A 69,164-nucleotide genomic window follows, 5' to 3' on the forward strand; every position below is an offset into this window, starting at 1 on the left:
ATTTTACTTATAATAACATATTATATTTTTTATACAATAAATATTTTTATTTATTGATTATATTTATTATCCATGATTTGATTCTTTTGATTTTTCAAAAGTTAATAATCCTATGGCAAAAGATTTGATAAATTATTTATTTGAGCTACATACACCAATAAAGGTGCAACTAAAAGAAGTTCAAAAATGACAAAAGAACAATGTAGATGGCTATTACAAGAAGCAACTTTAATTCCACATTGGTAATAAGGTATGGTTAATTGATTGCAATATCAAGACTAATCATGCTTGTGATGAGTTGGATTATTGTAGGCTAAAATTATTTCTTATTTGTGAACAAATCAATCTACTTGATTATCAATTACATCTATTGGAGTCTATAAAGATCCATTTTGTATTCTACATATCTTTTCTTAAGTCATATAAGATGGTAAATATCTCAAGAAAAAGACAAATGCCACTTTATCCTATAGAAGTGAATAATAATCAAAAATTTGAGGTGGAAGGAATTTTAGACTCAAGGTAGTGCTAAAATAGATTGAAATATCTTGTTTATTGGTGCAGATATGATATAAGTAAATGCACATAAGAGCCAACTAAAAATCTTGCTAATACAACAAAGAATGTTGGTGTTTTTTTATTGATGACATTGATCAAAACCAAAATAAAGAATAACAAATCTTTGCTATAAAAAAAATATAGTTTAAGAAAGATTGCATTTTTTTTTTTTTATCTTTGTTTGTAATTTTTATATATTTGTTGAGCTAAAGAGATTGAAAACCAACAACTATCAAATTCAACTCAAGAACTATCATTTGCTAACTTATCAAATGAGATATTATGATTGTCAAAGTCTTTAAGACAATGTAATCAAGATGAAGGTCCTTAAAAATAACAAGTTTTTCTTTGAAAAAATGACAAGATACAATGCATTTAGTATCATAATCTCGGAAGAGATTCCTAATGTTTGGTAATTTTATTGGAGGTAGAAATAACTCTTCATGGTCTTACAAATGTTTTATTTGAATGAAGTTACAAAGGCTTTAACAACAACCAAATAGCAAAGTACTCTTTTTGTCTTGAAATAGTACATTATTAATGGCTAAAAAGACCTATCAACTATCTTCAAAAGAAATAAAGATCAGAGTATGTGACAAATATAATTTGTCACATCTTGAACTTTCTTAAGATATAATGACCACTTTATATAGTGCTTGCCTCCAAAAAAGAAGATAATATCATAAACATATATTTTTATTTAGATAAATAATATTAAATAAAAAATAAATATAGGTAGATTTGATATTATTTTATAATAATTTTTTTTAAAAGCTTTATAGTCATATATTTGATTTTATACATATTTATAGTTGATTAATAGATTAGAAACTTAATTAATAAGTTAGCCATTTGTTGCATGTATGGATAACTTACAGTACAAGCTAACAATGTTATACATATATAGAGAACTTGCTTTTCAAGTTAAGACATGTCTTGCAAATTAAATACATATTGGAGATTTTATAAGATGTCAATGTCAGAGTAGAGAGAATTTGCCTTAAGAAAGTTTTCGACTTCTAATTGTCACTAATTGCTCAATCAAATCACAAGATAGAAAAATACCAAATTTATATATAAAATTATCCTTGTAGAAGCAATTATATTAATACATAAGCCCTAAGTACTAAAGATTATTCAAGATGTGATAAAAATATTCAAAAACCTTATATATCTTTAAGGTGAAATCTTTTCAAATTTTAACAATTCATATCTTATGATTGGACCATCCAAACAAACTAAAATTTTATATGAAGTATTGATGTACTTTCAATATCTATCACAACATATTTCAACTACAAATTCATTATAGATCTTGAGATATTACCAAAATCCTAAGAATAGCTTCAAATCCTTGCTTATATACACTTGTGTGCAATTTTCTTCATGACTCACAAATTAAGTACTCAAATACCATAAATTATTTATATATAGCTTTTTATTCTAATAACACACACTTTTAAAATTTTTGAGCAAAAAATTCGTCCAAAAACTCAAAATATGATTCCAACTACTATTATTAATAAAACAACTTATTTACTGCCTTTGTATTACATATGTTGTCTCCAACGCTCTATAATTCCTTCATATAAACTCCAAATTCAAAAATTCTTCCATAATAGACATAGATTTTGAAATTATCTTTGCAATTGCACTTCTTGATCTCTAAAATCTATCATAAAATTCCTTATATCCTCAAAAGAGCAATAATATGTCTTAAAAAGATATTTTAACTTCAAACAACTAGAATTTCATCACTCTAACTCCAAATCTTTTAAAATTTGTACAAAAATTGTAGTCCAAATTCTAAACCTTACAATAATTACTTTTGATTCTCAAATGCTCATTTTGAAGTTACCAAAATTCTTTTATTGGTTGCAAACAATCCCTTAAGAGCCTATTAGATATAGCTTCTGACAATAAGCATGAAGATCTTCACTCCTTCCTTTCATTCCTCCAAATAAGTTTGTTAGAGTTTTGGATCTTTATCTTTAAGCTCCAATCTTTTCTTTAAATTTTATATAAAATATCTAAATCTTATATAATTCAAAAACTATAATTAAAATAGATAAATCTCAAAATATTTTTTTTTTACATCAACTATCTTTAAATTAACCTAATAACCACTCTAATACACATCAATACTTATAAATATATTATATATTTTGGTTAATTTTTATATATTATAAACAATTATAGTTTGACATTACCACTTAGCTTTTGTTTGGATAGTATATATAGAGACAAAAGTGAAGCCTTTTTCACTCTTATCAATGCCTTTTTAGTCCTTAATCTTATTTCAAGACTTTCTAGTCTTCTTATCTTTGACAATAGTTATTCTAGTTCAATATATTACCATCTTTAAATGATTTTTTAGTCTTTTTGAGTAATATAAGAATATATTGAGATTTTCTTTCTTTGAGATCCATATCCTTGACATCAATATCAATTTCTAACTGTCAAAATTATTGTGTATATATTAATACAAATCAATTGTTTTGTTGTGAAACTTAAATTTTATTTGATATTGTGTAAATTGTATTATATTTTTTTAATTAGATAAAAATTTGTCTAAAATAGATCCAACTTATTTAATATAAAAGCTTTTTATTTTTACATAGATGATAAGTAAAAAAAATCTTCTTATTAAAAATCTAATAAATCTAATTAAAAATGCTTAGGTTGAATACCAAAAGATTGGAGTTAAGGAAAAAGTTGTACTTTATTGATCAATCTTTAGAACTTAAATCTAATACCATCAAACTTCTTCAAAAGAATTTTTTTTATTCTTTAGTTAGTGCACTTATATGAATTATTTGAGATGGTACAATTATTAAAGAAATTCATTCAATTTTTATATCTTTATAATTAATCACTCTAAATATTGGTTGAAGTAGTAGACAAAGGTAATATATAGTAAGCATCAAATTTTTTATTTATTCTTATATTTATAGAAAAACATGCTTTATTTTTTAAAATCATATTTATAGCCTTTAAAATATTTTTATAATAATAGATTATAAAAGAATTAATAAAATTAAATAAAAAATAATATAAATTTAAAGAAAAAGAATCCAAAATATCTAAAATATTTAAGTACTTTGAAAAAAAAATAAAAAATAAAATAACATATTTATAATAAAAAAATAACAAGATTTGATATTATAAGTATTAGTCTTGCCAAATTATTAAAGACATGAATCTAATATATACATATATATACAATTAAGTATCACTATAAATAAATAAATAAATAAATAGATATTAGATAGAAAATGATTAGAATGATTATTGCTAAATATAAGGATATTACATAATTTGGAATCTTGACTTGAATATAAGAGAGACATTGACATGACTAATGATGGCCTTGATCTTATCTCTATATATTAGCTACTAAAGAAGCCTTGTCAAAGCTTTTTAAAGACCACAAGACTTGTGGCTCAAACATTAAGTTATAGATTACTTCCAATGTGGCTTTTTAAAAATAAAAAAATTATGAGACAAGTTTCAATAGACTTATGGCATATCTATAGGAACCTAAAATTCTAACTTTTTTCTTAAAAATTTCCTCAAATGTTTTTAAAAATATATTATCTACCTAATATGTTCTATCTATTTCTATTTACTTCTATTTATTTCTATTTACTTTAATAATATAAACATCTATATATATATATATATATATATATATATACACACACATATATATACATCTAATAAAATATAAAAAAATATTTTTTATTGATACTATACTAAAATTTATTTCCATCAATAAAACCAGAAGAAAATTTGATTATAAAATCACAATTATTTTTAAATTCTTAATATGTCTCTTAATACCAATGCCTTACAAATAAGTAAAAATTAAATAGAAAAAAAACTTTCACTAAAATAGTATATATATATATATATATATATATATATACTATTATCTTCACACATATATAATCTAATGTCTTTTTAATGATAGAGATATCTTGTAATAAAATATATATTATATCATATCTTTTATATTTTAACATGGATTACATAACATTAGTAATTGATAAACTTTACAATAAATTCTTCAAAGATAGAAATTTGAACTCTGATTTTGTCTTCAATAATTATCTTCCAAAACAAATTTCAATTACAAACAATCATCAATATTAAAATGTATAGAAAATTTTGCCCCCCCCCCCCCCCCACACCATAGTTTCCACCATGAACAAACTCCAACGTGTGGATATTTCAATACCCAATTCCAGTTTGCCGAGGCACCTTTAACATTATCAACAGAATGGACGTAAAGCACAATAAATGAGAAGGAATGAACACAATCTTCATGTTCAACTTGCAGGATGTCTAGAAAGGCTCCTGCTACGCAATTCCCATCACACGGCGTCCAAAGTCTGCTTCGACAAAGTCCCGCCGGCTTTAAGTCGTCGCTTTTCCAGTCCTCAAACGCTCCTTCCTCTTCGCTGGCTAGACCTGGAAGAAAGCACCAAAACGATGGCATTGTCTCCATCGCTGCATCTAACGATGACAGATGCGCAGAGCCATTCGTGGACTGATCCACTTCACTCCACTGTAGCACTTCACAGGCTGTGGAAATAGCCCATTGCTTTGGATAGCGCCAGCTTCCACTCTGGTATCAGCATGACCCCATCTGAGCTTTCTCAAGTCCGAGGATGGTTGCTTGAAATAATTGCTCTTATAGAAGGAACAATAATGAGTCCAGCACTTGAAAAGATGGACTTCGTTTTCTTTAACTCGCGCGACTTTTGCAAAGCAATATTCTACATGATGAAGATGTGATCATGCTGTTCAGCATGGTAGCGTGATGCTAACTGATCTGATCAACGGAAGAATGGATTGCTTTGATGGGTTGTGGAGAAACTGGTTGTTTGGACAGTTCGACCGTTGGGGTTTAACTGAGACGTCGGACGAGTACCCGGGTGATATTTGTTGAGGCTGGGGTTGTTAACACGTGTAACCATGAATCCAACATGGTAAGCTGACGACTGGAGAGAAGGGTAATGGGACAATATAAATGACTATTGCACATCTCTATTTGAATATAGAGGGACGAAATGGTTTTACTTACAATGGTGAGTGATTTGCCTCAGCCTATTGAAAAATGAAAACGTTTACAAGTTGTGTAACCTGGAAACCGTGTGTAGATCAGTGTCCAAGACCGATGGCTTGAACATGTGCTTGTATTCCAACATAGCTGCTTAATTTCCGCTCACTCCGAAACTACCCTAGACGGTATATTTACGTGATTAGTTGGTATTTCAGCAACCCCTAGCGCTAGTTTGAGTTATTGAAAAATGACTGTCTCAGATGAAGCAGATGGTGATCTTGCAAGTTAAGAGTACACATGTGTCTCATGTAAGTATGCAGCTGCGAACCTCCAGGTCTGTCACCTAATCGGGACGATCCCGTTACGCTAACGTTGCGGTGGTCAGGTGGTTTCTACTGGCTTGAGCATCATGTACTCTCATCAAGTAACCCTTGATACCTTTTGCGCTACAACTGCTACATTCCGGCCTCCCCCGATGTTCCGGTGCATCACCGATGTGCATCATTTCCACCCATCTGCATGCTGCCAACAATAATGAAATGAGGAATACTTACTGTTGATCAATCTGCTTCGCATGCGTATAAATTAAACAGGAAACCTCAACTAAGCGGACGAGTTGTAATAATACCTGGCCAAAGAATCCGGTCGGATACTGAGAACTGGTGTAAGCCTGGAGCCAGCTGGAAGGGCTGGTGTTGTCTTGTGCTTGTTCAGTTTGCTTGGCCAAAGTTTGGATTAGATTGATATTCGGGGTTCCGTCTGCAACGGCGCCTCTACTGCTGCTTGAAGATACGAATCCTACGTTCTTCGTTATCTCAAGCTAAGATTTCTTTTGCTCTTCATACTGACCATCAGTCTGTTCCAGAGGTGTATCGTAAATTTGCAGACTTCGGTTCACTCCTACTAGCTCATCCATCTGCCCAAGATTGTGAAGATTGAATTGTGAAGTCGCTCTAGGGCAGAAGCCATTAAGAGATGGACTCGCTCCGCTCTGACTTCCAATTTCCCTGCAAAGAAACAGATGGAACAGGAGTCCTTGGTATTATTTGAAAACTCGCAGCTCTGAGCATCAACATAGATCTTCACCGATTAAATGTTAATTTCATGAAACAAACCTAGACTTCAGTGCAGGCACTATAGTCCGACTTGTGTTGGTTTGCTGCTCCATAAAGTCCTGAAGTGCTGCTTCACCCTGGTGCCATGTTCCACTGGTAGAATGTCGACTGTGATGCAGTTCCTCCCTGGTTTTGATGGTGCGCCTGCTGTTGCTGCTGTTGCTGGCGCATTACTATCATCTGTTGATAAGTGTTCCCTAGAAATTCATGTTGCTGCCAGCGGATAAATCAGATTGGGATGTAAGTCACTGCGATTATAACACTCTGTTTTAAATTTTATCCATTTTACAGGAATATGTAGTTTCGTGACTACACCGATTGGTTTGCACGTTCGTAAATTCAAAAAAAAATAAGGTTGAGACAGTAAACCTGTTTCTGCATTGAGTTAGCCGCTTTATATGCACTGCTTACATTGCTCTGTAATAAACCTAGAACAAATGCTCAAATGTAAAGCGATCTTCAGGTATCACTTGGAGTTGATTATACTGACGAGAGAAAATCTGGAGTTGAATAGAAAATTATCAGGGGCCAAAAGTTGTCAGTTATGTACCTTTCTAGTACGAACTAGCTTCAGGGCCTGCTCCAACTCAGCTTCCATGTTCGCAAGTTGATTGACAGAGGTAACGCTCTGTAAAAGGTGTTCATCGGCTAGATGCAATCGTGCTCTTCGATACACTAACTCTTTTTCTTGTTGAGAACTTTTCAACTCCTCTTGCAATAGCTGCTCGTAATAGACAGTTAGCTTATCAGACCACTGATATGCAGAGCACCCCAACAGACTGTGGTTAGAGTAAGGGATTATTGCGGAAAAAGTCGTTGTGAGTTACCCCAACTTCATGACTCTTTCTGTCGTCCACGTGTAAAGGTCATGCAACAAAAACTTCAACAAAATTAGCAGTTACAAAGGTAGGATCATGCGCTTGGATATTAAACATATAGAAAAACTTCAAACTCAATCGCATTACACAGAGCAACGGCTACTTCGATTGAAACGTTTGCTTACTTTCCCGAAAGAAGTTGATAATTTGATGAGATGTCCTTCTCCCCGTTCAACGTCTTCAAAGAACTGTGAAAATACTGTGTTCACCACCACGTAGAGTCCGCTGTCAGACCAAAAGCATCCAACTTCAAAACCCTAGAGTACATTACAAGCGTTACTGTATTGATTGAACCATAATTCAGCACCTTAAGGTGCTGCATTGAAGCATTTTCAAAGACTCTGCGATGGTTTTCGAATGAAGGTAGAAAGCAAGAGTTAAGAATGGAGACCAGAATAGGACTGACCTCCAAATTTTCAGTTCTTCTGAGATGAAGTCCACGAATGCACATGAGCGATAATGCATACCAGTTATATTAGGCGTGAAATTTTCCAATCCAATTACCTCAACCAAAAATATATTAATACTGCATTGCACGTTGCATGGTTAAAAATATTGGAAAAAGTGTGGAAGGGGGGGAGAACGCAAACCTGTTGTATTTGGTGCGATCACAGTGCATATGAAAGTTGGCGAAACGTGTGAGCATGTCCTCAAAACTGCTCCCACCAAACACATGTAAATAATTTTAAAGTTTTAAAGAGCAGTAACTATATTGTGTGAGCTTCCCTGAAGACGAAAACACGAAGTGCAAGGTGCAGGTCGATATCACAAAGAGTCTACATACTCACAAGCCTTTTTGATGAGCCCATTGCGTCTCTTTGAATACATGACCTGCCTGTTGGTAGGATTCTCTATCTTCTTAATCTCTAACTTAACCCTTCCCATTTTTCCTGGAAAAACCTGCCTCGTGAATGTCGCACCGACTGCTTAGAGCTGTCGCAAACATATACCTCCGTATGATGGACTACACCGTTCTGTGTTTGCACAACATTGCTGGGAGGAGGTCCCACAACATTGGCGATACACTGTAGAGCTGAAGTATGCAAGGAAACCGCAAGCAGCCTCTTAGCTCTCCACCTCAAAAGCAACCAGAGGTCTTGGAAGTTATTTATTAATACACTTTATCATTCTTATACTCACTATCATTATATACTTTATTATCTTTATTATTATTCTTAGTATTCTTTCTCTTATATGGTATTAGAGCACTAATTGTCCTTCATTTTTTTTAAGAAAAAGTGGAAAATTCTACCTATTATGGCTTCCCATAACTCTTTTCATACTCCATTAACATCCTTACTTTTTGCAAATAACTATTGTACTTAGAGTGTTAAATTGGAGGCTATCTTAAATCAAGTAGAATTATGAGGAGTATTTAATGGTTGTGAAGTTGCATCCAATATAAGTATAATATCATGCATGGAGTTTGAAGGATGTCAAAGTCCATACAAAAATAATTCTAAATTGTAGAAATAAACAACTTATGACACTACAAAAACTACCTACATCAAAGGCAGTTTGGAATTATATCAAGCATATTTATGAATAATTCAATAAAGCTTCTTAAGTACATTTTCATAAGGAGCTTTGTCAATTAATTATATACAAGAATAAAGATGTTCATGCATTCATAGAAAATTGACAATACGTCCTCAAAGGAGTTGCTATTGCTAGTTGTATTTTCATTAAGCCATAAGTCAATTTAATATTAGCTATTCTTCTTGATTCATGAAGTGTATTCATTATTATCCATGGTAGTATTAATGATTTAATTTTTTTAACATTCTTACTTAATATATTATAACAAACAACAATCAATTATTTAAAATATGACAAAATTAAAACTAATGTATTTAAGTGAAAGGAAATTTTGTTAAGAATAATAGATCTTATATGTTCCAAGATTAAAAAAAATTCTATTAATTGCTTAATTTATCAAGATTAGATATACAAAAATTAAGTTTTTTAGGAATATATGTATTATCAATATTAAATTATCTTAAACTAGTGAAGTTCATTATTTTTCAATCTCTAAATAGAAAAATCTAAATTCTTTTAAAAAAGAAATTTCACCAATATCATCTTCACCTATACATGTAAGAAAATAGCTGTCAATGCTTGATAGCCACATCAAAGAAATTATTCATCCACATTCTTTGCTTTAATTATAATTCTCACTCAATTGCAGATCCTTTGTGCCCTTTTATTTTAATAATTTATTTAAAGTCTATTATAAATCATTGACACCTTGCAATTGGTGATCTACCTTGACTTTGTCTTGTGATTACCAACCTTAAGCAACTACATGACTTAATTATTGATCCAATTTTTTTAATCCAAGCACCTATCACCTTGACCTATATATATGTACTTATCTTATTCAATTCTACTATGTCAATCCAATGTGAAACCATATCTATATGATCCAACATCTATATCTTCACAACCTTGACTCTAATACAAGCTCTAGACTATAAGAGATACTTGGTCTCTATTAATGGTCACAACCAGCATTAAACCTGCAATCTCCACTAGTATAGTGACATCTCTTTGCAAACTAATAAGGCTCCTGTACAACCTCTTATAACTCATATGAATACTATTCCTCTCTTTCTTCCTTTATATAACTTATTCAAATATAACTCAATTACAACAACAACTTCTCTCTACCCTACTACGGTAGCAATAATAGTTGCTCATACTAATAGAATATTAACAATAATGGTGGCTGTGATATGTATTGGGATACAAGTAGTACCATTGGCCATTGATACCTATATGTCATTTATTACCTTTGCAGCCAATTTACTTTGCAACCATCTTATATTCAATAGCAATCATGTGGATAGCAGTGGCCATACTACAGAATGAGCCTTTAATAAATCTAATATGCCATGGATGTGCCAAACTACTATCCTAACTTGCACGGTCCACGACTATGTGATTCAAATCTATGCAGCTTTATTATAGGAGATCCTTGCTAGTGCTATCTAAAACACTACTACATAGAGCAATTCAACTCTAAACCAAAGCTAATAGCCTTCTAACCATTGCATTATAGATAATTACTAGCAACCCTCCAATCAGCCCATTTCAAATTCCAAAAATATTTTGACAATGTGGCATCATTGATTAAAGCATCTTTATCACTCCAACTTGCAATGTATGGCTTGCCATCACCTTGTTTCTAGATTTCTTTTATTATCCAATAATTTACCTTTTTGTGAAACTTATATTTATAGTAAATATAATAAAATGCCTTCATCTAAAACACCTGCTATACATGCCACAACAGTATTGGCCTTGGTCCATTCCAATCTTTGTGGTCTTATGGCTACCTCCTCTCTTGACAAGGCTTATTATTTCTTCTTATTTTTGGATGATTATTTTTACTTTATAATAATCTTTTTTCTTTACAAAAAATCTAAAGTTTTTATTTTTTCTAAAAATATCATCACTGAATTATCACTCGATTTGGCCAATCCTTATTAATCCTTCAAACAAATAATGGTAGCAAATTTATAAGTAAAGAATTCTTAACTTATTGTAAGCTTCATGGTGTTACTTGATATTTTATAATTCCTTACATCCCTTTTCAAAATGCTATAGTTGAGTATAAAAATCGATTATTTATTAATTTGACTTATACAATGTTATATACAACTAATTTCAATATTAGTTATTGGGCCAAAGTAATTTTTATTGCTTATTATTTACAAAACCTATGCCATCATTCTTCTTTGCTGGATATTATTTCTTATAAACAATGGACCAAAATTAAACCAAACCTCTATCACTTATGAGTTTTTGGATGTTAATTTTTGCTAAAAATATCTAATATTAAACATTCAAAACTTAACCCTCTCACTTGTCAATGCTTATTTTTCTCAGCTATGTCAAACTTCTTCGTAATAATGGTCATTGGATTTATGATTTAGAAATCCATAAGCTCTTTGTGAATTAAGTTGTGATCTTCAATAAAGATTCATTATTATATCTTTTTATTTCTATAAAGTTTTTTTTTTCTTTTAGAACAGGTAAACAATCCTCCTATTCTATTTATTGTGAAGCATATGGTATTATTTAACACACCAAAGTCACTATACACACTTTATATATCACTCACAATACCAAAGGTGGCTCCCATGGTTATTTCACCTTTATTATTGGCTCCATTGACTCCACAAGATATGCCTCTTTATTTACATAATTTGGAAACTTCATTTGAGTTAAAAATACAATCTCTTCTTTTTTACCCAAATGAACTTCTCTTATGTTCAATCTTTGCTTTTGAACTTCTATTATTTATAGATCTTAGTGGTCATGAAGAGGCTACTTTGAGAGACAAACTCAAAGTTTCTTCACCAACCCCTCTTAAAGCTCTTCCATTCAATGATGAGGTTAATGGCACTTCTAGTTCTATGCCTTCTTCATCTAACATTCCTTCTATTGATACTCTATGAGATTTGTTGAAGGACAAACCACTTTGATAATCTAAACATATCATTCATGGAACTTAGATAGTGCCTAAGGCTAACAACACTACTTTATATATTAGTAGGTTTCTAACTACTTTGATGGATCCACTTTTGGTTTGTGAAGCACTGGCAAGTGAAGATGTTCTTCATTGGTATTGAGCTATGGAAAGTAAATACAACTCTTCAATCAAGAATAGTACATGGAAGTTAGTACCTCAATCTTCTAATCATTCTATTTTGAATATTGAATGGCTCTTCTATTAGAAACATAATTTTGATAGTTCTTTAGTACAATTTAAAGCACATTTTATTGCTCAAGGTTTCTTGCAACAAGAAGGCCTTGTTTATCACAAGACTTTTTCTTTCATCATAGAAATGACATCACTATGTCTTTTCTTTGCTTTTCATCTCTTTTGAGTTGACACTCTAAGAAACAAGCCATGGTAGCACAATCAAGTATAGAAGTGGAATATTATGATGGTAACATCTTTAAAAGAATATTATGATAGTAACATCTTTAAAAGAATTGATGTAGCTTCAAACTCTTGGACATCAAGTAAGTTTACCAAGCACAATTTATTATGATAATCAATTATGTATTGCAATGATATGAAATCCATGTTTCTATGATTGCGCGAAGTATATTGATATCAAGTACCATTATATTCAAGAAAAACTAAAGGCAAATGAAGTTGTCTTGGAGTTTATTCCTACAAATGAAATGAAGGGGAATATAATGACAAAGTCACTTCCAAAATCCAAGCACAACCATTTCATGAAAGATTTAATTAACATCAATAATTCAAATAAAATCTAGTCTATGATGATTAAGGGGGTGTTAGATTTATTAATATATATTAGATTAATTAATACATATTAGTAAATATAAAATTACCTTTAAGTAGTTATGGAGAAGTTATAACTACTTCTCTCCATGAAACATTACAATAGGCTCTTATCATTATAATTATAATGTAATCAAGTTATTTATTAATATACTTCATGCTTTATTATCATTCTTAGTATTCTTTCTCATACACCATCGAGCAGATCCAAGTGAACTCCCCAGCCTGGCTCTCCTACACAACAGGGCCTCAACGCGCCGAGCCTTGTATCCTCCTGGATCCCTTAGACACTCTTGCGTCTCTCACCAGTTACTCAACCCACTAGAGCACAAACCATCCATCTAAATCACTTAGCTCCTTCCATACAACTCCGTCGATGCCGAATCTCCTCCTGGCAACTGAACTATTTTATCAAGATTCTCGTGGATTCACGTACGACGGAACAGTTCAGGCCTTCTACCGCACATGGAGTGATCAGTTAAACTTATCCAACCTTTTTGTATCAAAGCCACATCTATACGCCATCACTTGTTAAAAATGCAGAGATCTCATCCTGAGTGCGATAACAAAGTTGACACACGGTGCGTATGTCTCATTCTCCAGATTTTATGTATCTGCCAAAGAGGGAGCTCAAATTTGGTTGACTGGGTAATGTAAATTAGAAGATCCTTTCGAGGGAGACAGAGTGGAGCCTACTCCTAGACACAGATTGCTCCAAACTCATTCTTCAAAAAGCCATAGCTCCGCTCGACCCATCACCGCCACAGCGCCGCATGCAGTTGCTGGACTCTAGTTCATTGTAGATGGATGATACATTTTGGATGAATTATGTCATCGGTGAGAAAGTAAGAGGGATGGAAAATACGTATGGATGATGAAGATACGTATGGATTATAAAGTCCCAGAATGGAGTCAAATATTCATCCATCTGCAGTTATTGACAAAGATTGTAATTGTTTTCTATTTACAAGTTCTATAAAGATTGCATTTAGCACATAAATTGCATTCAGCACATAAATTTAAATAATAAAATGGGTTTTATTTTTTAATTTGTAAAAATTACTATATACAGTAGTTGATAGATATCTTTGTGTCTAGTTTTATCTAAAAATGAATGTACTACAATTCCAAACATCATGTTGCCAAAACCCTAGTAGTCAATCTAAAGTTTCTTTTCATTTTGTTGTATTTGCTTCTTTACATTACAAATAAATTGCACCAATAGATTACAAATATATAGTATGATTTGCAACAATTTTATTACTTTATTATTTAGATATTTTGTATGTATGCGTGTATACAAACATAACAATAAATTAGCTTTTTCATTTGTAGAAATAAAAGTAGATAAGAACATTTGCTATGTTGAAATTACACATATTACATACAAAAAAATTTGTATCACCAAATAAATATCTTTGTTTATATTGTAAGTAAGAGTATTGAATTTGTCAAATTGAGTGTTTGAAACTCTTAAGTAGAATTTAAATAATAATAAAATTTCATCTCTTTGATTTCCTTGTTTATGTCTATAATTGCTTTCTTTCTTTCTTTCTTTCTTTCTTTCTTTCTTATTTTTTATAAAAACATCTAAATATAATATCTCTATTATACAAACTAATTAATATAGAATATTCAATTAATAAAGAATGCAATTGTTGTAGAACACACTACATATATATAACTTGTAGGTATTGTAATACATTAATCTTGATAAATAAATAAATAAATAGTATTAGAAACAACAAAAGTATTATTAAAAATATTATTCTCTTAAATTCAATAGGTAAAAAGTTAGCTACTTATCCACTTAACAAGCATTGTTTTATCTAGATTATTATATATTTCTATTCCTACATAGAAATTATGGTTATTATATATACTTTTGATAAACCTAATTTTATTTGTAATTTTTATTTGTAATCTATAACTAAAAGAAATCGCTATTTGTTTTAAAGATAATAACCATAGACATATATATTTTTAGATTTCAAATATAGATGGATCTCTATCTATTACATTATTACAAATATAATCACCAAATCAACAATTAATAGCATCTAATACTAATGTATATTTATAAAATAATGTGCAATGAGATGTTAGATTACTGTGCAACATTGTTAAGAAGAAATCATTATAGTAGCTACAATTATGGACTTCTAATTGTTTTTTATTTCTTTTTTAATAAATAGTTGTTGAAATTTTAAGTGCTATGTGATACAAATTTGTTACATCACTTACTATCGTTAGAGGATATAATTGTTCAAAACCAAAACATTCAAAGTTTATCTAATTATGTAGAAACAATATATAAATAATATTATTTACATCTAAAGTTGAATTGAATATATGCCATACAAATATATTTTGATCTTTGGATACAAATTTCACATGCATGAAATTTAAACTCAATTAGCTAAATTCATTGTGACATTTTTGAGCCTTACAAGTATGGTGTTCTTCTATTGATTAATATAATTGGTTGCTAGAAAAAATATGAATTATTAAAGATTATTAATTATCAATGGTGGCATTGGATAAAAAGCTTACTAGCTTATCATTGGCTATGCTAGAGAGCAAACTACTAGTTCACATTGAGAGCCTCATTGTGAATGTGAATTAAGAAGTCAATATAATGCTTAGCCATAAGATTACTAAACTTTACAAATTGGTATAACTTCCTATTAATATCATTTATGAGAAATTAAATAGAAGTGCAAAGAAATCTCTACGAGCTTTTATGTACAAAGGGGTCACACTAGAGCTAGAAGATAAAGAAGACATCATGATTCTTAGGGCTTTGATTTAGTGACATTAATGCCACACTAAGAATGAGTTTGATAGAAAAGATTTAGCAAACTGTGATGCCTTTCTTCCTAGCATCATCAAAGTATTCCCTTGTGGCTATATGCATGAATCAAAAGAAATCAATCTTCTGAAAGCCCTACAAACCAACCTCACTTTTTGCCCTTGTAATCACATGGCCTTTTGTTGCCCAATTGCAAAGAAATGCTCACCTCTATCAATGAAAAACAATCAATTATTAAAAAGCAAAGATTACTAATTACACATAAAATGGAACCAATCCCCAAAATTTTGATTAATTATTAAAGATTATTAGTTTCAGGAAGATAAATTATTGGGAAGAGCACCATAACCTAGAAACGCATGTATTCACATAGAAATACAAATAAATTTCAGCACGCAGCCGTGGCGGGAGAACAGCAATGCGGAGGCACTGACGGGAGCAATTCGTTCAGCCTTCCTCCCTCCTTAGCAAACAACGGCCAATTGGGCAGCGCCCACAGCAAAGCGAAGCAAAGGAAAGGAAAGAAGAAAAACTTTCACAATTCCACCATCCAATTCAGCGTCCAACTCGCAATCCTGTGATCGAATGCTCACAATTCCCCCCTCACTTCCATTAGGTTATCTGTCGATTCCTGTGTTTTGCTGTTGCAGCAATTGCTACGACGATCGCCGTGAGGTGTTGTGCTCATTCTGGCTCGTCGTCCTGTGCTTGTGAGTGAAAGGGCCCTTTGAGGTTATAGCGCGGAGGAGAGAGCGTGTGAGCGCAGCGATGCAAGTTTTGTGCTGTAAGCCTGGCTATGGAGGACTTCCCGACACTGTGCTTCGGGGTCTTGTGGCGAAGAAGTCATCGGCGGGACTGATAAGTGCGTCGAATTCTTCCTTCTTCGTTTGTTTGTTTGGTTTGCAAGGCTGTGTAATTGTGCGCTTGGTGGGGGGTTTGCGAGCTTATGGGCGAGTGTGTGTGATGTAATGGCAGGTAGACATGTCTGGAAGGAAGGGAGCAATTCGAATTGGACTCAGGTAGTGAGATTCCCAGCGACGGTACCGGTGAAAGACTTCTCTGCATAATTTTATTTGTTTCTTGTTCTTGCCTCCTCTTGGGGATACACTCGTTTCTATAATGTCTTCGTCACTTAAAGGGTGTGTGGAGGTTGATCATGATCTTCTAGTATGGTTGGATACAAATGAACGGGCCCATGGTTTGCGTTTTGAAACCCTTAATCAAGATTCTAAAAGTATTGCTTCTGTGGGAATTTATTCTGCATGTGCGACAAGGAGAGGTTTACAGGCTTCTGAAGTATGGGTTTTCTTAACGTGAGCAGTGGCGATATACATATGTTCAGAGTGTACAGCACCGAGGGACGGGCATTTGCAGAGCTGGTCTTGAGGATGATGCGCCCTTTGCTTTAGCTATTGCGGCTTCTGTGTTAAGCACTCTCGTTCTTCCCCCGGATTCTCCAAGTGAGAAGGGAAGCGAAAGTCTTTCCCCTCTCGGAGGAGATGATGTTCGATACGCAGCAATGGGCATAATAAGCTTCATTCCTTTGTTTAACTGGCTGGTAGCTACCTGATTCTTCTAAGGTCATGATCTTTTCGTTGTCGGACAAATTTAGGCTGGCCTTATACTTTTATTTCATGTTTATGCCAGTAGGATGTTATTGTGATTTTAAAACGTTTATCGTCAGTATTAAAAGGTATGCTTCTCCGTGCAGGCATGGGTGTTTGCATGGCTAGATACTAGAAAACAACGTTATCTCATTTATGCTATTGTATATATCGCTCCTTATTTGAGGTATAAATTTTTTCCCTCCTGAAGTTTGATTCTGTAGTTCAGAGAGAAGTAGGTTGTGCTTGGTAGTATTCTTTTGGTGGTTGAGATGTTTTTTGCGAATGGTCTTGCCTCATTTCCTCATGACTAAGAGTAATTTATTAATTTATAGAATTTGTTGTTCAACTCCTAACTGCGACATTGATCTAGGGATTTCATATGTTCGTTTTCAATTTATTTTCTATACATTTCTATGCAGATCAGGACTCTCACTTTCACCTGAAGAGAGCTGGCTCCCTATTGCGAGTGTACTTGCCTGCATTCTCCATGTTCAGGTAACTTCTTTTAATTTCAACTAAAAGACCTGTTGTATCCCAACTTCACAACGTTTGGTAAATGCTAAGTTGCTATTAACACAAAGCGATGTATCTAATTTCAAGCACTTTGAGGAATTATGGTTTTGAGTTATTGTGTTTGCAATGTAAGACAATGGGTTGTAAAGACTTATGTATGAGGTCAAAATGTTTGAGGGCTTGTGACTGTCAACCACTAGATATTTTTTTGATTTTTTAGTTTTTTTCTTTCCTTTGGCAAGCTTGTCGTTGCAATTAGTGTAGGTATTTTTTAATGTTCTGAAACCGATCTCGGCTCTTCGTTTTACTGAAGCTTTTACGATCGATTCCCATGCCGTAAGGTCCATATACTATAGTGCTCGATAATGTCCCTCTATGGTTTAGTGTTAATCTGAGGAACAAGCAAAGAGAGTCTCTTTTACCAACTGCGCCAAGTTGGGTACAGATTGTCTTGCAACAACGTGATTCTAGATGAAGGTCGTATTGTGGCCGAATCAACTTGAAGCTACACGACTTCATAAATTCTTTGCAGTTTTTCGTACTTCAGTAAGTGCCCTGGCTTTGGTGGTGTTTCCACCGTCACATCTGCAGGTTGTGTAGTCATTGTAGTCTCCGCCAGTTGTCACTCAAGCATAACATCTACTTTACGACGACGATCATAGAGGTCTAGGGATAGCCAAACAACGAGATACTTTTATACATTAGCACAGATCTCTCCTTCTTCAAGCACCTATGTACTTTAGTGTGGCTTTTATCTTCAACCTGTTCCTCATCTTACATAATAAAATTTGGAAGTTCACATGTGTGCTTATGATATAATAATGTCACCTCATGTAAAAGTTGACGAGCTGACTCTGCTTTCTCAGCATTCATGTATCGTTTACCAATGAAACTTTCAGAGGTAACGTTGCTTGCTCGCCTTTTTCTTTCGGTTGCTGTATTGGCAAGTGATAATTTTTTCTTGTTATCTCATCTAAGTTTTGCATTTGGCTTCATCTGCGTAATCGTTGTGCTTGGTTCTTAAGAAACTTGTGACTTGTCCTCTTTATTGATGTGTCTTCTGGTTTCTTGTACTCCACCATGACTAACTTTGATTGTTACAGCGTAATTCGATAAGATGTGGTATCTTCTTGGTACTTAACGAGGACATATGCATGGTTTGTTTTATCCTTAATTTCGGAAGGTTTGCTTAGTGACACTGTTACTGAAAGCGTATTTGCATTGGAGTTGTTTATCTTTGTTGGGTACTACTTGAGCTGATGTTTAGCAATTTCTTTTAAAACATGAAGATGCGTTCAATCCAGATGACAATGATACTCACGAATTAATGCAACAATTTATGCTTGGGCTTGCGTAGGTTCTGATATGTGTCTTTTTTCTAAGTAACAGGATAGGCTTATATAATATAACAGGATAAGGTTTTTGCAGCTTGACATTTCGGCCAGTAGTGAAGGGCTTGAAGACCTGGGCATTTCCAAAGCTCTGTTCACACGCGATCAAGTGAAGCAGATTAAGGAGCGCGCTGACACCCTGCTGCTGCGGTTGCAACAATTGGCTGAAAGATCTGTTGCTGAGTCATCTTCTTCTATTGTGAGTGGTTCTTATTATGTTTCAGTAACTTCATGCGTATTGAGAATTATCTGTACATGCAGAGATTGGACCACACATATGAATCATTGATTATCACATACTAATTCTCCAGATGAGCACCATTTGAATGTCAGATGCTCTGGAAGTGTAGAATGTTTAACAGACCTTGGCATTGGATGGTCTTAAAGCTTGTGATAAAGCATAGTAGTCATGTATGTTTTCTTACATCCTGTACTTATTCCTGCTCATCAAGGCTTCTAAAGCAACTGGAGAAGTAGAAGAATCGATCTCGGCAGAGGATATTAGCCGAGTGGAGATGAAACTATGGGATGAGAAATTTTCACAATCAGTCGCCAAGGATAGCAGCGAAGCAACTAGAGATGATGATTCGTAGCTACTCATCAGCGTTAAGAATATAGGCTGTAAATTTATCATGCTAGGACTATATGATGCTACTGCCCTTGCGTTGAGTGATATTCACTGCATAACATCCCAATATCATCCATATCTTCTATGTTGTGAAGAATGTAATTTGTATATCAAATGAGCTTAATATGTCCCAATTCACAGATACCACGTTGTCGGTGATAAGGATTGAATAACATTTGCGTCCAGCGGAGGGTTTCGTAAGTTTATTTTTTCAGACACTTAGGAGCCGTTGGATGTTGCGAGAATCTAAATCTCTTTTTACGTCAATTGACATATTCTACGTTGATAGAACAGGAGGATTTTACCCTCGATGTCCGGGCATTCCGTGTCGGCGCAGCTTGCGATTAGAGACGTCCGCCGCGAGGATGAAGCGAAAATCTGCTTGCCTCCACTATCGGATACAGGAATATACCTCATGTCCAGAGTATCTAGTAGTACAGGAATTATAGTACACTCCACAAGAGTTCGTCAACCTCCCAGTGTGATTCTCGGCCTCAGGTTTCTGCAGTTTCGCAATACACCCAATGAACTCATGTGAACAATCTTGTACTACGAACGTGTACTCCCCTTCTACTACCAGCCCCGCTGCGACTGTAGTGCACTGCTTTCTCGTGGTCTCCCTCCGCTATGACGACACTTCTATTGCTAACTCGCCAATCAGTATGGCCGGCATTTGAGATTATGCTGCACTTGTATACTGTTAAGCGGTGGCGATTACTTGGGTGAAGTACTGCACATTAAGGGAATCAAGCTGGAAAACTTGCTTTCTGGGGTGGTGGATGATCGTTGTGGTGATGAAATATTCAACGGTGTAATACCCATTATGATTTAGGTCTAGTGCGAAGAGCTAGATGTAGTACTTGTACTGAATGTAGAGGAGCGCACATCTGGTCACACTTCTGATTATGTATTTCCCTACATAAGTCGATAGAAGAGCAGCTCCAGGAGGTATCCCGTTGGCCAGGTTTTGTGGAGATGGCACTCAGAATGAGATTAGTTGTATTGCACTCCGACCTTCTTGTTATTGCTACTAGTATAATTCTCGGCGCTCCTTCTTCCCTGCTCCCCCCCCCCCCTTTTTTTTTTTTTTTTTTTTTTTTTCAGTTTCCGCTTACTGAAGGCATTAAGGTAGAAAATGCACCCATCTACACCTCATGATAATACATGCTCGTAACTCGTACGTCCCTAAGCTCTGTGATTAGCTCAGAAGAATTCCCGCATTCCCCACAATTCTTAGTACTCCAAGCGACAAATTTTTCATGTTTAGATGCTTGCGAAGTTAGAATGAGAAGGTCGAGTAAGAGTCGGCCCACAACCGATACGATAATCCAGGTTTCTCAGAGAGGAAATGCTTGAGCTACGACAGCAGAACTTCGCGGATAGACAGCCATAGCCAGCAGAAAAGGTACGACAAAGAGAGGAACAAAGTTGTGCAACTGCGAGTTGGTATCAAGTGGGTATCGAATTGTGCAACTTACATCATGAACCACCCAGTGTGGTAAACAAGACAAATTGTAAGCCCTGGATACGCACATGTAACTCAACGTAACGGGTGTGTCGGAGATGGATACGAAGGGGCCCGACGCGCAGGCAAGCATCATCTAGAAGCTCAACGCAGAGCCCATTGGACAGGCATTGCTGCTGGTCTCCGGATCGTTTTGGAACCCGACGCTTGCGTTGGAAATCCTTCAAGCTCAGCGGCCTTGAGAGGAACGCTTTGAATCTGTCGGGAGATCTGTCGCGATGCCTGACCCTTGAACTCTGTGACGCGCGACTGGAGAACAACGGAGTACGGTTTTAGTGGGGCCGGGGAAGGAGGCGTCGGAGATTTCAACGCATAACTGCCGTTGACGGCATCGCGACGGCGAATACGACGGCGAACACTTCGACGGCGTCGCGACGGTGAACGCCTCGTTGCCCACCTTTCGTCTTTTAACTTCCATTATGGTAGATGGATTTGTGTATGTGTTGCAAAACATGGTGTGGATGAAGTTATTTATGAGTACATATGTATAAAATTATAATTATGTACATGTATGTATGTATGTATGTAAGTATGTATATGTATAGATTGGAAAATAATAAAGTAATCTAAAATTTTACTAAAGCAATTCATCTTATTTTTGTTGTCTCATCTTTGTTTTTAGCTATTTTCTTGTTTCTCGGCCAAAAGATAGAGATTGGAAGGCCATTCCTTTGTTTTCAACTTGGAAGACAAAGTTCAAGAAGTTGTTTTTTTTCTGTTCTTTGAATCGTGTTGTACCAAGAAGCTCATCACTTATCCAATCGATAGTAGTACCCCACAGCTTGACTTGTGTTGTATACTATCCATTGATAAGCCTATATTATTATCTCTCGTGAAGAATGGATGCTTCCTTCTCTTATAGAGGGAGATGAAGGAAAGGGAAGAAAAAGAAGTACTTTCTTCCCTCAAAGAAAAAAAAATGTTGTTATAGACATCTAATAAGAAGAGTTTAGTAATATTTTAGAATATTTTATTAGATTCTAGAAGGTTCTAAAAGATTCATAGAAGATTTTTAGAATATTTTAATAGGTTCTAAAAAATTCTATGAAGATTAAAGAAGTTGTTCAAGAAGCTTCCTAAGATTGCTTCATCTTCAAGCAACATATGAACTTTTTGAGAAGCTTCTTAAGGTTGCTTCATCTTCAAGAAACATGAGAACTTCTTGAGAAGCTTTTCAATACCAAATACATATTGGAATTGAGGGTGAAAGAATTCTCAATCTTGACAATACATCTTTTGAAGTTCCAGTTTATCTTTCTTGGTATTGAACTTGTAGTTATTTGGTTTAATCAAGTTCTTATTAATTTTCTTGTAGAAATTCTTCCATTCAACTTCTTATTTGGTCTCTTATATAATGTATTTGTGACAGTTTGTTAAGACTATCTTTTTATCAATACTAAAGCTTAATCTTTCTTAATAGAAAGTAGACTACTCTTCTTTTTGAAGGCATCTAAGCACTTTAGAAGTTGCAAAGTACCCTCTTTTAAACTAATATTATTTAAAAATTTTCTTTTTTCTTTTTTAAAATAGTAGAGGTGAAGATGTTAATATAATTGAATCTCTTATCTAAATTAGATGTTATTATAAATATATTCAATGCTTTAGCTCATAGAATTGCTGAAATTGAGGGATTTTTTGTTAGATTTTATGGTGATAGAAGACCTATAGCAAATCAACCTATGATGCAACTACTTCCATAAGCTTATACATCCAAGGAGGTAGTGGCACCTATACCGCAATAAGAAAATTCTCTTATTCAAGAACAAAAAGAGCCTTAGATTAATCTTTTAAAAAAGTTTAATAGTACAAGTTGTTGTATTATAATTATTTATAATATGTAATAATTAACTAAAATAGATAATATATTTATAAGTATTAATGTAATTTAAAATAGTTAGTAAGTTAATTTAAAGAGAATTGATATAAAAAAAATATTTTAGGATTTACTTATATTAATTATAGTGTTTAAATTATATAAGATTTAGATATTTAGTATAAAACTTAAAGAGAAGATTGGGACTCAAAGATGAAGATCCAAAATTCTAAGAAACTTATTTGGAGGAATGAAAGCAAGTTATGGATGGATGAAGGCAAAAGGCAAAGATCTTCATCTCCATTGGTCAAAGGGCATATCCAATAGGCATTTAGCAGGCTATTTGCGACCATAATAAGAGTTTTGGCAACTTCAAAAGAGACATTTGAAAATCAAAAGCTAGGATTGTAAGGTTTAGAATTTGGACTATAATTTTTGTGAAAAGTTTAGAGGATTTGGAATTAAGGTGATGAAATTATAGTTGTTTGAAGATAAAGTATCTTTTTAAGATATACTTTTTTTCTTTTGAAGATATAAGGAGTTTTATGATATATTTTGGAGATTATAAAATATGACTACAAGAGAAATTTAAAGATCTACATTTTTTGTGAAAGAATTTTTGTATTTGGAGTTTGTATGAAGAAGTTATAGAGCGTTGAAGACAGCACAATTAATTCAAAGGTAGTAAATAAGTCATTTTATTAATAGTAATGGTTGGAGCCATATCTTGAGTTTTTGGATGAAGTTTTGGCTCAAAATTTTTAGAATTGTGTATTATTAGGTTGAAAAGCTATATATCAAATTTTTATAGTATTTGAATACTTAGTTTATGAGATATGAAGAAAATTGCACACAAGTGTATGTAAGCAAGGCTTTGAAGTTATTATTAGGGTTTTGGCAATATTTCAAGATCCATAACGAATTTGTAGTTGATTTTTTTTGTAATAGTTTTTAAAAGTACATCAGTACTTCATGTAAAATTTTGGTTTGTTTAGGTGGTCATATTGTGAGATATGAATTATTGAAATTTAGAAAAAATTCACCTTAATAATATATAAGATTTTAAAATATTTTTATCACATTTTTGGGGAATTTTGGTAATCAAAGCTTATATATTGATGTAGTTGCTTTTATAGGGACAATTTTATATATAGACTTGGTGTTTTTTTAATCTAGAGGCTTAGTTAAGCAATTAGTGATAGCCATAAGTCCAATGCTTTTTTAAGGCAAATTCTCTCTATTACGACAATGCTTGAGGTTTCAAGGATTTGTTAATCAAATTTATTTGGTAATTTTTTTACAATCTGAGTGCTATCTAATAAAAGAATCATGAATTGATTTAGTTGGAACCTTCTTTATAGGATAAGCCTTATTTTAGTTCTCTTTTATTTGAAAAGAAATCTCTAATCTTGAATAACTTTGAAGCTTTCTTAAAAGCATTTACAAAGGCATTTAGAGAATATGACAAGGCCAAATAGAAAACAACAAAGATTTACTCATTACATCAAAGGTCATGCTCTGCATCAATTTATGCAACTGATTTTAGAGAATTGACTTATAACATTATTTGAGATGAACAAGTTCTTGTAAGCCAGTTCTATTAAAGATTAATGGATGATATAAAAGACCTATTACTATTATTATTTGATCTTCAAATATTAAATGAAGCTATTAGCTAAGTTATAAAGTGAAATAATTAATTATTTCAATATTTTCAAGATCAATACTTATAGACTTTGACAAAGCAACACATTAGAAATTTATATTCTGTTGCTTTAATAAACACATTACTTCCACATTCTAGAATTGAGGATATGCAAATTAATGTAGTACAATTTAAACATTTTATAATAAAGTAAAAGAAGCATCAATTTCAATAAGGCCTATGCTTATATTGTAATGAAGAAGGTCAAAAATATAGAAATTGTTGAAAGAAACAATATACAACTATGACTATAAGTGCTATTATGTAAAAAAATAAAGAGGCCCAATTACAATAGGGATCATGCAGCTAGACATTTCAACATCTCAAATTCATCAAGGTGTCTCTTTTTCTATCCAACTTGTTTATTGTTTTATTATATCTTTATTTCTTGGCCTACAAAAACTTCAAACAAATACCTTATTAGATTCAAGAATATCTACTTTCTTTTTAAATGAAATTTTTTTTAAACTTCATAAAATTCTTCTAATATAGAGTCAAAATCTATACATGTAAAAATAATAGATGGTCAATCTTTTACTTTAGGTAATATTATTCTTAAGATTATATCATTAGAAATATCATTTAAAGACCATAGTAGTAAAATAATATTTAATATTATTAAAATTCCGTCTAATTCTATCATTTTAAGCTTTTTGTGGCTAAAAAAATAAAATTAATCTATAAATTGGAAGTTTTATAATATTAAATTTCTTATAAAATCATTTCAAGCAAAATCTATCATAAAGTCATCAACAACAAAATCTCTATTTTTAGAAATAAGAACTTTTATGAAGAAAAAAAATACCATTTTTTATTTATACAATTTAAACTTAAAAAAAAGTAAGCTTGATAGTAGCTATGTCAAAGCAATATAAGAAATTTTAAGATATCTTTGAAAAGAAGAATGTTGATATCTTGTAAGAGCATCAATCATATGATTGTACCATTGATCTTTAAGAAAGGGCTTAGCTACCATTTGATCCAATCTACAATCTATCATAGAACAAGCTTTTAGTATTAAAAGATTACATTGACAAAAATCTTGTGAAGAGCTTTATTTAACATTCTAAATCTCTAGTAGATGCACCAATATTTTTTGTAAAGAAAAAAATAAATCTTTGCAAATGTATGTTGATTATTGTGGCCTCAACAAAATAATAGTGTAGAATTTTTATCTATTATTGTTAATATGAAGGCTTTTAGAGCAACTTAGTGAAGCTAAGATCTATACCAAAGTAGATCTCTATGGAGCATATAATTTGGTTTAAATTAAAGAAAGAGATGAATAAAAGACAATATTTTGGACAAGATATGGACATTTTGAATATAATGTCATAACTTTTGGATTGACAAATATTCTAGCTATATTTCAATATTTGATGAATGATATTTTTTGAGAATTCTTGAATAAATTTATTATTTGTTATCTTGATGATATCTTAATCTATTAAAAGACTCTAGAAGAATATAAAAAATATATGAGATTAGTCTTACAAAAGTTAAAAGATATAGGATTATATGCCAAATTAAAGAAATGTGTATTCTATCAACTAAAAGTAGAATTTTTTAGATATATTATATCCAATGAAGGCTCGTTTATAGACCTAAAAATAATTTAAATTGTAATAGAGTACACAACTTCAAAGATAGTATGAGGTGTGTAATATTTTTTTAGATTTATTAATTTTTATTAGATATTTATTAAAAATTACTTCTAAGTTGTTATTTCTTTCACTTGATTGACATCCAAAGATAAATTAGAATTAGAACCTCAAGCACAAAGGGCTTTCAAAATTTGAAGGCAAATTTTATTACAACTCCAATCTTATTGCATCTAGATTTCATAAAGACCTTCTATTTGGAGATTGATGCTTTTGATTTTGCATTAAAAGTAGTACTATCACAAATGAGAAAGAATAGGAAGCTCCATCCAATTGCATTCTATTCTAAAAAGTTTTAACTACAAAGATCAATTATAAGATTTACAATAAAGAATTTTTTGTAATTATAGATTCTTTCCAAGAATGGCATTACTTGTTAGAAGGTGCTACACATCATGCGACTATATATACAAATTATAAAAATTTGAAATATTTCATGTCAACTCAGGTTTTGAATCACCACCAATTTGATGGAATATGTGATTATCTTATTTTAATTTTGTGATTACATATTGATTAGAAAAATAACAAGGACTATCAGATGATTTATTAAGGAGATCATAACTTGCTCCAAAGGCTAGAAAAGTAGTATTTGATTAATAATATACCACTTTTTTGAAGCCACAACAATTTCATCTTTGTGCTACTTCTACAGTTATATTTGTTAATTTAAGATTTCTTGAAAAAATTTGTATAGCATTAATTAAAGACTTATTAGTTCATAATATCAAGTAATGTCCTAACAATGACAAGTTCAAGTTTTTAGAAGATCTTTTTTATTTTGAAGATCATTTATAAATTCCAAAAAAAAGAATATAATTTTATGTTCTTCAATCTTGTCATGATTTTTTAATGATAGGATATTTTGGACTTAACAAAAAATTGGAATTTATCTCTTAATCTTTTTGATAGCTCCAAATGTGAAATACCGTGAAGGACTTTTTCTTCTCATGTGATATTTATTTAAGAATTTTTAATATCAACTTTATGAATTTTTATAGTCATTATTAATCCTAAAGTAATTATAACCTTTAATATAAATATATTTTATAATTAATCTACCACCATTAGGTACATTTGATGTTATTTATATTCTTATGGATTGACTTATAAAGATGGCATATTTTATTCCATATAAAAAGATAATTTTTAGAAAAAAAATAGTAAGGCTTTCTCTTGATAATATATATTGACATCATGGCCTATCATCAAGGACATAAATTGGAAGGAGATGCATAAACTTGAAAAATCTATGTCAAAAGAAAAGTGACAAAATATAAATAAAGTAGTATGTATATTAAAAGAAAATTCGAATAGCTATTGCCAAATAATAAAAAAACTAGAGATTCTTAAATCTAGACTAGAAATAAGAAAGTTGACAAAAGTAAAGATGGCTTCACTCTTATTTCTATATATACTATATAACTAGGAGCTATGTGGCAATATTTTATAGGACCTCTAATATGTGTTGACTTTGCAGAACACATGCCTCAACTTAGAAGGTAAGTTTTCTACATGTAGACCACATAATTAGTTTGTTATTCAAGCTACTAACATGTGTGGCACATGGCTAGCTTATTGATCACGTTTTTAAGCTAAAAAGTCAATTAAAGACACCTATAAAGTTAAAGCAGCATCTGTGAAGCTTTTAGAAAGCTTCTACAGAAGATATTATAGAATTGACCTACTTTTACCTACTATTATGTAAATCATATAGGTAATTACTGATTTACATGTGTATATCCATGACACCTATTTGATGACATTATTTTTGATAAAAAATCTCAATTTATATCAAAGTTTTGGAAATATTTTTAAAAAATATTGAAGGTAGATATCAAACTTTTTTTTGCCTCCCACTCTTAAACAAAAAAAATCAATGAAGTTTTAGAGTAGTATTTACAATGTACCATCAGCTATTAATAAGATGATTAAATCTCATATTTATCTTTAGTGGAATTTTTTTATAATAATATTCTTCATGCTTTGATTCAACAAACATCATTTTATTTTAATTATAGTTATCATCTAAAGCTTAATTTGTTAGATATATTAAAAGATAAAAATCTATTAGCTTAAGATCTTGCAAAATAATTGTCACAACTCTTGATAACTTTGAAGTTCCATTTACAAGTAGCCTAAGATTCTTATAAAGCATCTTTAGAAAAAAAAATTTAAAAAATTCCTTTCTTTTTAAGTTGGAAATAAAGTATAGTTTTTTCAGTAAAATATTAAGATTAATTGATCTTGTAATAAGTTGAACTACTAAAGATTGGGGCCATTTTATATTCAAAATTAAATCAATTTAGGAGAACTATCCATATCTATGAAGATACATCTAATCTTTCATATTTCTCTTTTAGAGATTTATTTAGAATCAATTTTTCTAGAAATAATACAACCATCAATGCCTTACATTGAAATAGATAATCATATGGAATATGAAGTAGAAAAGATTCTTAATTTTTAATAAATAAGAGGTAAGTTAGAAAATTTTATTCATTAGCATGACTATAATATGAATGAGTGTACATAATAATCAACATAAAATCTAATTAATGTACTATAAAAGATATAAGAGTTTTATTGATACTATCTTTAAAAATCTAAATCTATTTTAAGATGACTTTTTTATGGATTTATTGCTAGAATGTTAAACATAATAAAGAAAGAAAATATAAAATTGATATTTTTTGTGGAATTCATAGTTAGAAGGAAAAGTGATATTATGGACATCCAATAAGAAGATTTTAGGAATATCCTTAGCATATTTTATTAGATTTTAAAAGGTTCCAAAAGATTCTAAAAAAAATTTAGAAGCTTTTAGAAGATTCTTAGAATATTTTTATAAGTTCTAAAAAGTTATAAAAGTATTAAAAAAAATGTTTGAAAAACTTTTTAAGATTTCTTTATCTTCAAGCAACATGAAAACTTTTCAAATAACTTCCTAAAGTTACTTTGCCTTCAAGCAATATAAAAATTTATTGAAAAGCTTTCTAATACCTAATATATATTAGAATCAAAGTAAAAGGAATTATCAGTTTCAACAATACATCTCTTAAGTTCGAGTTCACATCTATTGGTATTGATCTTGTATTCATTTAGTTTAATGAAGTTCTTGTTAGCTTTCTTATTGAAGTTCTTGTGCTCAATTTCTTGTTTAGTCTTTTATGTAGTGTATCTATAACAAACACTCTCTTCTCTTATAGAGAAGGAGAAGGTTTTGCTTTTGAGTAGCTCTTTTTTAACAAAACGTAAAATATTATATACTTACATTTGAATTTTTGCTTATATTAGGAAATTATGATTTAAATTATTTTGGTCAAGGTAGAGTATAGTGTAGTTACTGCAGTAGGTGCAACTAAGAAGAATACAATCTTTTCTCTATTACTTTATTTGATTCATACTTAAGAGACATATGGTGTATTGATTTGAAGTGGTTATAAAACAAGCTTCAAAGTTCTTCAAATTCTTTTATACCAACCAAGGTGGATTTTGCTTCAACAAAAAATATAGTTCTTTTTAATATATAATATTTACTTATATTTTAATTTATTATGAATACATATTTATGTGTGGTTGTTCATAGTAACAATAAGCTCATAAAGAAACCTTAAGCTAGTGCTTCTTTTATGGCCTATGGCCTTCAATGATCTATACAATAATTTATTAAAGATAGATGTAGATTTTCATTTCAAATTTGAATTAGTAGATACCCCTCTTTGTATTTTAGTGCTTAACTTTGCAATGATGTCCGTAACCTCTCTACATTCTCCAAGCAAGTAGCTTGCTGCAATCTAGTGAATAATAAGCTTAGTAGTAATACATGTAAATTTATTATTTTCTAAATTTAAATTAATTTTTTTTATTTAATCAATGGCCACTAGAGAAGTGATGTAACTTTGGACTTTGTATCCATATTTTTGAGGACCTCTAATTTAAGCTGCTCACAATTTGAAACTTCCCATGCACTTTGTTTTTAACCTTGGAGGGAATTTCACAAGTAAGCTTATATTGTTAAATGGCCCGCTACTCTATTCCATAAAATCCATAAGCATATCCATATTGAAAAGATCCATGCTTCTCTTGAATTCCATACTCCACATGTTGAAAATATCTATATTGTCCATATTTGAGAAATCAAAGCTTCGGTTTGTCAAAATTTGTATCACAAATAAATTGGTGTTAATAGAGTGATCAGAATATAGAAGTCTTACGTTGCTCATGATCCTTAATCCATAAATAACATTGAGCAATTACAATTTAGTGTTTTTTTGAATTTTTGCTAACAATTTGTATATTTTGGTTTAATTGCAAGATCCAAATTTTAAAGCTTTGTTGAGTTGACATGAATTTTGAGCCAAATTAGTGATATTGCCAAAATGAAGACTAAGATTGGAAGGTCGAGTTGGAGACAAGGACTAAAAAAGTGAGAGCTAAGAACAAAAAAAATGGCATAATTATGAAAAATGGTTGGAAATAGAGAACAATTAGGAATATGGATGGAGGATGCAAAGGTACAAAAATGGTTAAGACATGATAGATTGCTTTATTAAAAATTTAGATCACTTTATCATTCTTCTATAGATTTGATGAAGATTTTCTTATAATTATTATCTTTTTTAGAATATAAGATGTACATCTATTTAAGTAATTTAATAATATTAAAAATATGATTATTTGAGAGATTTATTTTTTAAATTTTTTTAATATATTTTAATAATATTTTAAATAATATAATTTATCTTTATATATATATATATTTTAATAATATAAATATTTTAATATTATTAAAATATATATTTATAGATTCTTATTTCATTAAAAAATAAATTATGTTGCAATATTTATAATTTTTTTTGTTGTTTAGATTATTTTTTAATTTTTTTTAAATTATTATTAACTTACAAGTTAAACTATAGAAATTCCAAATAAAGTAGCAAAATTTCTAAAGAAAAGAATTACAATAAAAAATTAATAATCTAATTTTTAAATTATCTTTATCAAATAATTTTAAAATATGTAGAAGTAAATAAATAAAGTAATACATCTTGTGAATTCTATGAAATTAATTTTTTGACTTTATGATTTATTTTATTGCATTTCATTTGTACATTGTGAGAATAAATTTTGTACAAAGCTCTATTAAGTATGGTTGTGATTTCACAATCAAGATTTAAATTACTCAACATCTTTTAAATTTTTATTTTAAAAATAGAGTATGATGCAGCTAAAGATTGGTTGCCACCTATTTTAGTTTCCAATGGCTATCATTTATTTTATTATTAAGTACACAACTCTAATTTCTTAAATCTACAAAATTTGAAGGGCATATTGAAGAAAAAATGATTTAAAACTTTAAATATTTCTATAGCCAAATGTATATAATAATATTTTAGATATTTTGATTCAAAACCAAATAAGCATTTTTTTGATGTTCAGGAATATTCATATTTGAATATACTAAGAGAGACATTGACAATTTATAATTAAATTTTATAAACATACTTATACAATACAACTAAGTACGTAATTCAGTGAAAAGTCAATAACTTAAGTGCAATCTCATTGTAAACATTGTTGATGCACTCATATAAGTTTTCAAATGCTACAACCATCTACGGCCACATTTATAAGTGATGAAGAATGCATTGAAGCGAGTGTGGATAGAATCGTTGGAACAGTAGCTAGATTTGCAAAGGCATCTGAAAAAACACGTGTGGTGTTACTCATAATATGCTTCTGCAAATTTTTCTTATGACTTCTAAATATACAACAAAAAGCCTTGTAGAATCACACACACACATATCCATATATATATATATATATATATATATACATAAAAGTATAAAAGCAATAATAAAAATCAAAGGTCTTGTACATACTTAGGTAGCAGCGGAGTCTTTAATTTGCATTGAATTGCATTTCACTTCCATCAAGTTGTCAAGTTGAAATTTGGGTTTGTCCAAGTTGTGCAACGTTCTATTCTTCATCCAGCTTGTTGTACAGATTGCTTGAAAAACAAGAACCTTTAGAAGCTCGAGGGTAGAAGCATTGGAAATATTATTATTATTAATATGATTAATTGATACACAATATATTATATGTACAAAGGTGATACCAAGAATTACAACTCTTGATGTAAGATCAATACAAAGTAGATAGTATTCTATATGGAGACTAGTATATTATATAGTATAATTCTCCCAATACTCCTATTAGTACACTAACTTCATTCTCAAATTAAATTTCATCTATAGCAAAAGTTCATCTATTTTAAAAATGGATATATATGAGAAATATAAGATTTCAATCTTCTTTTTTATATTGTATTGTTGAAAAGCTCTTTCATAGCTCTCCCATTGCTTCTTCAAATATGAAAAGGTATATGTTTCTTGATTGACTTGTATTTGCTTGTTGCTTTTTGTTTGTTGTCGACACGTTTTTTATTTTCTTTTTTGTTATTTCTTGATTAGTCTATTGTTGAAGAGGTGTTGTGAATACGGATCCAAGAATAAGTTCTTAAAGAGGCATCTAAACAAAGTTGGCCGTGGATGCAATCACCTTGGCAGCAAGCTCCATTGCAAGTCTGTCAGCAAGATCCACAATAAGTGCGATGGCAAGCTCTGTAGCAGGCCCAACAATAGGTCTTGCAATTGGCCTTGTGGCAGGTCCTGCAATTGACTGTGTAATAGTCTGATTTTTCTTCAAGAAATGTAGATAGATAGGTTTTACTCAATATTTTGATATGTCATGGATTTGGATTAATTTAACTTATTAGATTGTCTCTCATTCCATGATGTATCAAAATATTTATGTTGTATAAAATTGTATTGTTTGGAGGAGAATAGTAATGTTTGAATGATTGTAGAATAATTTGCTTGTTTTGTATTTTGAAGAAGTTGATATATGCTTAATTGTGATCAGAATTATAAATGTTTCGCTTTGAAAAGAGATTTTATAAATATATCTGCTATCATATGTGTGGTTGAGATATATTACAATTTGATTTTTTTAGAAAGGATCTTCTCTTTGATAAAATGGTATTGTGTATCCATATGTTTGCTCCTAGAGTGATATTTGGGATTTTCACTAAGATCAATGGCACTTTGACTATTTGAATATATAATAGTTGGTGCATGTTGAGGGAATCCAAATTCATGTAATAATTTTTTCAACAATATGGCCTCAGCTGTTGCTTTTGTTAAAGCCATGTATTCTGATTTTATAGAAGATAAAGCAACAAATTGTTGTTTCTTACTGCCTCAAGAGATAACACTTCTAGCTAATAAGAAGCAAAATTTAGAAGTACAGTGATGGATGTCCTTATCACCTACCTAGTCAACATTAGAATAATCATGAAGAATATCACCTTGAAATAAGTATTGATATTTTATGCCAAAATTTAATGTGCCTTTTATATATCTCATAGTTCTTTTCAAAGTTTGAATATGTGTAGGTCTTGATTTAGAGAGATATTGTGCTAAACTGCTAATACCATAAGCACAATCGGATTTAGAATTAACAATGGCATGCAGGAATTTGCCAACAACTTGAGAATAGGAGTAATCATAGAAAGTAATATGGTCTTTATTACTTAAATGAATTCTTGGCTGAATTGGAGTAGTTAATGGATTGGAATTCAACATACAGAATTCATGAAGTTTATTTGTTAAGTATTTGGCTTGATAGAGAATGATCCATTCTGCTTTTCTGTTTCTTAGTATAGCATTGGCTAAAGTGTAATGGATTTCTCCTTCATTGGACATGTCAAATTCTTGTTAGAGAATGTCTTTGACTTATTGAATTAAAGGAAGTTTGTTGCTAATAAGAATATAGTCATCAATATAGACTGTAATTATGTTAAAATCTTTATTATTTTCTCTTTTGATGGATATGTTTGCATTTGATTTGAGGCATTGGTATTTGTGAAGGATTAAATATTGATCTAATCATTGATATCATGCTCTAGATGATTGTTTAAGATCATATAGGGATTTATTTAACTTATATACATGGTTAGTATATGTAGAAGGTAAGCCTTTAGGAATAGTCATATAGATATTTTCTTCTATAAAATTATCTAAATATATTATTTTAATATCTAATTGATATATTTCCACATAATATTGAGTGGTTAAAGCAAGAAGAACTTTGATAGAGTTAAGTTTGACTACAAGAGAATTTTTCTCCATTTAATCAATATCTTCAACTTGGGTAAAACCTCTTATAACTAGCCTTCTTTGTATTTGTTAATACTTCCGTCAACTTTAGTTTTTTATTTTAAAAATCCACTTTGAACTGATTGGTTTTTGATTAGGAGGTAAATTTGTCATGTTCCATGTATTGTTCTTGTTTAAAGATGTCATTTCAGCATTGATTGCTTTTGCCATTCTTAAACATCAACCCGCTGTCGTAATGTAATATGACTAGTAGGTGAAAGGGTGAAGAAATATATCATGTTTTGAGGATCTCACTTCAAAAATATTGTAGCAAATTATCTTGGAAAAATAGATATTAGTAAAAGGGTAGAAAAATTAAAGGTACTAATGCTGCCTTTTTACAAATTATGCTTCTATTTACTTTGTAAGGCCATAAATAAAGCAAAATAAGGTAGATTAGAAAAATAAAGGATATAGACATATGTAGGGAGGAGTTAGGAGTGCAAATTAGTAAAAATTACCTCAAGAAGACGAAAGTTGATACCCCGAGAGGGCCGGTTAAGAACCAGGATTGAAATCAGACCCTGAGGCACAAAACTGAGTCTCGACGACGATTCCGGGACTCTTTGGCAGATCCAAGAGTGGGGTTTGATAGAAGATTGGATAGGGTTTCTATGGGCGTTGATTTTGGGTGATTTGGAATTGATATGACTTTGTAAGAGCTTTGCAAAGTGGAGGTTTGTTTCAGATGACTTGGGTTTTATGAAATAAAATAGGGTTTATGTTTTGAGTGATTTCGAGAGTTTTGTTGCAGATCTACGGGTGAAATTTTTTGGGTTTATGATTATAGTTGTGTTAAATACATGTTGTGAATTTAAGCTCGATCTAACGGTTATAGTGAGAGATATTGAGGTTTAAGCAGATCAAGGTCTCAAAAAGTAGAATTTTAGATCCAGTGAGGGTTTTTAAGATTTCATGCAATCTACTAGTTGGATTGGAGTAAAACTTGTGTGAGAGGGTATAAGACTTGTTTTTCTATGTCCATGAGAAATTTAGAACCAATCGAATGGCGCAAAGAAGAGAAATTGGCTCTGGAAGGTTGGCATCAAGATTGGAGAAGGAGGCTGGCTAACAACCCAACACATTTTTGAGGTTTTCGTCAATTTAGTAACTCCAATCCTTTTCAAATTTTTTTGTGCTTGTTTTAAACTTGATTTTTAAGAAGTATGCAAATTTTGAATTGAGATCAACGGTTTATTCATTAGATATTGAGGTTTAAATCTGTCATAGGAATTACTAGGAATTGGATTAGGATTTGGCTAGGATTTGATTTAGAGTTTAGGATTTGAATTAGGGTTTGGTTAGGGTTTGATTTAGGGTTTGGATTAGGATTTGGATTAGAGTTTGGTTAGGGTTTGATTTAGGATTTGGATTAGGGTTTGAATTAGGATTTAGAGTTTGGTTAGGGTTTGATTTAGGGTTTGGATTAGGATTTGGATTAGGGTTTAGAGTTTGGTTAGGGTTTGATTTAGGGTTTGGATTAGGGTTTGGTTAGGGTTTGATTTAGGATTTGGATTAGGGTTTGGATTAGGGTCTAGGATTTGGTTAGGGTTTGATTTAGGATTTGAATTAGGATTTAGGATTTGGTTAGGGTTTGGATTAGGGTTTGGATTAGGATTTGGATTAGGGTTTGGTTAGGGTTTGATTTAAGGTTTGGTTTAGGGATTAGGGTTTAGATTAGGATTTAGGATTTGGTTAGGATTTGGATTAGGATTTGGATTAGGGTTTGATTTAAGGTTTGGTTTAGGGATTAGGGTTTGGGTTAGGATTTAGGATTTGATTAGGGTTTGATTTAGGGTTTGGATTACTATTTGGGTTAGGATTTGGTTAGGGTTTGATTTAAGGTTTAGGATTTGGATTAGGGTTTAGGGTTGATTTAGGATTTGGTTTAGGATTTAGGGTTTGAAATAGGGTTTGATTTAGGGTTTAATTTAAAGTTTTTTTAGGATTTGACTTAGGGTTTAGGATTTATTAGGGTTTAAGATTTAATTAGGTTTGGTCTAAAGTTTGAGTGAAATTCAATAGGGTTTTAACTAGAATTAAATTAAGGTTGAATTGACATATATTTGAGTAATATTTGTTATCATTCTAATATTTCTTTAAGAATTTTATTGTTTGTTTGAAATTTCTTTGAGTTATTTTGAATTTGATTACGTTTGTTTACCATTATTATAGTCTAAATAGAGCATTGTTAGTATTCTATTAGAATTAGGATTTTGATATCGCAATTTCTATTCTTCCTTCTACAGCCAGGTGCCTGGAGCATTCTCAAGCAAGACTTCACACATTATGACACTGCTCCATTACTTCTTGAATGGAGGTTGGAGCTTCTGTATAAGTAGAAACAAGGTAGACTTGATGATGCTAATTACATTATCGTTTATACTATTTTTTGCCTTGTATAGATTTTTAACAATCTTATGGTTGGTTGAATAATTCTTTTTGGTCGAGAATGAGAAAGAAGTTTTGAAGTTTGCAATATAGAATGGACTTCATCATCTTCAAGAGGTAAGATCTCTTGATCATTTAGTAATGATAGTTGAGAGAAGTCTTCTATGACATCAATGTGAGAAGTTTTTTTTTTCTTTCAGAAACACCATTTTGTTGTGGTGTATAAGCTGTAGTTTATTCTTATTTAATACCTTCTTTCTTATAGAAATATTTAAAGTCATTGGATGTATATTCACCTCCCTGATCAGATCTTAAGATTTTGATTTTGAAACTTGTTTGTTTTTCTACGAAATTTTTGTATGAGGTGAATTTTTCAAATGCTTCAGATTTGTGTTTCATCAAATATACTTGGCAATATCTTGTTAGATCATTACTAAATGTGATGAAGTAAATACATCTTGAATGTGTGCCTACTTGCATAGGACTACAAATGTCAGAATGTACAAGTTCTAACAATTGGGTAGCTCTTTCTGCATCTTGTGCAAGAAACTTTTCTTTATGTTGTTTACCTTCTATGCAAGGTTGGCATAAGGTAATTTTTCTTTCATCAAAGGAATCAATCTCCTTTGCTATGGTTTATATTTGCTTGAATCTTTGAGGATTTATGTATCTTAGTCTTACGTGCGATAAATCAGCATTATTAAATTGTGTTGTTGCTAGAATAGCAATTTGAGGCTTGTTTAAAAGTAATGTTGTACCTAATCTATATAAATTAGGATTTGATTTGCATATTGCAATAGTTTGACCAAATTTATTTGTAAGTTTAGTGGTGCCAACTCTTATGCAAATTTCTCCTCCTGCCTTATCTAATTGTTTGGTAGAGAATAAATTCTTTGCAAGTCCTGGTATGTATAATACATCAGGTATGATCTTCTCATCACCATTTGTAAGTTTGATATTTACATCACCATGTCCTTCTATTATGTATGATGTAGTATCATCTCCTAAATAGACAACTTGTTTGTCTTCACTTTTTATGTATTTAACAAATTCTTCTAATTTATGATACATATGTTGAGTTGCTCCCGAGTCCACATACCACATTGAATTTGGGTTTTCTTTAACTATAAGTACTGCCACATGTAATTTATTTTTTTTGGTAACAACATTTGTTTCATTTTTGTTATTATAATTTTCAATTGCAACATATAATTTATTTGTTTTCTTGTTTTGTAATCTTTAATCAAGTGACCTGATTTATTGCAAAAAAAGCACTTCTTTTCTATAGCAAAATTACTCTTTTCATGTGGTTTATAGGTACTACTCTCTCTTTATGAACTTGTTTTGAAATTCTTATTAAAATAAGATTTCTTGTTATTATTCTGAAATTTCTTACCTACATATAAGACTGAATTATTATCACATGTTAAACTCATGTTTTTCATGAGTATTTCTTCTTGGATCAAATCTGTTATTAAGGATGCTAATGTAATACTAGGCTGTCTTCTTAAGGAGCTAATGAAGGATCTATAACTTAGAAGCAAACTTCTCATCAAAGTGAGAATTACTTCATTATCTAGAATTGATGATTCTGCTCCCAACAATTATTCCATATGTACTCTAAAAGTATGTATGTATTTAATAACACTATCACCTTCTCTCATTTTTAAGGTATATAATTTATCTTTTAAATACATCTTAGTTATTGCATCATGTGATTCAAATATTTTTACTAATTCTTATTATGTTGAATTTGCTAATGTGCAAGATTGGATATGTGAAATAATATTATTTTCTAGGCAATTGTTGATTATGGTTAAAGACAAGGCATCTTTGTCTATCCATGTGCTTATACTCCCTACTCCTATGGTAGGTAAAGCTTGGACTCTGGGTACAATTTCAGCTATTGTTGGTTCTATTAGTATGCATTTTTCACTACTTACTATGGACCATAACTTTTCAATCTTAAAAACTAGTGTTAATATATGTTTCCATATATTAAAATATAAACCATCAAATTTTGGAACATAATTGATATCCACTTTTTGTATTATCTTCAAAATTCTTAATTTGAAGTAGAATTGAAATTATTTATAAATTTATTTTTATCAATTCAATTTTATCTTTGCTTATGGTTTGTATGTTGCCATTTTCAGGTCTAGAATTGCTTCTCATGGTTTAAAGAACTTCAAGTTCTTCATCAACCTTTTCTATTATAATGAATTGTATTGATATTATTTTCATTATAAACTATTTTGTAATTTCAACAATTCATTTCTTAATAAAGAATTCATTAAAGCTTTTTCTTAGGATCAAATTTTCTATTGCTTTGATACCATGTTGGAAACAATATTATTGAGCTTGGGCTCCGGCAGCAATTGATACACAATATATTGTGTGTACAAGGGTGATACCAACAGTCACAACTCTTGGTGTAAGGTCAATACAGAGTAGATAGTATTCTATACGGAGACTAGTGTACTGTATAGTATAATTCTCCCATTAAGGAGGCTAACCAGGAGCTTTGTGTGATTTGTCGTTTGAGGTGGAGGATCTTGCTTTGTGTGTTTATGACATTTGAGGGAGGAGCTACACGTTTGGTGTTTCTTGGTGGTGACTCGAGATGAAGCCCGGTTGAAAGCTTGAATCTGTGTCTGAGTCTAAGGGTCGAAGCGCAATTGCTGGTTTCGGTGTTTGAAGTGATGGGAGAATGCGAGCTGCGGGCTGTTTGATGCGGTAACTTTGGCTATGGCGAAGCTTTAGCTTGGGGTGTCAAGATTGTGATTCTTGTTTGGAAGTGGGTTTGTCTTTGGTGGGGTTAGTATTAGCTGCGGTCATACAGAGCTTTCAATTTGGAAGGGAGAAGTGAGTCTTCAGTGTCACTCTTCAGTGTCACACAAATTGGTTCGTGCATCCGACGAAAGTTGGTTCCCACAGATATGGTGCACCATGATGGTTCCAAGGTTCTGTAAATAAGGTCCAGGTACACGCTTGTGTAGACCTTTCTTTTAACCTACTTGTGTCTAATGATAGGCTTCGATAGTGCACCTTTGAGAACTATATCAAAATACGAACGAGTACTGCGTCCATGTTAATGTAGTTGGTTGAGACAAAAGAACAGAAATCAGTAGAGAGGCTGCAGTCAAGGCGCAAGTAGTGATCTGTTCACAGTAGTCGGCGATTCTAATTGTACCGTCGGTAGGAAAAGCTGTTGGAAATCATGCTAGGAACCCCTCTCGCATTTGGATTGACCATGATTTTGTGCTTCACTCTATTTTCCTACTACTAGCGCATTCGGCAACTCCGAGCACACCTCCTGGCTGCCCAATCTGCACCATTCCAAGACGGCTTCCCCGTACGTGATTCGACTCGACTTTTAAGTTTTACATTTTCGATGGATGCTGTTGGTTGGTGTGAATTTTCTTGTTTGTCAGAACCCAAATATGAATCCGTCAGTTTCCGTGCCGACAGGTTAAAATTGGAATTGGGAAGCAAGTTGTAGAGACGTTTCCAACCGTCAAAGCATGTGAGCTGAAGTGCACTGCTAGAGCAGACATGCAGTAAGTGCCGTTCTCGCCCCATCGGCTGCACTTGTTCGGAAGTCCGTGCATAACCCCTGTAGTTACTAATGCATGAAACGTTCAAGGGTGTAAGTTTAATACGAGGTTAACCTAGACATTGAATATATTTTTGACATTGAACATCTAGTTGCGTATGTATCTCTCGCTTTCGTTTCAGCGCTGTCCTTCTTGGGGTGGAACTGTGATCTGGCGAGGCAGCTAGAAAGCCTGTACTGCTCTGTTTGTACTGGAGGTCTTGTAATCGATACTGTGAGCGGTTATAGTGGCTCATGAGGTATGAGTCATGACTATGTTGATGACGAGAGGAGCTTGACGCTGCTAGTACAGTGACTGTTGAGTAAACGGCTGCCCATTTTGCCAGGAGTGCTAATTCAAAGGAAGCAACTTTAGATGTAATGGTTGAGGGCAACCGAGTCAATGATCCACGTTCTAAAATTGATTTATCCCGTAGATAGAAAGCAATTCATAAATTACTAAAAATAGCGTGATTATTTCAGAGAAGAAAGGCTTTTGCGAGCGTGATGTCGATGACGTGAGTTCTATTTAACCTTGAATTCAATGCAACCAGGTGCCCGATATGCCTCGTGGAATACGAAGAGTGGGAAGTTCTCCGGCAGTTACCCTTTTGCGGCCACATCTTTCACCCTCTCTGCGTGGGTGCTTGGTTTGAGAAGCAAACAACTGTCCAGTCTGCCGCACGAGCATGTCACAGTTTGCGAAACCATTCGGCCATCCTCTAGCTGCAGAGAACACACACCATTGTAGAGTAGGGCGTCTCTCTTCGGATGATACGGTGGAGGCGGCCAGTGGCGACACTCCGTCCTGGATAATGGTCAACTACCGTCTCTCGTTGCATGACCAGTGTTGCCTGCAGCGGAAACCACTAAAAGTACTCACATTTGCATTTACTCATGTGGGATTCCGAATGAAAATGGAGGAACTCAGCCTAAGACTGATCGACTTATCAGGGAGTCGTAAGTACGTGCAGTTAGATGTTAGAGAGAAGAAATGAGCTGCGCACATTTTCATGCAGTGAACATACCACAAGAGCGGCGAGAATGCATGTGTTTCAAATGCAATCACAAGACGAAGCCGGTCAAAACTGCCACTTCTGATTATTTGTACTCAAGGGGCGCATTTGAATCTCTGCATGAACAGGGAGATATTCAAATTCTGGTTATTCAACGAAGCATTTTGACAAGAACAGGGGAAAGCAATGTAAATGAGCATGGTTTAGCTGTAGGAGAGATAACCAATCCTCTGGAAACAAGTACAGTATAAGATGGTAGGAACACAATATGTTACTGTGGTGGAGCTGACTCTGTAAGTGGACCTCATTCTAAAGCCGATTCTAGTCTAAATTATAGAGAAAGCAATATGCCAAAAGACGTACACATCCTGTCAGGCACTCTCGAAGGGTTCATCGAATTTCATACCGTTCTAATGCAAAACGGTGAATTAACAATCAGAACAACGACCTCGTGACGTAAGAATCACAATGTGTGCTCCCGCTAAAAATATGCCAAACGGACGTGTGCGATCACTACATACTAAGCACCTTTGAAAGTTTCGCAATAGCTTGCAATTCTGATGTCATACAATGAAAACGACAATTTCCAGCTCACAACTAACTTGTTGACCATGGCTTGCGATGAAAATACCACAAGGTCTGCACGAAAATTAAACTAATGACCAACTTTTCCTTGCTTAATTTCAGGAAATTTAATTTCTTTAAATAGAAATATTGTGTATAAACAAAGAATCTGTCTATCAAACGTATGTGTTTTCATCCCACATGAAATTACTCATGACCTACATCACAGATCTGTACCAGCTTATGATGTAAATGCGAAAACCGGAAGATGGGATACGTTCGGTGCGAGTATCAGTCGGTGATGATCTCTATGATGGCAACCAGATCTGGAAACTATTATATTTGATAATAAAACAAATATGGGACGTCCAAATTTCTAAAGTAAGATGCATTTATTCATCGCGGTCGCACTGATACTCCTGCCTGGGAAGATGAGGAAGTCTCATCCTTTGTCAGTGTTGTCGTCTCTGTATCTGCGAAGCCGCAGTTGACAATTATAACCACCCTCTAAGACATTGGTCTGATCAAGCTTAGTTTCATTCTTTTTAACTACAAACCGTGAGAGAGAGAGGACAAGGTACAGTTTACACGCGTGCCTCGGGGAAGAGTCACGAGGTCTTTCGCGAGTGCATTACTGCCACCAGTTCATGCAGCTCCTTATTCGTCTTAATCACCAAAACCCTCTGCACATCTTAGTGCAGACTACAGTACCTTTTCTGACTTACACAGTTCCTTACGACCTAGCTCATTCTCTAGACAACTCCTACTGACCCCTGAAACCTCATCGTGTATGCTTACAGTGACAATTTCCAAGTTGAGCGAGGACCAATGTAGTAACTGATCTTCGATTGATCCACTTGATTGTCTGCTTTAGCCCAGTGTCAGGATGAAGCGTCCCCGAAACAGTCACAAGAGGAAACTTAGTAGCTCACCGGCAGAAGAATTCCATCGATCATAGGCAATTGTACCTCGCAATTCACATAATGGGTTGGTGGAGGTGCAGGCACATGCAGCTACAAGCTATGGCTTTCTGCAATTTCATTGTAATCTATGTTTCTTCCTCGTCTTCCTTATCGTTCGCTATGAGGGAATCGCGATACAAGTGGCGTGTCCTTTCGACATCCGTTGCTGCCTACGCACCAGACGTCATCACACTTCTCGCATTGAAACAATCGCTAGGAAGCCCCATTAATCCTACGCTTGGAACTTGGAACATCACAGCGCCACTCTGCGCATGGTGGGAGTGACCTGGTCACACGAGTCGATCTTCCCCTTCAACTGCCAGGAGGAGTCCTTCACCCAGGCTTTCACTTACGCAACCGACCGAGGTGCAGTAGTGACGAGCTTGGTTCTAGACTCCGCAGGCCTATCAGGGACTCTAAGCTCCGCCATTTCGCAGCTGTATGAGCTCAAGGAGTTGGTCCTAGGTCACAACAAGCTCACTGGGGCCATACCCGGAGAGCTCGGAAATAGCCCCAGCCTCACAATTGTCTCTCTCGAACACAATCAGTTCACGGGGATGATCCCCGCAACCATCTGGAACCTCTGCCGCAACTTGAAGCTCACCGATCTCCTGCTGCATGGCAACAATCTCAGTGGGCCCATCCCGCAGCCCTTGAGCGGGTCAGGCACCATGTGCCCGAAGCTCACGAGCCTCACTCTCGGCAACAATTCGCTCTCGGGAATCATCCCACCATTTATTGGAAACTTTGCAAATTTGTCGTGGCTTGATCTGAGCAACAACAAGCTCACGTATGTGATACCATTAAACTTCGCAAACCTGACAAATTTGAGCGTGGAGACTGGTCACGGGTTCAGCGTCGCGGGGAACCGCCTCATGGGTCCAATTCCTCCATTCAAGGAATCCTTCAACCCCGGCGCTTTTGAAGGGAACTCCCCATGGCTCTGTGGACTTCCATTGACGACACTATGTGCTCACGATCTGGCACTGACGACGCACCAGCGTCCCAGAGCAGGAATGAGCCCAACAGCCATCATTCTCCTCATCACCGCCATTGTCGTGTGCATTGTGTTGCTATTTTATGGCTTTTTTCAGTTAACCACACAGTCGGCACGCAAGTTGCTCAAGAAGATGCGCTTACCTCCCGAGGAAAGGTCGCTTGATGACGAGGCAAAGTTCCCGCAAGGGAAGCTCGTGCAGTTCTGCGAGAGTGGCGTCGGACCCCTATCAGAAGACACCGTGTTAAAATCCGCCAGCGAGGTGAGAACGAGACATACAGAAACCATGTATGAAATTCATGAAATTAGCAGTGCAGTCAGCCATAGCCCAAGGCTCATAATAGAAAAACGACAAACAAAATGGCTTACACTAAATGCGGCACTTACGTGGCTACAATAGATGGCTAATTTTCTAATTTGTTGACGTAGTTGATGGAGGAGACGAAGTATGGTAAGATCTATTGAACTTGGTTACCCAGCAAGCAAATGTTGTCTCTCCACTTGTTCAAAGAAGACCTCGCTAGAGACGAGCCTGAGTTTCTCCGAGGAGTCCTGCGATTAGCAGTCATCAAGCATCCCAACCTTGTCCCATTAAGAGCTTACTACTTGAGCCGTAGAAATGAGAAGCTGCTCATCTTCGATCACGTTCGTGGCAAAACACTTGCTGATACCATTCACGGTCAGTCTAAAACACCGTACCCTTATTCTTCTGAAATCATTTCCCATCAAAGTTTATATTAACAAAACTGCAATCGCAAGGATAGTTCAGGCTGTTCTATTGAAGTGTCAGGTAACTCATATTGATGCAGGAGAATGTCCCCTGAACTGGCCGCAGAGACACAAGATTGCTCTCAGTATAGCCCAGGGACTCGTTCACTTGCACCTCGAGCCGCCAAGTCCACTTGTGCACGGGAATCTTAAGACTTCGACCATACTGGTTGATGGGCATCACAACGCCCTTCTAACAGGTTACGGTCTGCATCTGCTTGCGTCTCCAGCAGTAGTTAACGCCGTCGTCCTCGATGCAGCTAATGAGGAATACAGTACAAAAAAAACTTAAATACTTCGGTCTATTGCTAGCACAAGCCACCCCTATTCTAAAACTAAAAGCAGTCGTGCAGTACCTACGGTCTGTTTATGAATTCTGAAAATACAAATAGAGGCTATACGAGGAACTGACTCGTAACGTGCTTCCAGATACAAAGCCCCGGATTTGCGAAAATCCAAGAAGCTTTCTACACAAATCGATGTCTTCAGCTATGGCGTAGTCCTTCTGGAGATTCTGACGCGACAAAAGCCAGGAAGAGTACCAGGGACTGATAGGACGGTTGTTCTGCCCGAGCTTGTGAAGACTGCCATTCTAGAAGAGAGAACTTCAGATGTGTTGGATCTCGAGCTACTGAAACCAAGTATGTATACACCGACAAAGAATGGACTGGTTGAGGTAAAAGATACGTATCAAACCAAGTCTATAAACAAAAATGATATTTCTAACCAGTGCAGCTGCTTATTTATCTTTCTCAGGAAAATATGTTTGAAAGAGAATAAGATCCCATGTGTGCCCATCTTGTTTTTGGGAGTAGATTTTAAAAGTTTAAAAGTACCGCTGCACGAGAGAAACAGTTAGTTTAACTAAGAGCACTATTTTTCCAAAGAAATGAATCCTTCTGCCGTCTGCAATGAATGCGCAGGCACTAAGACTGGGAATGGCTTGCTGTGCACCATCACCATCGCTACGGCCAACAATCGGAGAGGTTGTACAAAAATTAGAAGACATTCAATCAAAGTTTATGACGCGAGGCATAGCCTACACCAAGACATCCTGCAAGCTATAAGCTTGATTGCGCAAGAAACGTACACACCACCCAGATCGATTTTGGTCATCCAAGCTTGATCGCGATAACCTGAATCAATTGCTGAATCAGGAGAGTGTTACAAAATGGGTTTCCTCTGTCAATGCCTGAACTGGGAAACGAGACACGAGGTTGTCTCCTCAACTAGTTTATCAATGCAGGGTTTTAATTGTCTACATTAAATGCTGCCACTTCAACCATGGACATCCGCAACAGCTGATGAGCTCAACGAATGATTCGCGTTTTCTATGAACAACGATGGTGAATCGATAAAAGTGCATAATGCTTTAACAACCTTACACTGTACATAGGAACCTCAAAGCCTCCAAAAACAAATTGATGTATAAATGCCTCTTTAAGACACCTTTTGAGAATCTCCAAGTACGAGTTACAGGGTAGTCTGATTATTTAGCCTGAAGTCAGGGGCGAGATACCAATCGTAAGGAAGTCCGTCGGGATTCCCATATCGAACTGATTGCTCTCGAAAAGACTTTCTTTTCCGAGTATAGGAGCCCCATGAGTACTGAATAGCCATCCTGTAACGTGAGAATTGGTTAAATATCGACAATGCCATGGCAGATCGTTGTACATAACATAGTCGGATTCTACGCAAAAGCTGCATGCTACAACAAGACAGCGTGTTCAACCCCCAAGACAAACGCTGCAACCGGAACACACGGTGAACAATGTAGTACAGCATTCTCAAATTAGTTTGTCAGATTTCCTTCACTCACCAAATAATAACTGAAGAGCAGGAAATAAATGTGAAGAGCCCCGCAGTCATTACAGACTCGCCGGCAAACGTCACCCATCTGAAGTGAATGAAAAGAAGTTGATAAGAACCATGCCTGTATGGTCCAAGGAAGAAAAATGGACAAATGTTCCCATAATAAATAAAGGATGAAACGTATTACAGATGATTCCCAAATCACTTCTGTTGCTTTCATTCTATAAAAACGTCATAGTAGAAGCTATTTACCCAACAAGAATAAGACTGCACACAAATGCAGAAACGCCTGCAAGGAGGTCCAGAAACGTTAGAAGAGCGCACCAGTTTACGGCACCAAGGATGTCAAATATGCCTCTTGTTATTCAGGGTGAAAAGAGCACCTAAATCGACAAATTGGATGGAAAAAAATGAACAATCAAAAACTGCAGAAGATAGCATACCAAAGGAGAAGCACAAAAAGGCTCGTTGCCAGCTCTTTTCACACCTGCAAAAAAAGACAACATATGCATCCGTAATAAATAATCCACGACAGATACTAATGCGACTTGAAAGAATGTAAAGCATGCTTTCTACTGCACCGAGCTTCTTTCCATTACCTCAACTCCCAAAAAGCCTCCAATGTGCGTTTAGGGCATGGGGGTCGATCCCCTAGCTCGAAGTTCATACAGAAGCTACGACATTGAAAGATAAACTCTTCCTCCGCAACCTCGTTCACATAGAGCTTCCCCATTTTTACAATACTACCCAAGATAAGTGTGCATGTCACCATAGATATGACCATCAAGCCCTCCTGTCAATAAAAAGAGAGATTACATTGTTAACTTTACGCGACTGCCAAAATGACGCTGAGCCTCGTTTTGGAAATGATGTAATTTGACAATGTTAGAAAGCAAACGCACTTACAACAAGAGCAGTGAGAACTCCGTAGAAACCGAGCAACACCTAGTTACACAACAACCGTTTGTTAGTATGCACACTCACAATGGATCTAACAACCAAGTGGTCTTTTGCAAAACCATTTGAAGTAAGATTTATGATTGAAAGATGATAATTGCGACAATCAACAACAACTGATGTGGAGCATATTCGACAGATGGCCTTGTTTATGATAGATAGAAGTGACAGATAATACTTGATGTAACCCTATCGATCCCCTAGATGATGAAGGGAATCAAGAATAACTCACCCAATTGTAATCTGTCCGCACATTAAACTGTGTCAAATTGACTGTTGCAAATCCGCAAAATAATGCTGCCAAATTGGAGATCGATTTCAGTTGATCAGATTTTTCCTCCACATCTCTCCTATTTTTTTCAACAAACCTGCTCACAAACAGGAAGATTATAAGAAAACCGCCAGAAAAAAAGAAAAAAAGAAAAAAAATCCAAACTAGGGTACAAAAGTAGAGAAGGACAACTAATGAGTTTAACTTGATGGAACCGATGTCCACAATGTGATGGGATCGATGTCAGAGTAATTCATGTGCAGTCAATTAATACAGAATAAGCACATACGTGAAAACTTGCCAAAAAAACTTTCATAACGAAGTTTAGTTCCTGCTACACCACCGCAATCGAACGCAACCTCCTAATGCTCTAAATACTAAGCCCAAATACTTCATGTGAGCTAGCATTTTGTGAATTTTCTGAAACTTGTCCACAGAAATCGGGCATGACGTAATTCTATCTAGCAAGAAAAGGATTACATAGATAGACTGGATTGGTAGTGGATTGACAGTGCAAAACTGTGCTTGCCTAAGCCAAAGGGCCCTCGCGTTTTCGAGGTTTCGTTGCTCCATGTCCTCCTCTCTCCACCTGAATACAAACAGAAACAACAAATAGAAGCCAAAGTTGGAAGCTGTGAAAACAACTCAAATGTCGATTACGGCACTCTGTGCTTCTCATCATTGACGTTGAACGCCAAAGGGCAAAGCTACCAATTACTCCTTACTTGCTTTGTTCAACATAGGAAAGTGCGACTCACTGTATTTTCCGATACCGCAGGTCACTCATATCAAGCAAGTGAGAACTCTCGGACTTAAAGTAAGCCACGTCCAACTCATGGCCATCGGTCAAGTAGAGGTGCCAAGACCGCTCCTCCTCCCGCCAAGCCTGGCTCATACTCGAGTCCCACGCGGTCATCACCGCCTGCGCCTTCGCTATCGTATCCATCTCGCGCCCAACTCTTCCTCACCCACCTTAAAATTCAGAACTTCCCCAATTCATCTACCGCATCCCGTCCGACTCAGCCCCCACAAAAAGTCGCGAGCAAAACACCATCCCCAGAGACCTTTTCGAGTTTCCAATCACACAGAAACAGGTAAATTGTTCCGACCCATCTGCTAAAATTCATGCACAATCTGCACATTCTCGTACAATCCACGGCACGATCGGTCACGCCGGGAATTGAAAACCTCTTTGCAGGGCGAAGGATTCGAAGCTTAAACCCTCGTCGACCTTCCTCATACTCATTCTACAACTACGAGACCAACAAGACCAACAGTGGCAGAATCTGCACTGAAGCCGCTCTTAAAACTCTGGGTCCCCGTGTGCTGCGCGAGGATTGTGGACATCGCAAAACTCGGTTAGTCGCCTGCGAAAATACGTCGTGAAGTTTTGAACGGCGTGGCATTCTTCTTCTTCTTCGTCGAGTTGTTCCAAGCATGCAAAAAAACGATGAATGTTGATGAATGTGGGTGTATGTGGTTAAATTTGTGTGGGTTGCTTGGTGTTTTTTCTTACAAACCAAATCAATTGCTGAATTTTCCACCAAGTCCACTGTAATTCGACATTTGAGGTTCTTTGTGATGGTTTTTAGTAAAAACACGTACATCCTTAGTATCTAACTTGTGTCAAAAAAAAACTTTGCAAATCAAAGGTATTTTCACTGTTTTTATAATGGTTTTTTCGTGATGTGTTGCTTTGAGATAAAAGTGCAGCAGTGTTTTTGTGAGTCCTGCGATCGTGAAAGATGTGTTGATTTCTAGAATTAGATTGGCCATTACAGTGTTTACAGTAAATAAAATAATCATAACTTCAAGTTGTAGACTTGCTTCATCAAAAACTGAAAACCAACTGTGTGATCAACAGCTTAAATCTGGATGAATCTCTGATAATTCAACAACAATGGCATGTATGAAATTAAGAATAAATTTTGAAGGCAGGATGTGTTAGAAATTGCTTCATGTGAAAAGAAGGTAACTACAACAAAGATCTTTATTTCTTAAAAGATTCCTTGAATTGAATTCTAGGTAATTTTTTTGTTGTAATGAACAAAAAAAATGTAAACCCTTCGCATCTGCTTGGATTGTCGCAGAGAAAAGCATCCTAATAATTGAACATATTAAATTTACTCAATACTGTTTGAACTAACAATGTGGTCATAGAGAACATTTTCTGCATTTTTATTAATTTTTAAAGAGTTGATCCAATGGGAATTTCTGTTGTTTATTTGGAGTCACACAAAATGTAAACACTTTGTATTTTAGAATAGACACTAATGTTATTTTTAAAATTTTAGAGACTACTTAACACATACTCTTTAATATTTTTCAACCCTGAAGAACAAATTATTCATTACAAGTTTGGAGCTTTCTGTCAATTAATTAAACTTAGTTAAAACAACTTTGTGCAAAGGTTAATGCAGTATATAAAGTAGAAAGTAAAACATTAAAACAGTAGAACTTGCAATAAGTAGAACTTTTTCTTTAAAATTTTGAGTTAATAATAAAAACAATGATAATAATTCAAGAACTGATGCCATCCAAATCAAACAATAACAAAATAAATTCTATTCTCAAGCATACGAACAACAAAGTTGATTGACTAGACTTCACCATTCATTGTAAATCATCACAAGCATCGTCTAAATGAACTAAACATTTAGCTACCCAAATCAAAATGAGGTGCTTCTCTGCTACAAAAACGTTGTTAAAGCTCTGGCATGTTTTCATAGACAATCATTCAAAACTTGAATTCATGGCTAATTTCACACAACCCGAGGCTTTAACTATGGGACCCACAAGTAGTGCCACTTTGAGATCAACTGCTTGATGATGTGGTTTTGAATAATACATCTCCGTAATAACTCTACCTGTACGATGGGGCATCAAAGCAGCGTTCTTTCTTGTCTTTCTCTTATTGAAAACAGTGTTGAGATTTGTGGATCCTGACCTGACTTGGAAAAAAACCAAGGCTGAGTAATCCAAATGGTGTCATATTCTGGTAGTCAATTCTGTAACAGGATGAACACTCACATAACGAAGGGTTCTCTTGTGTCAAAGCAGCAGAAGAAATCCACTTCTGGTAGTATTCAAACATAAAAGAATGGAAACTTATGTAACAGTCTACTTTCTGATCGAAACATTACCAAATGCCTTTTTCCTGGTTTGGTAGGTACTATCAATCAGCAGCAATTAAATAGCGTCAGATTTCACATCTAAGTACTCTCGTAGAATGCTGTTCCGGCTGGGTTGCCTCAGCTTGCGCATCGCTTTTGCCTCAATTTGTCTTATCCTTTCCCGAGTAACTTTAAAGATTTGACCTATTTCTTCTAAAGTCTTGGACCGCCCATCGTCCAATCCAAAACGCAGTCTTAGCACCTCCCTCTCTCTTGGGTTCAATGTGCGTAGAACGCCCTCTATATCTTGTCGCATCAATTGCTTTACGATTGCGTCCTCAGGTGAATCCACATCTGTGTCTGCGACAAGTTCCTGTGACGACAAAGAGTGCATCATGAGTGCAATCAGTAATTCAATCCCTGGAATTGCCTGTTTTCGAGAAGCCAATCCATCCATGGAAGTGGGTGATACAGATTAATGAATGCGGCTGAGATGTGAACATAATAGCTTTTGATTGAAGCCTTACCCCAAGTGTAGTGTCCCCATCTTTGCCAATGGGCCGCTCCATCGAACCTGGTGCCTTTGCTGATTTCACTACAGATTTCAGTTTCTCAACAGTCAAGCCCACTAGCTCAGCCACTTCCTCGTTACGTGCTTCCCGCCCATGCTCCTGAACCAGCATTCGCTTTGCTTTGTTGATACGTGAGATAACTTCGTATAAATGAATCTGTTCAAAAGCACAAGAGTACATCAGGGAGATGGCTTGTGCAAGGACGCAAGCTTCACAGTGCGAAGAAGCGTATATTACCCACTACTTGAACGTTCTTGCCATTGTAGCTTAAACCCTAGATAAACCTCGATTTGAACAACTTACACATGGTGTGTCTGGAGATAACTGTTGCCCAAAAGAGAAATTTGAATAATGATTGGATGGTTCTCAATGCTCATAATATGCAATAGTCAAGCTTAGTGGCACTTACAGGTAAACGAATAGTCCTAGATTGATCCGCAATTGATCGCGTTACAGCCTGCCTAATCCACCAATGTGCGTAAGTGCTGAACTTAAACCCCTTGGTCGGGTCGAACTTCTCCGCTCCTCTCACCAATCCCATGCTCCCTTCCTGTTCGAATAGAATGGACATAAATTAGGCATTACAGGATAAGATAGAACCTCAACCCTGAAGCATTCACATGTGATTTAAGCTCATTCCAATTTAAAATAGTTTGCACTGTTGATCTTCAAACTCCTGATGTCAACAAGAGAGCGCAAGCAAGTGACTCGCTCCACAGAACCTTGCAAGCGGAAACCTTAAAACCAAAGACATTTGTCTGTACAATCGATCGACAACGGACCTGAATTAAATCTTGAAGAGTCATGCCTCGGCCCTGGTAGTTTTTCGCAATCGAGACAACCAACCGCAAATTCGAATTCACCATTTTGTCCTTGGCGAATCGACCCTTCTTAAGCCGCGCTTCAAATGCATTCTGTTCCATTCCTACCGCTCTACTCCACTCTCCAATTGTGGCATTCCTTCCTATCTCTCGCTCAAGGTTAGACTTGATATTCTCCAACTTCAAAAGATCCTGAGTGATGATCGAACAACAATCCTAGATTAGAACAGAACCCTGCGAGAGACTATCAACAGAACTAGCTAGTGTGGACATGCAAAAATTGAGAAAACTTGGCATGACACGCAGCATACGACAAGTTCAGAAAGAGGGACATTGAAACCAAAGAAAGGTCTCACCTGAATTTGATGAGAGAGATCGACTTCTTCTCTTGCTGTTAGCAACTTCGTCCTTCCTATGTCTCGCAAATATGCACGGACTGGGTCTGAAGGATCCGCCGCAAGCTGTGGTTTCTTAGGTTTTGGGAGAGGGGGTGCTGATGCAAGATCGGTGGCAACCTTCTCTGCCCTTTCCAACGCTCGCTCCCGCCTCTTCCTCCTCTCTCCCTTCCGCTTCGATTTAACGGCTACTTGAATTTGAGGTAAGCTGTTTGAATCATCTGCAAATCAGACAGAGTTGCTGTCAATGATGTAATGCTGGCTTGAACCAAGCCAACCCTACCCTTGACAATCATACCCTACCTGGCATTACATCCACAAAACGTTCATTTGACAGGGTACACAGAGGTCTCACGAAGACTCCCCAATTTGATGAATTGAGGGTTTAAGGGCAATTTTGAAAAATAGGATATGGGGATCACTTGAAGAAGAAGAGAAAGATGATCAAGAGAGAGATGATGCTAGTAATGAAGTCAAGATGATGAATCCAATATGCACCTTCATCTTCTGAAACGGATGCAGTTTCCTCTTCCTCACGGACGAGCGTGGAAACACCTCCCAACAACGATTCTAGCTTCTGCACATAACTCTGCTCGGCCTCCATCATGGCAGCCTCTGTATCCAATTCAACCCGAAAAGAATGCTCAACATCGCTCAACCTGGCCCTCTCTAGTCTCAGCAGATCAAATTCCGTCGGAAACTCCTCCTGTTCCACGGCCATCGCATCAGCGTACGAGGCAGCCTCCATGGCGGCCTTTGCAGCTGCTAAAGCTAACGTCATCGCCTCCTCAGCTGCAGCACGAGAAACTCCTTCTTCACTGATAAGACCGCTCTCGGTCACCAAAGCATCATCCACCTTCAGCGCTCGACAATGCACAGTCCTTCCGAGCGGATGCAGTGACAATGGCGCAAAAACTAACGATCTTGAAGGTAACATACTCCTGCGACATCAAAATCCCAAACACTACATAAATCTCTCGCCGAAAAAACCACGAATTTCTCACCATTCTCTAGAATTCAGATTGGCACTAATCAAGTGTACGTGATCGATGCATGCCCCTTGCAATCTACAAAGATCATCCACTCTTCTGCATCATAAATTCATTCACAAATCGCACAATTCGATACCTCACCACACACCCCATTTGAGATCACATGTCCAGTATCCGAATGGCTGAATTTTTCCACAGCAAACACACCCAACATAAACCTTCAGAAAAGCTACACCAGCTCACCGGACAGCAGCCACCCTGCGTCTGCTGGCCTTCGACAGCCTCGAGGCGTGCTCCGCCCCGCCATCCCTCCACCCACTACTGCAACTAGCGTTTCCATCCTGCCCTCTTTGTCCGACCACTCCCCTCGTTTCAGGGAGCACCACGCACGCCGACGAAACAGCAGCCATCGCTGGCTAACAATCCTCTCGCTTCCAACTCTTCGCAACTACATTCACATGCTGAACCAAATTGCCCACCCACTCACTGCGAGCTGAGAGAGTCCGATCTCCCAGCTGCTCCCTGTCGGAGCTGCAGCAGTCCAAAGAGACCCGCTCTGGGCACGAATCCTCAGCTTTCGAGAACTGGGGTGCTCGCCAAAAGCGGTGCGATGGCAGGATGGCGAGCCAACTAGTGGTGTTGCTGCAAAATCCTGCGCGCTGGGCGCAGCCTACATCAGAGCGAGGGGGTGGTGGGGAACCCTCCACTTCAGATAAGCCTCGAGCCCATAGATTTCCCTGCATGTAACCACTCAAGGGATTCGATGCGATTCTACCCCCTCAACCCCAAGAGGTGGGTAGAATCCGCCGCGTTAAACAAACATGGCATTAAAACATTACTAATTCGCAGAGCATACGTCACCACGTGAATGGCTTAAAACTCCAACTTCGTCAAAACATGCCAAGCTCTGACAAAAGCCACAACATACACACATGACAGGAGCGAGCGTCGCAGTTGCTAAATTAGGGCTCCATACTCTGGGCAAGAGGATTCTACAGCGATGGCTGTGGATTATTTGCCCTCCAAATTCACTTTGGAAAGCAGATCAAAATTTGGCGTAATGCAGAGCAGAGTGTGAAGTGGGTAATTAATAATAATAAAAAAATGGGAGGATAGAATCTGATCAATGTAGAGGCTACCACGTCAGTGAGATTCTACCACGGCGAAGCAGAACCTCGAATCTACGTGACGAAAAAGGGCTTTCTGGATTCGAAAGCGAAAAGGCGGAAGGAAGGAAGGGAAGAAAAGGGGGCCGGGCCGGGCTAGGTCGCGGGGGGGAGGGGGGTTCGGGGTCAGCACGCGGGGGCGTTGTGGATAACAGGCTTGCTGGGTGGCCCTGTGATGACGTGGCGACGCGTGGAGTTGGAGTTGGAGGCATCCTTCATTCCTCGGAACCTCTCCCTTTCCATCCCTTTCCCTCTTTTCTGAAAAGCCCGCGGCAGTGGGAAAAGGGATTTTATATGGATGAATGAATTATAGACATCACGGGGTGGAGCTGCGCGCATGGATGAACAGACATCAGGTTAACAGTCCTTCTTTTTGTTTTTCCACATATGTGTGTGTATAGCTATATATATATATACTAACTAATGAAAACATATTTAGCAAGCTAAATGTTTGTATACTCATTGCAATAACTTTAAATCACTGATTGATTGATTGATTGAGTGATATATTTACATATATATATATATATATATATATATATATATATTAAAATACATTTTACCAAGCCGGTCATCCTTTTTATCCTAGTAGGAGTGGTTTCCGAGACTCTCCCCTCTTTGTGTGGATGTGTTCCTCCGTACATAATTGATTTTATACCTCAGCCAATCAATGATGTTTGTGGAAAATCAAACACCATTTTTAAAAACATATATAAGTATATATATTATCAATAAAGATATAATTTATTCATGATACTTTAAATCTTAAAGTTATTAAAATGATATTAATATTATGTCTATTTGTATCTTCATTTAAAGTTTAATGATAATAAATTAAGCATACTAATTATTTGTAAATTTAATATATATATATATATATATATATATTAAAAACTAAACATGTGGAAATGCCTAAGAATTTATAAATATCCATCAACAATAGCAAAAATAAAAATAAATCATCTTCAAACACAAAAGCTCAAAAAATACTAATCTATGAAAATATGAGCTTTAAATTAATCAAGCATTGACTATACCTAGATTTTTGTTAATGATATTCAATGTTTGAACACCTTGAGATTAAATCACACCTCAATTAATTAGAAATTGAAGAACAATTCAAAAAATGCATTATGCATCTTCAATAGAATAAGTGAACATGATTTTCGAAGACAAATGAACTTTCTTATGTGGATTTAAGATTATTTACCTCTTAAATTTAAAATACTAGCAACCAAGGTGTCTTGAATTCTAAATGCTTCTTTGATGTCCATGCTCTAATTGTTCAAATTAAAATTCACTTAGAGTTTATTTTTGTAATATCTTACAATAACTTGTTCCAAAACAAGGACTTTGATTGAAACCACTTACCTTTGGACCATATAATACATGTTATTCTTCATCTATTGGATATTTTTGTTTAAATACCAATTATTTTGCAAATTATTGCAATAATTACACTTAAACATCAATGTTAGTATTTATAACCTCTATACTAATGTTTTTAGAGAACTCTATTACAATATTATAAATATGAACCACAAAAGATGGATATTACAAGTTCTTCAACTAAAAGCAACCTTAGTCAATGCAAAAAAGAGTTTGGTATATTATATCTCATTTAAAATGTGTCAATATTAAAAGCCATTCAATTCTGTGCCCAAGTATGATTCTTTAACATAATGTATTTACAACATTTTAGTCATCATTGCACATGTCCAAAATTTTACTTAACATGTGCACATGCATGAAAGAATAAACAACCACCTCACTCCACCACACTTGTCTGCAATACATATACATCACAACAAATCTAATGTAATACACAACCACAGTTTATTTAGAACATAGTTCAGTACAAATTTATTTTACTTGACCATGTAAATTAAATAAAATGACATAACATAATTATAAATTACTGACAATCAGTTTCACCAATATAATTATTCAAATGTTCTTGGAAGTTGAAATTCAAATTAATTAAAAATAGCAAACATGAATTTAGATTGTGGAACAAAGCAATGAACACTTGGAGATTAACAAATAATTCGGCACCGCGACAGTCGTGTAAAATGCTTGTCAGCAAAATTTCTTGCGAGAAAAACCATATAGAATTGAAATGCATCTGATGCTGCATCTTCACCGCTGCATTACTAGGTATCAGTGCACGCACAGCAAAAGCTAACCAACGAGGGGATTCAAGCCTCTGCAACGGTAACGGTATTCAGCAAGCAGTCTCCACTGCTCGACTTTCCCCAGCATCCGAAGATCAGAGATTATATGCTAAACTCGAGATGTAGTTAGATGACATCTCTCTAAATCGAACTTAGGAGCGAGATTTGTGGTCTTTGGTACAATCAAGGAAACAAACTGTCTAGAGTAAAAATCTGGACGACCTCTCTGGGTACAGCGTTGCTCCTGGGATTCCGCAAGTTCGGACATTCTTTGGACAAGCAAGTCAAGAGTCATCTACTAAACTTTGATGTGGTAGTAGTCAGCGTCAAAAAAGTGCACACGGACGTAACCATCTTCACCACCACTTGAGAAACTGAAAAATCACAAGAGTTTCACAGCATTATTAGGAATTATTATTCTCCAAATGCTTGACGGTATGTATCAACTCAACTCCGCATACACTGTAGAGCCCCTACACCTCTAACTGCACAAGTAAAGGAAGCTTCTACTTGGACACACAAATCCAGAGTCAAGCATGGAGCAGATCTTAACGTGACAAGGAAAATGAGTAAACTTGGTTGGTTTGCACGACAGCCCTTTACTGAAGTACTCACTGGTGCATGTAGCGGAAGCGATCTTTCTTGAGCAGTTCTCAACATTAGTAAACACAAGAATACTGAGGAACAAGACCAGCACATTCGAAAACCTAAAAATTGCTAAATTCATATCGCATGCATCAAGAGGCTCACCTTCTCCCGTCAGGATTGAAAGCAAGGGCATTAATAGGTCCAAAGTGACCCTTCACACCCCCGATCTCCTCCTCAAAAATCTGCAGACATCAGATCATAGTGCATGTGAATCCAGTGAGTTTAGTCAAATGGAATAAAACATTACCATTGTGCAAATATTAACTAGGATGCAAACTTTAACTAGGCGTGATGTAAAGAAGCATATATCCGTTCAAGCTACATTGAAGACATACACGAGCACCTACAATGGAAGCGTAAGAGGTATACATATTGCCATAAGCCAAGGACGGCACAGTATCCGGCGACAGAGAGAATACTGACCTTGTGAAAAAACTTAGCCTCAAACTTTCCAGCTCGTGTGCTTGTCATTGTCACTTGTGATGCCTCTTGACCACCACCAATGACGACCTGTAACAAAGCAAAGATCGTTCCTGACTGAGCTTTTCATTCAGTCACTTCGGGGTCCTCAGCCTATATCAATACGACTTTTGTCTACTCCTTCCATTCAGCTATATGCTACAAAATTTTAGTTACTCTCATTTTCAAGAGCAAGACCAAGTCGATAGTAGAAGGTTAGCCAAGCCATACGTGGTCAAGAAGAGGTGAAATTGCAGCAGCATTAACAGGTCGCTCTGTAGTGTACGTTTTCAGCACAGTTAAGGTTCGTATATCCCACAGTTTTGCTGACTTATCCTGAGAGCCGGTGATAAAGTGTGACCCATCAGCTGATTTAGCCATCGATGTGATAACTTTCTGATGCCCTGTCTCAGGATCGCTTTCTATCAAGCATTTGCCTGTCTGCAGGTGAAACGAGAAATAGCTTGAGACGTAGAAAAAATTTAAGATTACAATAGGAAGAGTGCTTATGGTTTGCAAGGTCTTACAGTAGCTCATCTTGCTTGCGGCATGCCAAGAGCATAAAAAAAAATTTAGTACACGATAGCTCCAAGAATGAAGAATTCAAGGATATTTTATTTGTCGTCTGTGTAAAATAGAACGAGAGCATTGGCATTACCCACGCCATAGCAGAGAACGCGGTGACCACATAATTCAAAGGACTACGCCGCGTAAAAAAGAAGTTTCAACCTATAGAAGGTTAATAACTGAAGCAATGTAAGCAATGGAGTTTGAAGGCAGACCTCTGCATCCCAGATGCGAATGGTGGCATCTTCACCTGCACTGATAATGGTCTTGTTGAGTGGTCCCCACATTACTCTGTTAATCCTGCCCTGGGGACCTGTGATGGTGAGCACGTCCTCGCTAGATTCTGAACATACCATCCAAGAATCAACAAGTTCAGGATTTAGCAATGACTTTGAAAAACCGAACAACACAGAACGACTACAACTCGGATAACCTAGATCTTGGTAATGGTAATAAGCAACTACATAGGGTGAGTCGTAGTTCCGAAAGTGCTAGAAGAAAAGCCTGAGATATTCGATCAACATAACCTTTGCCAGCAGTCTCTAAAGAAACGTTACGTTGCACCACTCTGCGTGAAATGGACGTATGGCTTACAAACAGTCAGAGAGCTTTCCGCGACCTAAAGGAATGTCGGGACTGTGGATTATGAGATAACTCTGAACATCACCTATTTATCATTTTTCAAATTTTCGTTGTTTTAAGTACTGCCACCGTCACAGCAAATAAATCGGTGTCCTGAATGAGAGAGGTTCTAGAAATTTGTGCACCACCATGAGATAAGAAACAAGAAACCACTTACGCAAAGACCTGTCGGAGTTGATCATCTTGACATGGATGGCGGATTGCTTTTCCATGAAAGGATCGGTAGAGATCACGACCATTTTGTCACCCTCGGAAAAGCTAACAGCTCTTGCGGGAGCATCAAAGTAGAACGTGTCTAGTAAGACACCAGTTTCGCAGTCCCATAGCTTCACAGTCTGGTCAGCTGAGCTCGTCACCAAGCGTGTTGAATCCCCTGAATGCCACGACCATCGCACTCATCAACCAAACACTTTTCCTCTAATGCATCTCCATGACACAATGTTCTAAATGTTCCGAAAAACCTCACTACCGTTCGAAGACAACGCTAACATGTTTTGAAGGCTAGGGCAGAAATGCTTACTGGAAACATCGCAGCACCATACAGCTCCGTTATGACCACGGTATGTGCCTAAGCGCTCACCATTGCTCGCATACCACACGGTGGGTGTGTGATCCTTAGCACAGGAGAAGAGCAAGTCTCCATCTCTGTTGTACTTGAGAAACGTGAGCGGCCTTTCGTGCCCCTTCAACAAAATCGGCCTCATCTCACTCACTTCCTTCACTCCTTCCAAACAACGAAATCACGCCTAGCCCAACTGGAATTCGATGCGCTCGCACACCTCAGATCCTCACGAAGCTCACGAAGCTCCCAGGCGTGCAAGCACAGCAATCTGGAATTAGGGTTTCTCAGGGAAGACTATATTCAGCCACGTCTGCCCTAACTAACTCCCAATTGCCATTCGCATGTTGGGTTGCGAGTTGCAGCGAGGAGTAAAGAAATCGCGTCAGTTTTCATTTCTCAGACAGAGTTTGGATTGCTGAAGAGATGGCTGGAGTGAAGAAGCCGCAGACCCAGTTGGTGGATGATCAATTGTTACAATTTTTCCAAGGCCTTCTTGACCATGTGACGCACTCTGCATTTTCACTTTCAAAACCCGTATCAATTCCTATTTCTGTTCACACAATGAGGCTCTTGTCACTGGTGCATTTCTTGAGATAATGCATTCGATGGTTTCTATTCTGGAGAGCGTGTACAAGTACAATGTACAATATAGTTAAAAGAGCGTGTACAAGTAGAATGTATACAAACAATGTGAACAAGATATTGCAATAGAATGCTTGGATTGGAGAGAGACGAGCCTAGCATCCATGGTTCTTTGTTTGTACTTTTGTTAGACCACGTTATGGCTGTTCATATCGGTTGTCCTCGACTAATTTTTATTGAAGCAAATCCTTCATTATCAACCATATCATTGTTGATTTTTTCTTGAAATTCTATGAAATGATTACTCTCCAAGCGAAGAATGCAGAGCTTGGTATAGAATTTTGATTATTCTCATTATAAATCCAATTTACTATACCAAAGACCTTCACATTAATCTCCTCGGTTTTAAAGCACGACTTTAGTTCCAAAACGTCTCTTCATTTCTGTTCAACTAATATGAACAGGGTATGGTATGTGCTGTTTCATGATGCTCATTAAAAATGCAAGGTGGGTTTGTTTATTTGTGAAATTTAGGAAATAAACTTTATTAGTGTTTTGTAACGCATACCTTTCACCTTGCTTCAAATTCTCTAGAATTTTTTATCCATGAATTTCATCAACTAACGATTCACAACCAACTAAAGATTCCTTATTCTTCTCCATGTCAAAGGAGTTTAGTGCATCTTAACATGTACGTGCATTAGCCCGTGGTACTGCTGTGCTTGCTTCATGCCGCAAAATCTATTCCAAGTTAGAAGTGCAGCTCATCAAAATGCTAATCTCAAACTCTCCATGAAGATTTGTCTTGAGGCGACGTATTGAACATCACGATGAATAAAAATTGATCTATTCTGTAACATACAGATATGATATGGATGATAGCTTCTCGTCGGAGTGTGTGAGCTTGTGAATACATCAACATGCAGTTCACCACCTCAAGTGCAGTTGCACAATTCTACTGTGATTGACGAATTCTGTAATTCTCTGCTAAAAACATCATTGAACCTACTGTGGTTATTCAGCATTTGTTGGTTCCCCTGAGTGTGAAGAATTTTCAGCCACGTTTCGTTTCTGCAGATGAAAACTGCAGTGATCAAGGTTTTCAGGCATGGCCTCGAATTTTTCTACCAGTGGAATAGATTTCCTTCCTCTATTGATGGGAAAAACTGGCTTACTACATCTTTGTGGTTTAGTAATATGTATGGAAATGGGCAATTACATACGAAAGAATAGGCAGCGATTGCTGCACATCTGCAGCTCCACATATCAGACTCGTCGTTTGAGCTTGATTCTGATACCTCGAGGAATCCAGTTTCCGCGACTCGCAGTTCAGAGGCTCTGTCCGCTTTTTTCAAGTGTTGCAAACTATCGTTCTCAATTATCCTGACACAAGCTTCAGGAAGAATATGGCAGCGCAATCAAGCTGCGTTGAGAGGATAGCATCTAATCGACTGCTTGAAAGTTGCAGTTCAAAAAGTGCAGTAATGCTTTCAACACTATCCGCACCTCATCGTCACGGTGATTGCAAGACTGCTGCCGTAATCTCAATGGAAAGCAATTTGTCTGCGTGGGAAACAACCCTGCATACGATCTTCCATGCTTCTTCTCTATTCATCAAGATATCTCTAACCCACAATCTATTCCTGTTCTTCTAGGCTCATTTTTGGATTCTTAATCGATCGAGTTCGGATGGCTTCAATTGGCAACATATTCTGAGGGCTCGTTGTGCAGTCTAACAATGACGAAAATGCCGCGTGCCCGGCCCAGAAAATATGACGTGTTTAGTGGCCCTAGAAGCAGATGACACCGCCAATCTCCGATATTCGTTGCGAGGAGAGAAAAACGGCAGTGCTGATCAACAACCATGACGGCGAGCCGTGAATCTTTTCGGAAGGAGATTAGACCGGATAAAATGTATGTAGGACCTGCATTTGAGAGATGGGGGATTGCACTTGGAGCGGAATGTAGTCCCCGAAATCGTAATGCCACGTTGCAAAGTGGAGGTGGGCCCGTGCCTGGAATTTCGCATTCCCAGTCATTCGCGGCGCTTTCGCGGCGCTTTCAGCTGATTTGCACCACCTCGAAAAAGTAGCATAGGCCTTAGAATTACAAAATGGTTGCATTTAGGGGTGCAAAGCTTTCGTGTCTGTGTTGGCAGGTTGGAAGTTGTATGTGTGCCTCACTTGTTACGCTTGAATATTTTTTTTGTTTCCCGATTGTTAGTATTCAGTATAAGGAGGATCTGAATTTCAGCGTGCGTATCGGCCTCCGTGTTGGTCGGCGTCTGCCCTTCGAAATGAGCTTGTTTGAATTCGGGTGCCCGTTACAGACCATGTTAAAGTTTCTTGTCGATTCGCTAGTAGATTGACGCATTCATTCTTGCGCAATTTCTTGTGTCAGGCTGAGAATTATGAGGTATTATTGCAACTTGAATTTGGTGTCCAGCATTTCTGCCCTCGATCGTTGGGTTTCTTTCGGGTAGAAACAACTCCGAATCTTAGTCAATATCTGGTGCGGAGGAATGTCCGAATGAATAAGACATTGACAACTTGTCATCGTCTTAGCATCCCTGCAAGTGTGGATCCGGTATGTGTTACTTGGTTTTTGGAAGGTCTCGGATCCTTTAGTGAAGAATTGCTGTTTCATCTGCGCTTGCTCTCCTTCTTTTGCTTAGAAGTGGACATTTACTTGTGGCTAGATCGGACTTAGATAATCGCAATGATGTGGTATCCTGCGACAAATTAGCAATGAAATTCGGTACTTCTCGTGTCCTTGTGCAGCAAGAGCTCATCCCTGAGAACCTTCGCACCCTGCTCCACTGTCCCTGATCACAAGCTTTGCAGGGAACGCATTCAAGCGTGGGATATGTTTTAGACTTTCTTTCGATGTTAAGCCACTATGGGTTCAACGTCAATGTGCAATTCTGGCAATAACAAGCATCAAGGATGCGGCAATAAATGGCGTCCTCCGACACGTGAATATATATTTGCAGAGCAATCGAGCTCGCTTTGATCCTGTAGAGGTTGGCACATTACTCACCCTGCCCTCCTTGTCATGAATTCCTGGCGTTGATGTCGAAAGTTCCGTAAACTTAGCCGCAGGGTGAGGGAAAACCAGATTCCCATGGAAGACACAGTCACTGTCAATTTTCCAGAATGAAGAAATTCATCTCATGAAGTTTCCTTTCTTGTCAGCGATTAGCTTGCTATGGCGCCAGATGCCAACCAGAACTTGGTGGTAGAGGTTATAGGTGAGCTCAACAAAGTGCTGCAAGAAGCACGCGATTCCCCCGCGGAGAAAGAGAGCTTCTGGCGGTTCATTTCATACCTTCAACAGCTTCGGTCTCAACTTGATCAACTGAACGGCGGAAAGACTCCCGAGTTGCCTCTTCGTGTAAAGACCTCGCTAAGCGGCATCAAGGCAGAGTTGGTCCGCTTCCAAGATTCCCTGCAGGTATGGAAAAACAAGAGCGGACTGTATTTGCTCACACACTGCCGGGAAGTGGTAAGCGAAATTCAGAAGACCACGCATGGGATTGGAAACTGTCTGGTGCGCTTCCCGGTGTCAAAAACAGCGTGCATAACGCGTTATGAATCCCAAATGAAAGACGTAAGCAAGAAGGTGGAGGAACTTGCCCGTGAAATGCAACAAGCTCTGTTCACGGTATTGCCTCACCACTTCGTTGTTCAAATTCGTCCTTTGGTTCCGTGACCCATTTCAATTTTGGCCAATTGAGGAAATTCTAATTTCGGTACCTGGTTTTGAGGCTGATTAGGTTTCAGCAAGCGAGGAGCGCATATGTCACGCGCTCGAGAAAGAAGCTTCCCAAGTTGAGAGAAAAGAGGATTCCGACTCGGGATTCCAGAATGCCATTCTTCTTGACATCGGTCGTGAATTAGGTCTGGATCTTGGCAGAAATAGAGGTGCGTTGTTTGAGCAGCTTCAGCTGCTGCGAAAGGAGCTAGTTGACTGCCAAGACCAGGGACAAATCCAATTGCTGGAAACGCTTGAATTAATGTTCCAATCATGGAGTCGCGAGCCTGCTATACCGCGTTGGCATGCGCTAGCGGAAGCTGCAGAAGACGAGCCAGTGCCCCCACTTGAGACTTTCTTGTGCCCGTTAACTAAACAAGTATGCTTCGTGAGGCTCGTGTCTGGTAATGGGTATTTTATTTGTTATCCTTCTCAGGTTCTTCTCGGGGTTTTACACGCGACGCGTTCTCAACACTCTGATACCATGTGTAGGTAATGAAGGATCCAGTGTTTCTGCAATCTGAGCATACCTACGAACGCCGTGCTATAGAGAATTGGTTCAGTTCTTGTCAACAGCGAGGATGCCAACCTACATGCCCTGTCTCTGGACAGGTACTGTCGTCAACCGACTTGCAACCCAGCCTGCTCCTTCGACAGACCATTCACGACTGGGAGCAGCGCAACGTTGGTGTTCGAATCCGTCAAGCAAGGCTGCACTTGTGTTCAACTGCCTCGGTATAATTTCATTCTCCGTCCAGTTTTGGAGTCTGTTCATGTTGCTATCCTTTGCATGGAGATTGGAGACTCATGCGTAACATTTGGAACAGGACGAATCAGCTGAGCATGCTCTCCAGGATATAATTCTAATTGCTGAGGACAGCGATGAAAATCGCCGCATGCTCTACGAGGCAGGAATTATTCCTGTGGTGCTTGGACTCTGGCAGCGTAACGCAAGAGGTCGACCTCACCTGCGAACTTTGGCCATATCTGCTCTTAGCAAAATGGCGATAGGCTCTCAAGAAAATAAGGTGCATATCAGATCTAAGACAAGATTATTCTTATGCTCTCTTGTACCGTCGCTACCTTCTTCTGTGATTCATGCTCCCTGGATTGAGTATGAACCACATTCCTTTGTGGTTTTTCGCATCGGCAGGATACCATGGTAGAGATGGGAGTGTTGAAGCTCGCGGTGCAAAGTCTGGGCAGCTGCGTTGACAAAGAAACGGAGACTGCAGTCGGTCTTCTACACGAATTATCATTAATCCCATCTTTAAGGGCACGAATCGGAGCGGAAAAGGGTGCCATCGTCGCCTTGGTCCGAATAACCTCAACTCACAGCAGCGAAAATGTCGAGAATAGCAACATCGCCGAACAGATCCTCCTCAACCTGGAAGACATCGATTTCAATGTTTTGCAAATGGCTCAGACGGGTCGCATGAAACCTGTACTGACCCGCCTAAACCAAGGTTCTGAGGAGACGCAAGTGAACCTTGCGAAGCACTTGTCCAAAATGATACTCACAAACACGAACAAAGAATATGTGGCTGAAACTGGCGGTGAAACCCTGGTCCAAATGCTGTCGATCAGTCCCTCGGCCAGTGCGAGGGAAGCCACTCTCGGTGCTATTTTCAACTTGTCCACAGTAGACGGCTCTGCAGATGCACTAATCAAAGCTGGCGTTATCCCCCAGCTAGTGTCCACAATAACTTCGTCTCAGGCACACACGAACTTGCAGGAGGTTGCACTGAGCATTCTAGCAAACTTGGTCTTGGGGAATGGGAACTGGGAGGACTGCAAAGTGGACGAAGATGGCAATTTCTTGCATTCGGAGGAAATCGTACACAAGCTCTTCGGCCTCCTGCAGAGTGGTAGCTCCCAGTGGAAGGAGAAAATTCTGCTGACTTTGTGTCGCATGGCTAGCTCTCCTCAAGTTGCAGGTTTGTAGTGTTGGCCGCCAGATTTGGTTTCATGCTCCAGTAGAAGTTCGTGATTACTTACTGCGTCTGGTTCATTAAAGCAACTTTGTTTGGGATTTGATAGATGTTGCGGCAGCTAGAATATGCAGCTGCGGTGGCTTGACCACACTTATGACGCTTATGGAGGATTCAGACACGAGTACTCGATTGAATGCTTTGCGATTGCTCAGCGTGCTGAGTGCGCACGTTGGGGATGACATCGCCACCACTCTCCGGTCAACCCTCCAGCTTAAATACCTGAAGGAGGTTCTTCAACAACATGGGAAGGCGATGTTGGAAGAGCGCGTTGCGGCTGCGACAATTCTTGCCAATGTCCCACTCACAGAATTTGAGGCAAGTATTTACCAACCTACATTGTTTTTTTGGTAAAGAATCATCGAATGCACTATGAGTATTTCATCAGCCTCACGATGGTTTTGAGAATACCTTACGTTGGGATCAGGTTTTGCAACTATCCACTTTTCTTTGTTTTGTAATTCCGAAAAAAACATTAAGAAATATTGAATTCCTCGGATATCCAAGGTTAACATTCTGCAGAGATAAAGCGACTAGCAAGTGTGATGATGACGAAAATTTATTGGTAGAGATTGGATTCCAGAAATGAGTTTGTGGATTGAGTTCCAGAGATGGTGTTATGCTTGCAGGTAATTCGAGTGCTGGAGGTAGAAGTTCTTGAGTGGACAGTCGCGGCCCTTCAAGAATCCAAGACAGTGCGGCTGGGAAGACAATCCGGTCGAATAGATCCCCCAATGCAGGAGGCACTGATGGGCATCTTACTTCACTTCGCCAGGAACTCCAACGTCAAAATCCTCAACACCATGCGGCAGCTTCACCTACTCACAATCTTCAAAGAGAAGGTAATGGAGCACAGCTGGACCCCCTTGATCAAAGAACGGGCAGCCCTGGGCCTCCAGCATCTCTCACAACGAGCACATCTCTTCACTCTCCGAGGAAGCCCACCTCAAGCCTCCCGCCGACGGCCCTCATTTGGGCTGTGCATGTTCCCGTCCAAAACCATCCGAGACCTGCCAGAGAAGTGCGACGTTCATGGGGGGCTGTGCGACCCCAACAGAGCGTTCTGTCTCGTCGCCGCGCGCGCCGTCGCCCCTCTGATCGAACTCCTCGAGGATGAAGACAATGCGATCCGAGAAGCGGCGTTGGGCGCACTCTCCACCCTCCTCATGGATGGCGTCGACGCGAAAGCGGGCGTGGAGGAGCTCATTCGAGCCGAGGGGGTCCAACCCATCCTCAACCTGTTCTACAGCGTCCGGGAAGGCCGCCTCCAGGAGAGAACCGTGTGGATGATCGAGCGCATCTTGCGAGTGGAGCAGTACGCGCAAGGCTACGCGACCGATCAGGGTCTCCTCAAGGTCCTCATGGACGCGATGATTCACGGCCACCCCAACACGAGCCTCATCGCGCAGCAGGCCCTCGCCTCGCTCCAGCAGATCCCTCCCGGAGAAAGCTCCTCTCCTCCTCGAAAATCCCACCTGGGGCCCCGTAACTCGATGTGAAAAATCTCATCGCGACACACCCTTTCACTCACTCACTCACTCACTCTCCGTAGCCTTGCCCCCCCTGATCCAATCGATCACGGCGTACATTTCGAACATGATGTCTACCGGCCCCCAAGCCCAATTCGAGTTTAATTTTATTTATTTATTTATTTTTCTTTTCAAAACTCGGCGAGGGGCCTCGTCATATCCGTCAATGTGACGTCAAATTTTTGTCGTCGCGTCCATGAGGACCTCGAGGAGACCCTAAACTCTAAACCCGGGATGTTTTTGTCCGTAGTGGGTCACTGAGCAGAACAGCAGCGGCGTTGACTCCTACGAAGTCAGCTCCGATGTCATCAACTGCCGTGTTAGATGGCCTGCTTGTTTCTGGATGATGTGCAAAAGAACACTGTGTATGCATGTGAGTCTTAAGGTTTGAAAACAGGGCTTTAGATAGAAACAAAAAAAAAAAAAAAACAATAGTGATCACCTCCTAGATGCAGTTGTTTCTTCTTCTGGTTTATTCTTTCCACTTTTTTTCAATACAGAAACATCTCATCTATTGATTTATTTATTTATTTATTTTCGATGTATGAGTATAGTACGAAATCAACTCAATTCACATTGTGTGCTGGTGGCTCTGAGAATTCTATTTTCACCCAGCTTTGTTAGATAGGTAAATGATATTAGAAATAGATATTGGAAACCATATAATTTCTTCATGATAGCAACTAGTACCTTTACATCCATTAAAATAATGGTGGTTTCGATTTCGTAGTTTTTTTTCGTCATGTGTACGTTTCTTGACAGAGCCGTAGATAAATATAGCTTACAGTCCCGTTATAATATGAATGATATTTGTTTCTAAACATTTGTGATATTTTAACTTAGTGTATATTTTGTGTGGTTGTGGTAGCTTCGTGTTTATGTATGCACATAACAAACGAATAGCTGGTAACAACAACCATTATATATTTGCATCTACATACTGAAACAACAAATAAATTACTGAACTTCGGGTTATAACCACCCATGAATATACCATTGGACGAGACAATGATTTTGTGATGTTCTCAAAAGCTCGCAAGGGAGGA

The 69,164-nt window shown here is 36.4% G+C and overlaps 8 protein-coding genes and 1 pseudogene across 13 annotated transcripts; 5 read left to right on the forward strand and 4 right to left on the reverse strand.

Moving 5' to 3' along the window:
* Positions 1-5,106: 5,106 nt before the first annotated feature.
* On the reverse strand, positions 5,107-8,504 carry LOC112291756 (uncharacterized; annotated as a pseudogene). Its single transcript, XR_016506178.1, has 8 exons — positions 8,408-8,504; positions 8,210-8,275; positions 7,745-7,818; positions 7,303-7,495; positions 7,111-7,169; positions 6,742-6,954; positions 6,255-6,633; positions 5,107-6,141 (listed from the first exon to the last, which is right to left on the reverse strand). The product of XR_016506178.1 is annotated as an uncharacterized LOC112291756 (transcript).
* A 7,796-nt stretch (positions 8,505-16,300) lies between these two features.
* On the forward strand, positions 16,301-20,037 carry LOC112291606 (uncharacterized). Of its 2 annotated transcripts, none has more exons than XM_024539252.3 (7): positions 16,301-16,616; positions 16,730-16,773; positions 17,076-17,312; positions 17,466-17,545; positions 17,781-17,856; positions 19,303-19,464; positions 19,718-20,037. In XM_024539252.3, the coding sequence occupies exons 1-7, from the start codon at positions 16,523-16,525 to the stop codon at positions 19,856-19,858; spliced, it is 834 nt and encodes a 277-aa protein (XP_024395020.1). In that variant the 5' UTR covers positions 16,301-16,522; the 3' UTR covers positions 19,859-20,037. The 2 variants fall into 2 exon arrangements, with proteins under 2 accessions (XP_024395020.1, XP_024395021.1); XM_024539253.3 differs by having other exon boundaries at positions 17,097-17,312.
* A 19,607-nt stretch (positions 20,038-39,644) lies between these two features.
* On the forward strand, positions 39,645-42,265 carry LOC112291791 (E3 ubiquitin-protein ligase ATL15-like). Its single transcript, XM_073538837.2, has 4 exons — positions 39,645-40,193; positions 40,500-40,565; positions 40,682-40,770; positions 41,360-42,265. Exons 3-4 carry the CDS (start codon positions 40,766-40,768, stop codon positions 41,529-41,531), a joined length of 177 nt encoding a protein of 58 aa, XP_073394938.1. The 5' UTR covers positions 39,645-40,193; positions 40,500-40,565; positions 40,682-40,765; the 3' UTR covers positions 41,532-42,265.
* Positions 42,266-42,774: 509 nt separating this feature from the next.
* Positions 42,775-45,680, forward strand: LOC141044450 (putative kinase-like protein TMKL1). Of its 2 annotated transcripts, none has more exons than XM_073538835.2 (4): positions 42,775-44,606; positions 44,774-45,023; positions 45,154-45,312; positions 45,542-45,680. In XM_073538835.2, the coding sequence occupies exons 1-2, from the start codon at positions 43,620-43,622 to the stop codon at positions 44,807-44,809; spliced, it is 1,023 nt and encodes a 340-aa protein (XP_073394936.2). In that variant the 5' UTR covers positions 42,775-43,619; the 3' UTR covers positions 44,810-45,023; positions 45,154-45,312; positions 45,542-45,680. The 2 variants fall into 2 exon arrangements, with proteins under 2 accessions (XP_073394936.2, XP_090112111.1); XM_090255985.1 differs by having other exon boundaries at positions 45,180-45,312.
* Positions 44,831-46,734, forward strand: LOC112291849 (putative kinase-like protein TMKL1). The gene is made up of 4 exons (XM_090255526.1): positions 44,831-45,023; positions 45,154-45,334; positions 45,542-45,968; positions 46,006-46,734. Exons 1-4 carry the CDS (start codon positions 44,831-44,833, stop codon positions 46,177-46,179), a joined length of 975 nt encoding a protein of 324 aa, XP_090111652.1. The 3' UTR covers positions 46,180-46,734.
* Positions 46,219-49,545, reverse strand: LOC112291790 (uncharacterized). Its single transcript, XM_024539682.3, has 9 exons — positions 48,911-49,545; positions 48,682-48,741; positions 48,114-48,249; positions 47,831-47,869; positions 47,524-47,717; positions 47,368-47,411; positions 47,177-47,213; positions 46,932-47,009; positions 46,219-46,733 (listed from the first exon to the last, which is right to left on the reverse strand). Exons 1-9 carry the CDS (start codon positions 49,096-49,098, stop codon positions 46,586-46,588), a joined length of 924 nt encoding a protein of 307 aa, XP_024395450.1. The 5' UTR covers positions 49,099-49,545; the 3' UTR covers positions 46,219-46,585.
* Positions 49,546-51,126: 1,581 nt separating this feature from the next.
* On the reverse strand, positions 51,127-54,581 carry LOC112291781 (uncharacterized). 2 transcript variants are annotated; one of them, XM_024539663.3, is made up of 7 exons: positions 54,289-54,581; positions 53,552-53,994; positions 53,015-53,274; positions 52,620-52,850; positions 52,247-52,387; positions 51,793-51,993; positions 51,127-51,638 (listed from the first exon to the last, which is right to left on the reverse strand). In XM_024539663.3, exons 1-7 carry the CDS (start codon positions 54,453-54,455, stop codon positions 51,342-51,344), a joined length of 1,740 nt encoding a protein of 579 aa, XP_024395431.1. In that variant the 5' UTR covers positions 54,456-54,581; the 3' UTR covers positions 51,127-51,341. The 2 variants fall into 2 exon arrangements, with proteins under 2 accessions (XP_024395431.1, XP_024395432.1); XM_024539664.3 differs by having other exon boundaries at positions 54,182-54,581.
* Positions 54,582-57,273: 2,692 nt separating this feature from the next.
* Positions 57,274-60,521, reverse strand: LOC112291926 (eukaryotic translation initiation factor 3 subunit I). Its single transcript, XM_024539936.3, has 7 exons — positions 60,222-60,521; positions 59,859-60,074; positions 59,275-59,402; positions 58,724-58,933; positions 58,457-58,543; positions 58,136-58,215; positions 57,274-57,759 (listed from the first exon to the last, which is right to left on the reverse strand). Exons 1-7 carry the CDS (start codon positions 60,403-60,405, stop codon positions 57,684-57,686), a joined length of 981 nt encoding a protein of 326 aa, XP_024395704.1. The 5' UTR covers positions 60,406-60,521; the 3' UTR covers positions 57,274-57,683.
* A 2,360-nt stretch (positions 60,522-62,881) lies between these two features.
* Positions 62,882-68,640, forward strand: LOC112290996 (U-box domain-containing protein 43). 2 transcript variants are annotated; one of them, XM_090255987.1, is made up of 9 exons: positions 62,882-63,431; positions 63,626-63,867; positions 64,040-64,508; positions 64,621-64,977; positions 65,091-65,333; positions 65,426-65,626; positions 65,752-66,535; positions 66,639-66,907; positions 67,219-68,640. In XM_090255987.1, the coding sequence occupies exons 3-9, from the start codon at positions 64,053-64,055 to the stop codon at positions 68,086-68,088; spliced, it is 3,180 nt and encodes a 1,059-aa protein (XP_090112113.1). In that variant the 5' UTR covers positions 62,882-63,431; positions 63,626-63,867; positions 64,040-64,052; the 3' UTR covers positions 68,089-68,640. The 2 variants fall into 2 exon arrangements, with proteins under 2 accessions (XP_090112113.1, XP_090112112.1); XM_090255986.1 differs by having other exon boundaries at positions 63,626-64,508.
* Positions 68,641-69,164: the final 524 nt, after the last annotated feature.

The sequence above is a fragment of the Physcomitrium patens genome, chromosome 14 (assembly GCF_059467195.1).
Source record: "Physcomitrium patens ecotype Gransden chromosome 14, ASM5946719v1, whole genome shotgun sequence".
In the NCBI taxonomy this organism is placed as follows: Eukaryota; Viridiplantae; Streptophyta; class Bryopsida; order Funariales; family Funariaceae; genus Physcomitrium; species Physcomitrium patens.

Coding starts and splice junctions, on each gene's coding strand:
- LOC112291606 (XM_024539252.3), top strand. CDS start 16,523: ATGCAAGTTTTGTGCTGTAAGCCTGGCTATGGAGGACTTCCCGACACT. Junction 16,774..17,075: donor GCAATTCGAATTGGACTCAG/GTAGTGAGATTC, acceptor TAACGTGAGCAG/TGGCGATATACATATGTTCA. Junction 17,313..17,465: donor TTCCTTTGTTTAACTGGCTG/GTAGCTACCTGA, acceptor TTCTCCGTGCAG/GCATGGGTGTTTGCATGGCT.
- LOC141044450 (XM_073538835.2), top strand. CDS start 43,620: ATGGTGGGAGTGACCTGGTCACACGAGTCGATCTTCCCCTTCAACTGC. Junction 44,607..44,773: donor TGTTAAAATCCGCCAGCGAG/GTGAGAACGAGA, acceptor TTGTTGACGTAG/TTGATGGAGGAGACGAAGTA.
- LOC112291849 (XM_090255526.1), top strand. CDS start 44,831: ATGTTGTCTCTCCACTTGTTCAAAGAAGACCTCGCTAGAGACGAGCCT. Junction 45,335..45,541: donor TACGGTCTGCATCTGCTTGC/GTCTCCAGCAGT, acceptor ACGTGCTTCCAG/ATACAAAGCCCCGGATTTGC. Junction 45,969..46,005: donor CGCTGCACGAGAGAAACAGT/TAGTTTAACTAA, acceptor CCAAAGAAATGA/ATCCTTCTGCCGTCTGCAAT.
- LOC112291790 (XM_024539682.3), bottom strand. CDS start 49,098: ATGGATACGATAGCGAAGGCGCAGGCGGTGATGACCGCGTGGGACTCG. Junction 48,742..48,910: donor CTGCGGTATCGGAAAATACA/GTGAGTCGCACT, acceptor GTTTGTATTCAG/GTGGAGAGAGGAGGACATGG. Junction 46,734..46,931: donor TGCTCTTCAGTTATTATTTG/GTGAGTGAAGGA, acceptor CTCACGTTACAG/GATGGCTATTCAGTACTCAT.
- LOC112291781 (XM_024539663.3), bottom strand. CDS start 54,455: ATGGCTGCTGTTTCGTCGGCGTGCGTGGTGCTCCCTGAAACGAGGGGA. Junction 51,994..52,246: donor CTAGGACTATTCGTTTACCT/GTAAGTGCCACT, acceptor GCTTTTGAACAG/ATTCATTTATACGAAGTTAT. Junction 51,639..51,792: donor ATGGGGACACTACACTTGGG/GTAAGGCTTCAA, acceptor TTGTCGTCACAG/GAACTTGTCGCAGACACAGA.
- LOC112291926 (XM_024539936.3), bottom strand. CDS start 60,405: ATGAGGCCGATTTTGTTGAAGGGGCACGAAAGGCCGCTCACGTTTCTC. Junction 59,403..59,858: donor CAACTCCGACAGGTCTTTGC/GTAAGTGGTTTC, acceptor TGGTATGTTCAG/AATCTAGCGAGGACGTGCTC. Junction 58,934..59,274: donor TTCGCATCTGGGATGCAGAG/GTCTGCCTTCAA, acceptor TTTCACCTGCAG/ACAGGCAAATGCTTGATAGA.
- LOC112290996 (XM_090255986.1), top strand. CDS start 64,053: ATGGCGCCAGATGCCAACCAGAACTTGGTGGTAGAGGTTATAGGTGAG. Junction 64,978..65,090: donor TGTGCCCGTTAACTAAACAA/GTATGCTTCGTG, acceptor TACCATGTGTAG/GTAATGAAGGATCCAGTGTT. Junction 65,627..65,751: donor TAGGCTCTCAAGAAAATAAG/GTGCATATCAGA, acceptor TCGCATCGGCAG/GATACCATGGTAGAGATGGG.